At 44.2% G+C, this 72089-nt stretch overlaps 2 protein-coding genes across 2 annotated transcripts; one reads left to right on the forward strand and one right to left on the reverse strand.

Moving 5' to 3' along the window:
* Positions 1-4256: 4256 nt before the first annotated feature.
* EMB3113 (Ribosomal protein S5 family protein) lies at positions 4257-50591 on the reverse strand. Its single transcript, XM_086512946.1, has 2 exons — positions 49919-50591; positions 4257-4600 (listed from the first exon to the last, which is right to left on the reverse strand). The coding sequence occupies exons 1-2, from the start codon at positions 50497-50499 to the stop codon at positions 4351-4353; spliced, it is 831 nt and encodes a 276-aa protein (XP_086369072.1). The 5' UTR covers positions 50500-50591; the 3' UTR covers positions 4257-4350.
* An 11867-nt stretch (positions 50592-62458) lies between these two features.
* Positions 62459-64981, forward strand: LOC147458277 (pentatricopeptide repeat-containing protein At2g34400-like). The gene is made up of 4 exons (XM_086513418.1): positions 62459-62583; positions 63887-64054; positions 64262-64552; positions 64675-64981. Exons 1-4 carry the CDS (start codon positions 62459-62461, stop codon positions 64979-64981), a joined length of 891 nt encoding a protein of 296 aa, XP_086369544.1.
* Positions 64982-72089: the final 7108 nt, after the last annotated feature.

Genomic DNA, 72089 nt, shown 5'->3' on the forward strand with positions numbered 1-72089 from the left:
TCTATAGCCAATATATGTCAATTTATGCAACTCTTCAATAATCGTGAGGAAAATAGTTGAGTAACAAGAAGCTTTTTCTTGAAATAACAAAAAAAACAAATCTTGAGTGGTGTACTCCAAAAATGAATTAAATCATGTCCAGTCATGTGCAACGATGTGATCTTGAAATCATCATCTAATACATATATATCAAGCATGGATGTAAAGGATGTATTAAATATGACATTTTCTTCCAGGTTGTATTGAATGGTGGACTGAAAACTTTGAATAAAAGAAGCACACTTAATGTATCTATCAAAAATTAAAGGTTGACAGTAGATCTATTTGATGCTTTGTTGATGCAGTCGAATGAAAAAATTAGAACCAGTAAGTAATGTTTTCAAAATGAACAATAGTTGTGAGTTCCTTGTTCACAGTATTGTTCTTAGATTTAAAGAGCTTAAACTTTCGACTTTTAAAAGCAATGAACACTAGTTGTGAGTTCCTTGTCCAAAGTATCGTACTTCAATTTAAACAGCTTAAGCTTTCAAGTTTCAAAAGCAATGGGATGGTTATCTTGTATAAGTACAACACCTATACTTTTTCCACCCATTACAACAACAAAGAATAGATGAGAAAAATCAAACAGTTTCAAAATAGGTGCATTGGTCAACTACTCTTTCAATGCTTAAAAAGATTGGTCATGCAAGTCAGTTCAAACATATGCTACGGTTTCATCGAGAGTAAGGTGAGAGAATGTGCCTTATATGCAATTTTTTTGACAAATTTCCTATAATAAATACATTATCCAAGAAAAGATGTCAATTAATGCCAATTTGTAGGAGTTGACCACATACCCAATCTCTTCATCTTCACGTCCATGGGAAAACCACATTTGAGACACAATGTGACCTAGATACTTGATTTCAATTTGAAAGAATGTGCTCTTTTCAAGATTTCAAATATAGTGTGTTCTCTTGTAGCAAATCAAATACATGTGACAATGGTCTCTATGTTATTCCATATTGTTACTAAACACAGGAATATCATCAAAAAGCACGATAACAAATTGTTGATAGTCAATGAAAACACGGTTCATAAGAGTGAAAGTGGCAGGTGCATTAGTTAACCCAAATGGCATAACAAGAAATTCATAATGCCACGTTTGTAGCTTGAAGGCACTTTTATAAATATCCTCTTGTATCATTTTAACTTGATGTATCTCAATTTCACTTATTTTACTTCCATACAATTTATGCACAATACCCTAAGATAAGAGTCTTTGCATCTCTACCACCCTATAGGTGGTACCACTTAAACATAATTAGTGCCAAAATCTACAATAGCAACCTGGAACTAACATCTACATCATCTTCAACGGGGCCTCTTCTTTAAATACTTGAGGTTAACCCACAAGATGGTGTACATCAATTCCTTTAAAATATTTCACATCATCTCTTTGCAACCAACATTTGACATGATAAATAAATGCTCGCAATTGGTAGTTTGCTCTATTCAACTTCTCATTAATAACACAATGTACAAAGAACATTTTCATTGAAAGAGTGGCCCAACAACCCTAAGGGTGTACATACACATCATGGCAATAATATGGCCTTGAAAATTGGTGAATCCATGATGTTTTAAATGTTTTGACACATTCTTGATGATAGTCCCTTGCATGTCTTGCTTGCCACGGGAGTACTTGAATATTCAAATTAAGTATGGCTTGATGCATACTTTTCTTTTCTTAAAGCTATTCAAACGATGAGTTTCTGTATTGTAACTCCAAGTTTAGGGATTTTACTCCTCCCTTGGGTTTAAAAACTCACTTTACTCCTCATAACCATAAACTCAACTTAGCAAACCTCTTCATTTTGCCTCGTCAAGTGACTACAAAATACATCCCTACATATCCCCCCACATTTGTCGAAGCAATGGACCCAACTTTCAAAACCTTATAAATCCTCTCCCCAACCCTTGAGCTAAAAATCTTCTAGCTAAAAAATCCACTGACTTTCCTTCACCTTTAAATACCCATCTTCCTCTCTACCAAGATTCACCCAAAAAATCCTCCCTAAACCCTTTTGTCTAAGTATTTAATTAGTAACCCACTTTGGTACCCGAAGTCCTTTATTCCCTAGCCTCTTAAAATAACCATTTCTCGAAAATATAGTAATACCATTACAAGCACCATTCTCAAACTTGAATGTACACCTTACAGCTTAATAGAGAAACACTTGATGGGAAATCCAACTAGCTGTTAACACACACCCCTTCCCTCCATCGATCGCACAGAATCATTGCTAACTATAGCCCAACACCACCATCTTGTAAAGCACCACTGATGGTAGCTTCTACAACGAAACATGTTTGATCTTTCTTCTCAACCCTTGTGCATGATTCTAAAGTTTTTAGCCTTCTTAGCATGAGTGTTAACTATATATTTTTGCTTGCTAGTAGAAGACCTTTGCCATGATGTCCTATGATTGCTTCTCTTATAGTCTGGATTCCATTTATTATCTATAAGACTTTAGTCAAATATTGCAACCTACACAATATAGAGGATTCCACAATCTCCCTGCAACCAATACTTGACATGTCATATATATGCCTGCAATGGGTAGTTTGTCATAGTCAAGTTCTCCTCAGTAGCAAATATATGATAATGTCATATATAACCATTGAGATCTTGTAATGTAATGGGAAGAGAAACATACAAGGACATAATCCAAAAGAAGTTTGTACTACTAGACTTGTCAACTTTTTTGAACCAAAAAAAAACCCTTCTAGACGGCATGCTTGATGATTAGATTGGGATCCGATTGGTCTTAGCCCAACGATACGAGAGCTGTATGTTTACAAGCCAGCCATAAAAATAATAGGGAAGGAAGAATGCCCCGACAATTTTGAGTGTGTTAACACTCCCATAATAAGGTGACAAAATTTGGTATATCCATGCTGTTTTATATGTTTTCATACATTCTGAATGTCAATTTCTTGCTTGCTTTGTATGTCATGGCACTCCTTGAATGTCTCAATTCCGCATGCCCTGCATACATGCCTTTGTGCTTTTCTTACCAAAAGCTATTCAGATGATGCAGTTTCTTCCCAAGATCAGGAGCATCAGGGGGGTTAGGGTTGAAAATGTGTATGAGCACATTACACTGTGGATTTCTATTCATGAGTCAGCTAGCAATGTATCATTTTACAAACCATGGCATTCATGTCTTTGCGATCTTTTTGCTAAAAAGTTTCTGTATGAGTCATAAGCATTGCCTTGAAATCTTTCCTGCAACTACACTCCATATTATGAATCTGTGTATGTACAAAACCAGGCTATTAACGAGAAGAAGACTAAGATCACTTGCGTTCTCATTAATGAAACTCATCTTGTTTTTCTTTTGTGCAGCATTGCACCTTCAGAATTGCATGAGCTTTGATGAGACTGAGTGTTCGTTGGGTCCCATATTGATGTTATGATTATCAGAAAGCAATAGCTCAGGCTGTTCGTGGAAATCTAGTTCCATTGATTGATGTGAGTCCCATTTCAGACAAACCTCATAACAAACTATTGGGATTGATGAGAAACAGCTCATCCACAATTATGCTCTTTACCTGGTTATACTATACCTCGTACCTGGATAAACCACAGAACCGAATGATAGCGCTGTGTATCAAATGGGAGGAAACCAGATGATTTCTACCATTGAGTATAGAAGATTAAAGGTAATGGAGGGAGGGACATGATGGATATCCACATGCTTACCAAAGAAGAACAGGTGGAGCATAGCAACTTGCCTAACAAAGAAAAGAAACATGTCAAAAAGACCATGAAGAAAAGCGATCATGCACCATTCGTCTTTAATCTAAAAAAGAGCAGCCCAGCCTTACAATGATATCACATACAAACATGTACACCCAATGCAACCACTTACATACCATACAAAGCAAAAGCTACGGCAAGCCTCTTCCCTTCAAAACCAAAAATCTATGCCAGGGGCAATAATCCCACTTCAAAACAAAACCAAGTCATAAGCATTAGAAGACCTCCACAGTATGCAGTGTTAAGCACCCAATGGAAGTCCAAAAGAAAAGGATGAAAGCCTGGCCACCACCACCTTCAGATGACAATGGGGCCCTGAGTTGTCCATGGAATACAATTGAAACCGGCATGTATGAAAGAGGAGAGAAAGAGGGTGTATCTGTGTGCAAGAAGAGCAAGAAGGAAAAGAGGCAGAGAAAAAAAGGGGGAGGGGGAGGGGGGGGGGGGGGAGTTTGTTGTCTGAAGATACATAAGGTCTTCCAAAATTGAGTGGTATACAAATACAGTCATCTGTCATCTTAATGAGGCAAACTCAATAATAGTATTTACTGCCATAGAACCTCCATCGGAATCCCTCTCTTCTCAGAAACTTCCTTGAAAGTTTTCATACTGGTAACTGCCTCCACGACTGCCCGTGCATTGTTCAAAGGGTTCTTACTACCCAGCTCTTTTCCCATGCCATTGACTACACCAGCTAGCTCCAGCATAGTTCTGACGGAACCTCCTGCAATAACTCCAGTACCCAGAGCAGCTGGCCGGAGCATTACCTTAGCCGCTCCATACTTGGCCTCAGCCCTACAGAAAAACAGTAGGCTTGATTAGATAGCAGCCTTCAGAAAAAAAACAAAACAAGCACCCATTGACACACAAGCTCCAAAGTCAATCAACTCTTCAAGAATTCAGAGGGCATGATGATCAGAGAGTAAAAAGTGCCCTGGCAAGCTAAGGGGAGAGAGGATGACATCAGATTCTGAAAGGTAGGCACTCCCACCAAAAGCTCACTCTACAACTGTATAAAGACCTAAACTGCCAAAACACCACCAGCGGTGAGGTGGAGAACGGAACATCTGCAATGGTAGTGTAGTAGTACCATCTGAAAGCCAAGGCTATAAGCAGAAGGGACTCAGGAAGCGGTAGATGGAGATGATGGAGAAGAAACCACCAAGAAAACTGCAGGAGGCGGCCACACGCTACGAGTAGAGTGCTGCATTTGAGCAGACCAGGGGCTGTCAACCAAAATAGAGACAAGTCCACTTGCTGAAGGTGCTCCCGAAAACCAGAGCTGGGGAGGGAACTCCAAGAATACAGTGCAAGAGACTCTAAGGACGACCATGTGAAATACCACTGTAGAGACCTGATAGAGAGAGCAGAACAGCAAGCCAAGATCCCAACAACCCAGAACAAACAAAAACAAGAACCAAAAAAAAACCCACACAAACGAGATGACTAGATTGTTAGAATCGTCATCTCTACCTAGTCTACATGATAACTCGGCGGCCTCCTTGAGTGGATCGCTCTTCAAGGAGAACACGTGTAGGACCAAGTCTTGCATGCATTATTCTCGCAGCGCCTAATACTCTAGCTCCATACTTGTCCTCTTTTCTTCAGCCAATATGCATTGAGCTTCGTGTGCATGCTCACGCTCTAGTTCCATAGCTACCCACCCTTTCTTCAACAGCTACACGTTGAGCTTCATGTTTCCTTTCCATGGTGGCCCGCCTCTTGTTGTAGCATCATCTCCATCAGACTATACCAAAGCCTCCATAGAATGTGATGCAATCCATGGCGTAGATGGAGGCGGAGCATCTGGAAATGGTCCTCCTGATCTAGGGACTTCTTCTTCTCCAATTCCACTCTCATCACCTTCATGCAAAGTATCCATCCCGCTTCTGGTGATGACCATGCACTAAGTACGTGGGATACTTGGGTACATGGGGTTCTTGGTGCTTGGGGTACCTTGGTAATGCTTGCAATCTACGTCGAAGAAGGCTTTTCTCTTACCATCGATTAGCCTATCACAATGTGCAAGGTCCGCTCACGATGATTGGAAAAGAGGAACAAGGGGAGGTTGAACGAGCCCTTCTTTTTTGGGTTACATGCCACTCTTCAAAAACATAGATTAGAGACATGGACATGCCCAAGTGGTATTGGGTTACATGAAATCTCAAGCAAACAAAAAAAAAAAAATTGTGGTTCTTTTATGGCTTCATGGCTCTTAAGACAGCGCCATGAAGACGGGAACGCGCCCGATTAGCGATGCACTAAGGGTGGGAGTGGCTAATAAGTCCGCTATAGGGGCACAACGATTCTTTCAACGAATAAATCTGAGAGAGGTTCTTTAGGTTCTTTTCTTGAGTGATGATACCGAACACTACCAAAGAACTCTGATACCAATGTCACATGCAACAGAAGTGATTGATGATGAATGCTCAAGATGAGTATGCTCAGAGCATGCTCAAGGTTCCTTTTACTAAATGAGAGAGTTCCTTTTACTTCATGAGAGAAGTGCAAAGACTAGAAAGAAGAGAGAATGATACTGTGTGACGGATCCATGACTCATGAGTGATAGAGAGAGAAGAAGACCAACACCGGATGGGGTCCCAAACCCCCCTCCAAGGGCCCGCCTCTCTATTGCTAGAGAGATATTTGCTTTAGATTACACAAATGTTGCTACTAGGAATCTCTCTTGGATCTAGGATTGCGACAAGGCTATGGTTTATCTTGTAACAAACTGCTGACGTGTCAAAGCCTAAAGAATGGAGCCAACTTACATATGTGGCCGAGGGGCCTAAACTATCACAAAGTGATGACGTGGCTGCCCGATAGCAGAAACCCTAACCCTAATTTCTGCCAAAAGCCCTAATTGTTGAAATCCTACTTCTAGAAACCCTAACCCTAAAACCTGCAAACCCTAATTTTGCTGCCAAAAGCCTTGAAACTGCAAAAACCCTAACCCTAACCCTAAGGGCAGCTTTCCGCGTTTCGCGCTGGTTGATGACGTGGCATGCTGTACGGATTTCCGTGATTTATGTTGGCAACTTTTGGCTTTGCTTTTGGACCAAAAGCTTTTGAGCTTTAAAGGCTTTTTACTGTAATTGATTTTTAGGCCAAGGGCCTTTAAATATGAGGTTAGGGCTCATTCTCTGGCATGCTTCCTGGAGAAGGTGCAGAGTCTGGAGTACCAGCAGCTTATATTGTGTTGATGCAATATAAAGAAATACCGAAAGGGGCGCCAAGGTTTGGGGCCAATACTCTCTGGGGTGGAATTCCGCCACTCCGTGTCGCGTGTCGTCTCTCTCTATTTCAGTTCAGTTGTTATTGAAGTGTTAAAAGCATGTTCAGTCTGCTCTTTTCTATTGGCACGTGGTGCCCGTCTTGTGACAGATCTACTATGTCAATGTCGATGATGGCTGAAAACCGAAAACGCTATTGCTGATAATGTGTAGGAGGCTGATCTGAGGTTGTGGTTGCTGCTAGGAAAAACGATAGGGATATTGAGGTGCTATTGGTACTTGTACTGCCGGTACTGAGATGGTTGGAGAGGTGATCCCTAGGGTCACCTGTAAAGGTCAAAAAGACTGGGTCGAGCAAGATGCCTGAAGACCTCACAATTTGCCTTTAAAATGCTCGCTAATAATGTCAATTTTTATAGGAACGACTCACTGCTACTGTGCACCCTCCCCCCTCCCCTCCCTCGCCATCGTTTGCTGCCCCCCCCCCCAACCCCTCCCTCGCACTGTGCCTGCACTCTGCCCGCTGCCTGCACAGTTCCCGCTCGCGCTGCCTCCCTGCTCTCCCACCATCGCTGCCTCCTGCACAGTCGCCCGCTGCCGCCCCTGCACCTGCGCCCGCTGTCCCCCAGCCCGCCTCCTGCTGTTCCTTGCTGAGCAGCGCTCCCCCCCCCCCCCCCCCCCCCCCCCCCCGCTGGTTTGCTATGCAATGAACCTCCCCCGCCCCACTGTGCAGTTCGGTGAAAATTTCGCCCTCAACCTGCCCCTTTTCCCCCGCTCTCTCCTCTTTCTCGTTTGGAGTTGGTTCACAGCGACTCAGACCCGCTTCACTCGCCTCGACGCGTTAGACTCCCCCTCGTTCAACTCGCAACAGCAGACACAGAATGGCAGCTTCTGCTCCACCTCAGAGGGACTCCACTGAAGCCCCCTCGCCCGACCCCGCAGAACCCACCATCCGACTTGCTCTTTTGCCGACAGAGCAAGCGGGTCTAGAGGCAGAGGTGGTGCGTCTCCAGGCCACCTCTGTTATTTGCAAGAATCTCGGCACCACACCCAGCAGAGGGAAAGTGCGCGATCTCCTTCAGGCCCGCCTTCTCGCAAAGGTGGGAAGATTCTCGATGTTCAGCTTCTCGGACGTGGCTACTACCAGATAGAGTTTGAGACTCCCGAGATGGCGTCCAAGGTAATTGCGATGAGCCCCCTGACCATCCGTGTATAGGAGAAGACATCAATCATTTTTGGTGTGGCTTTCCACTGAGAAGGTACCACTCTAACCTCCAATTTTGTTTCTAGTTCTCCTATGAAAGATGGCAAAGTCTTTAGAGAATGTGGTTTGCTCTCTTCATATGAGACAGACCTGACATCCCCATGTAGAGATTGTGTATCTCCTGGGAAAAATTCGTGATCCATGTTTATTTCGGAGATAGGTGATGACTGTAAAGTCGCACTACCATCTTTTTGGTTTCTGATTGATTCCCATAAGGATTGTGGCCACGGTTCTTCTACCTCCGGAATTGGCATTATTGCTTGTGAGCCACCCCATCTGTGGTATTGGCTACCTCTCTTGTATCTAAAGGTGCCTCAACTTCCGGCTCTTCCTGGTCTCTGTTTGCAACACCTTGGTTCTCTGTTTCCTCGATTCTTTTGCGGATTAGCACCTCTATGGAGCATCTGGAACATGTGGTTCCAGAAGAGCTTAAACCGCTTGGATGAGCTCCTGTACACATTTGCAACCTCTTTTTTTCATACCCTGGATGAGGATACGTTAGCCATCTATGCTCTTGGGTTTGATTTGGTTTTAGTTTAGCTTCATAGGCCTTCAATATTGCACCTAAAGGCTCAAAGATTTTGTCCTCCAAGACTGAACCACCTGAATCAGTCTTTGACTCTTCACGTCCCTTTGCGTTTTTCTTGCTTTCTTGTTCTCGTCTAGGTTGTTCTCTTGTTTGATGCAGTTCTATTTCTAAAGTTGTTTCTCCTTCAACCTCTTTGCTTTGATTTTGTCTCGTTTGGTTTTTCATGATTTTCTTGCAGTTCTCACCGATAAGTTTTCGTTTTTGTTCGAGGTGGTAATGTGGGTTCCTCCTCAACGATTGCATTTTTGGCAGCTTCTTGAGCTTGAGCTCGAGTCATCACCTTTAAAGGAATTGCAGCTTCTACCTCGGATCCGCTTGAAGAAGGCATTACTCCTACAACGTTCATTGTTGCTTTCCCCTTGTAGTTTGGATTTTTAGCACAGTGTTAGAGTAGATGGTCTCTCCCACAACCATCACAGAATACAAAGAATTATATTCCTTGACCCTTGTTTGGACAACCTTATGCCCAATGGTCACCTCTACATTCATAGCATGGACCTTCTTGTTTCATAGCTGACGATCCAGCCAATGGTTGTTCTTCCCTAGTAAGAATGTTCTTTAACCATACTCTTGATTGGCTAAGAACATGAGCGTATTCGCATCCATGGAATACTGGTTTTCCACGGGTTGTGGCAGATGCGTTGGCTGAGTGTACTTGACTACTACTCTATCATCATTCAAACTAGAGTGCTTCGTTAGTTGCGTTCGCATTGAAACCCACACACACACACAGAGAGAGAGAGAGAGAGAGAGAGATTTCATGAAAGCGTTTTAGTTTTTTCTACCTGAGAGTGTTTGGGATATCGATCGTCGTGGTCCACAGGTGTAGCTCCGCATAAATTGGATACCGATTGTCACAAAGTGATGACGTGGCGGACAGCAGAAACCCTAATCTCTGCCAGAAACCCTAAAATTCCTGCAAACCCTAAATTTTGCCAGAAACCCTAAATTCCGGAAATCGCGGAGGCGAATTATTAAAATTAAAAAAAAAAATTGGAAAATGATGAGCGACGCGAATTTTGCTTTTGCTTTTTTTTTTAAAAAAAAAGAGAAAAGACTCTCTAAGAGAGAGAGAACTTATGCTTTTGATTTTAAAAGCTTTTGGGGCTCTGCTTTTGGGCATCCCTTGTAACCTTTAAATTAGTGGTGAGGGCCTCACTTCTCAGAGCATCTGGAAGCAGAGTCTGAGAGTGAAACCCTAACCGCTCTCTTGTACTTTGATGATTGATTACTATAAAAAGAAATACCGAAAGGGGCGCCAGTCTTTGGGGCCAATATCTCTAGGCACGGAACTCCGCCGGGCCAGTGCAAATCTATTGTGATCTGTGAATTGTTTTGAAGTGGTTATTTGGTGCTGTCGCGGTTGATTCTTGACTTGGAGTGTCCAAGTCTGTTACAGTGGTATCAGAGCACGGCCGATTTCTCTTCTACGGGAAATCTGATCCCCGAAGTTTTTTTCCGCGGCACCTATGGCTTCAGGCAATGATCAGTCGACTCCCTCTGCATCTGGAGATGCGGGCTGGGATCACAACGAAGATTCAGACAGAGAGTATGGCCCGCCTCGGCCTACTCATGCGGAGCAAAGAGAGATGGAGCGTCGTCAATTGATTGGCGATGCAACAAAGATGATGCTCAATTTTGCCAAGGACCCGAAGATGGCAAAATATATGAACCAGACCTCTTTGGAAGAGGTACAGATGGAGTGCAGAGAACCACAACACCACTCCCGAAACCCGCTCTCAAGAAACCTTCTGCCTCCAAGAAATATACGGAGAAGCAACTGGAGAACGTGGTTGATGCACGGATTGCTCAGCTTTTTGACACGCAAAAGAAAGCCAAAAAGCACGGCAAAAAGCAGAAGAAAGGCACTGACTTCCCGGGATATTTTGGATCGTCAGTCGACTTTTGACAAGGCAAAGAAATTGAAGAAGCGCGTCAAGTTTGAAGACCTACCCAGTTCTTCTTCTTCTTCTTCTGACAGTTCTTCTAGCTCCTCGGATTCGAGCGAAGAAGACAGAAAAGGTAAAAAGCGAAGCAAGAAGCAACGCTTTGGAAAGGGCAAGAGAAAGGCAAAGAAGGCTAAATCTCGCCCAGAGACTGACAGTTCTACTGAGGACTCGTCTACAGACAGCTCAGATTCCGATGACGGAAAGTTTTATGCGAACAAGAAGAATTTTTACAAAGCCAACCAGTATGACTTTCTCGAAGATAAAAGCAAGAAAGTCCGAGAGTTTAAGGAAGGTGGCCACTTGATCAAGTTTGATACTTTTTCAGGATACTCGGATGCTTCGAAGGCTGTGTCTTTTATACAGCAGTTTGACATCGCTTTCGCGGGAGGACGCTATTCAGAGCACTCCAAGATTCGGAGAGCTGCCTCTTACTCTAAGGGGAATGCTCGCACTTGGTGGTCCACGCTTCTTTTAAACAAGAGTGCGCCAGTTAAATGGCTGAAATTTGAAAAGCTTTTTATTTCTTCTTGGTTGACGCAAGAATATGAACTAGATGTATGAGCTGCTTGGAACCATCTTCGGATGACTAAGAAAGATACGATCAATGCTTATTGTGAAAGATTCTGGAACTCTTTTCTACCCGCCTCTTCATTCAAGAAGATCTCGTTCAGAGAACAGATTGAGCGGTTTACCTTGGGTCTACCTACAGAGATCCGAGATCACTGCTTGGAACAAAAGTCAGCTTCTATTCAGGAGTTGATGAGTCATGCGAAGCGGGGCTTTGCCATTCACTCTGGCAGTCTGACCTACCCCACAGATGAGGCCATGACACAACGAGCCGAACAGACTTCTGGGAATGAAAGTAGAATGAAAAAGAGCAACCCAGAGAAAAAAAAGGATGCACGACCCAAGCTTACTCCTGAGGAGAGAGCTCGCTTCATCAGAGAGGGGAAGTGCTTTGGATGCGGGGAACATGGACATATTTCCGCAAAGTGCCCTGATAAGGCACAGAAAGAACAGAATGATAAAGACGACGACACGTCTGAGAGTTCGAGAGCAGCTGAGGAATGTGGCAGAAAAGGCAGATAGAAAAGCAGAACTGGTACCACATGGCGTGGGACCTGCACCGAATCTAATGAATGAAAGTACAAACTTTGCCGCTTTTTTTTTCGGGCAAAGTGAAGGATCAGGAAGCTCTTTTGAAGGAGCCAAGGCCAACTTCTTTTCACTTGGAATTGGCGGCTCGATTTGGAACTACACCCGACAGACTGACGCCACAGGCGGAGGTAGTTCGACTGGCACCCGGATGGGATGTTGCCATTACACCAAGCATTGGCAAACTTCGTTTGCAATGACAGGGGTGTTCGGGGCACGCGAGTGACATTCTACTCGGGATCCCTTGGTACCACAAGAACTAACCCGTGGTTGACTACCGGCCGAGAAAGCGACTTTGATAAATGAAGGGCTTAGAGATTGTACTTGATGAACTTCAGTTTTCTTACTCATTCTTTTGGGAGAACTGAACGATGGATAAAGGTTGAATATGTTTTGACCTGAAGAAAAGAACGCCAAGATTTTTTTTTCTCCACGCTCATGCCGATTGCTTTTGAGAGGGCTTGAAGATCATACCATTGATCTCATATCTGGAAGCACGCCACCGAATCGGCCACCTTATCGTGTGAGCCGAGTACAGAATGAAAAGATTATGAACTCATTGAAAGACCTCTTGGAAAAGGGTCTTGTCCAGCCTAGTACTTCACCGTATTGCTCTCCAGTGTTGTTGGTTTTGAAGAAAGACGGATCTTGGAGAATGTGCATCGATTATAGCACTCTCAATGAAATCACCTTCAAAAACAAATTTCCGATTCCTAGGATCGATGATATACTCGACAGGTTACAGGGATCCTCGTGCTTTAGCAGGATTGACTTGAAGAGTGGATATCATCAGATCAGGATAGCACAAGGAGATGTCTACAAGACAGCTTTTCGGACGACTTTTGGGTTATTTGAGTTTTTGGTGATGCCTTTTGGCTTAACCAATGCTCCTGCGACATTTAACCGGATGATGGATAGGATTTTTCGAGAGTACAGGCTATTTGTTGGCACTTTCTTTGACGACATCATTGTTTTCTCCAAGAATGAGGCAGAACACAGAGATCATCTGCTTCAAGTCTTTCAGGCATTACGAGATCACATGTTAGTGATTAATGCAAAGAAAAGTGATTTTTTCCTACCAGAGATACACTTTTTGGGACACATTGTGTCAGCAGCAGGAGTGCAAATGGACCCGGCCAAAATAGAGACTATCCGTGATTGGCCCGATTTGAGGAATGTCCATGGAGTTAGAAGCTTCTTGGGACTGTGTTCGTACTACAGGCGGTTCATACGAAAGTTTGTAGAGGTTGCTTCCCCTTTGCATATCTTGACACAGAAAGGAGTACCTTTTTCGTGGGGACCCCCAAAGGTGACTGCCTTTCAGACGTTGAAAGAGAAATTGACTACGGGACCTATTTTGACTTTGTCGGACTTGCAGAAGTCATTTGAAGTATATTGTGATGCTTGTGGTCGTAGTCTGGGTGCGGTCTTGATGCAAGAAGGCCATGTCATAGCTTACGAGAGCCGTTTGTTCTCTAGGCCGCAGATGACAGCACAGATCTATGGGAAAGAGCTTTTGGCGGTTATCCACGCTCTTACTCAGTGGCGGCATTACCTACTCGGAGCGGATTTTACTGTCTTTACAGACCATCAGAGTTTGCGCTACTTCTTGTCACAGAAGCAGCTTTCGGAAAAGCAGATGCGGTGGGTGAACATCTTGTCACAGTTCCACTTCCAGATTGTCCATGTGCAGGGACAGAAGAATGTGGTGGCAGATGCTTTGTCTCGAAAACCGTTGGTTCTGGCTATTTCCGCGATACATCATAGAAGCTTCGAGGATATGGTTGATCAGTGTGCCACAGATACAGATTTTGCAGATATTTTCACACGGATACGGGATGGGGAGACAATAGCTGGATACTCCCTTCGGGAAGGCTACTTGATGAAAAAGACTATGTTGTGCGTTACACAGCCGTTGAGGGAAAAGGTTATGACTGATTGCCACTGTCCACCTTTTACGGGTCACCGCGGCATTGCTACCACCATGAAAGGGGTAGAGAGAGATTTCTTTTGGCGGAGACTGAAGAAGGATGTGGAAGAGTTTGTGCGCAGTTGCTTGGTATGCCAGAAGGTCAAGTTTGACAAGCATAAGGCACAGGGATTGTTACAGCCCTTACCCATACCCACCCGCCCCTGGGAAAATATTGAAATGGATTTCATTTTTTTTATCTCCCGAGAATACAGAATGATCACGATGATTTTCCGATTACATGGCACGTATGAGACGATTGTCTCCGACAGAGACCCCAGATTTATGAGTTTGTTTTGGAAGGCAATTTGGGAGAACATTGGCACGCGGTTGCAGTTCTCGTCATCGTTCCACTTGCAAACAGACGCGCAATCTGAGATTGCCAATTCAGTGATTTTAGATTTATTGAAGTCTTGTATCTCGCATCAAAAGACTCAATGGGAAAAGAACTTACCTTTGGTGGAATTTGCCTACAATAACACGATACACTCTTCGACGGGGAAGATGCCATGTGAGATTGTTGAAACTGCTGCGAAGGTTCCATCCTTCCTGAGCACGAAAGATTAGAAATTTGAAGCGGATGAATATTCGCGAGATTTGGATACGGCTTTTGCCAACGTTCGCGAGACTTTGCAGGAGTCTCAAGAACGACAGAAAAAGGCAGCGGATCGCCATCGTCGCGTCTGGAAACTGAAGGAGGATGATTGGGTGCTCTTACTTTTGAGAAGGCACGCCTAAGAAAGAAACAGGGAAAGGAGAGGCTTTTTCCAAAGCTTAGTATGTGATACTACGGACCTTTCCAGATTACTGACAAGATAAATGATGTCTCCTTCCGATTGAAACTGCCAGATACTTGGAGGATTCACAATGCATTGCATGTGAGTCTCTTGAAACTTGTTAAGGGTGATGTGCCTGATGATGGGGAGCCTGATGAGCAACCCAAAGTGGAAGAAAACGAGGAGATCCTTGTTCCTGAACAGATTTTGGCACATAATGATACGAAGAAAGGTAAAGTCCGAAGGCGGTTCTTGGTTAAGTTCAAGAACTTTCCTACATTTGATGCGAAGTGGATGGAGGAGGAGGACCTAGCAGATACTCCTCGGATTGTGAAACTTTACCTCGATGTTTTGGTTTAGCATAGTCTACTCCAAACGGAACAAAGAATTCAGCTTGGCCGGAGATCTAGTGCAGTGGGATGCACAAGAGGGGAGTCACTCCACTCCTTTGTCAACAGATGCCTCGATTTTGATACTAAAGTCACTGATGTCTCTTTGAGCTTCAGGGATACTGAGAGCTGACAGTATTCTGCTGGATGACTTTATGAAATGGAATTCTTGATTATGATACTGATTTGTTCTTGACTTCTTGTGAGTGCAGGAACTGGTAGCCGAAATGACTGTAGCATTTTGGTCTGATTGATCTCGAATAGACATGGTTGCAATAGGGGTTAGTCAATCGGACATCGATGAGGTGCCGATTGGACCTAGATGTGATTGCTAGCTACATTGCCGATAAATCATGGTCTAAGATCCGAATGAATGTTGAATGTCATGTGATGTCCTGTGATGTCGTGTGATGTGACTGTCGATTTTGCACATGTGCTAGATGTGCGTTCCTAGTACGTAGGTACTAACAGTCAGTGTCTGCTAAGACGGTTTATGGCTTTTGTCGGTTTTGCAGGAGTAATCGCGGTCGATTACAATGCTTTCAAGAGGGGGGTATGTCACAAAGTGATGACGTGGCGGACAGCAGAAACCCTAATCTCTGCCAGAAACCCTAAAATTCCTGCAAACCCTAAATTTTGCCAGAAACCCTAAATTCCGGAAATCGCGGAGACGAATTATTAAAATTAAAAAAAAAAATGGAAAATGATGAGCGACGCGAATTTTGCTTTTGCTTTTTTTTTTAAAAAAAAAGAGAAAAGACTCTCTAAGAGAGAGAGAGAACTGATGCTTTTGATTTTAAAAGCTTTTGGGGCTCTACTTTTGGGCATCCCTTGTAACCTTTAAATTAGTGGTGAGGGCCTCACTTCTCAGAGCATCTGGACGCAGAGTCTGAGAGTGAAACCCTAACCGCTCTCTTGTACTTTGATGATTGATTAATATAAAAAGAAATACCGAAAGGGGCGCCAGTCTTTGGGGCCAATATCTCTAGGCACGGAACTCCGCCGGGCCAGTGCAAATCTATTGTGATCTGTGAATTGTTTTGAAGTGGTTATTTGGTGCTGTCGCGGTTGATTCTTGACTTGGAGTGTCCAAGTCTGTTACACCGATCATAGTGCTTCTCAAGGGTACCTCGCCAAAAACCACAAGGAGTGTTGAGAGTTTTTTCAAGCTCATCGTTCATGATCATACAAGATGTCAATGTTATTAATTATTTGTTGTTCTATTTTTATGTTTCAAAAAGAAAGAAAACATGCAAGTCTGCTTGCATGAGACTTGCATGGGGGGAGTTTGCACAGTCCTCCCCAATTTTTATAATACAAGGAAACGTGCCATTCCCACGGCATCGTGCAATTTTTAGTGTGTCCATTAACTGCGTTCTCAGTGTCAAAAATGATAATGCTTACTCACCACGTGATTGAATGTCTATCACCAATGCACTTCCTTGCATCAATGACGTTGGACATCTCCTGCACTTAACCTGTTGCAAAAGACGACATCCTAGGGAGGATGCGCTTCAAGAAGGTTTTGTGCTATTGTGAAGACACCACATTTGGTATACAAATTGATCAAATACTACCAAGCATGACATTGTACCCCCAACAAGCCCTGACTAGAAATCTCATTGTAAATTCTGATACCCATGTGAAAGTCTTCAAGGTGCAAGTATAGGTGAAAACAACCTACAACTTTTTGGCAATGCTGTTGTTGTGCGCATTCTGCAATCGATGCATTCCAATGCTTTGCATCCGCTGAAAACAGCCTAGAGCTTTTTGGCCCTTCTCTTGTTGTGCACATCCCACAATCAATGCATTCAAAGAGGTGGCATTTTGGGCAAGAAGCTCCTCAAGCACTTTTTGTACTTTCTCAAGCACTCCACATCTAGCATACATATCGACCAAGGCATTGCAAAGCACGACATCTTTTTTGATCAACAGCCCCTGACTAACAATATCAGCCTGAATTTTTGTGCCCATATCAACATCTTGCGTAGAGCCACATGCCTTCAAAATGCACGCGTACGTGATTGCACCTGGTGGAAATAGACTAGAGTTTTCTCCTATGGCAAATCTTGCAATTAGTGGAATCTAAGAGTCCACTCTTTGTGTAGGAACCGAAAAACATTCTCGACCTTTCTGGCCCTGCTCCTATTGTGCATATCCTGCGACCAGTGCATTCCCATACTTTGCATCCCTTAAAAATAGCCTAGAGATTTTTGGAGCTGCTGCTCTTGCACACATCCTACAATCAGTGCATTCCAAGAGACAACATTCTGGATAGGAAGCTCCTCAAGCACTTTTTGTGCTTTCTCTCAAGTGCACCACATTTGGCATACATCTTGACTAACACAATCCCAAGCATGACATCTTTTCTCAACAGCCTCTTGAGCTGCCCTTCTTGTGCACATCCCGCAATCAGTGTTGGCAGACAACAAGCTCATCAAGCACTTTTTGTGCTTTCTCAAGCGCACCACATTTTGACGAAGACAGTGCCAAGCACGACATCTTTTTTCAATAGCCTCTGACTAGCAATATAATTGTGAATTTTGTGCCCATATCAGCATCTTGCGTAGAGCCACATGCCTTCAAGATGCATGTGTAGGTGATTGCAGCTGGAGAGAGGCCCTCGCTTCGCATACATATCAACCAAGGCAATGCCAAGCACATCATCTCTTTTCAAGAGCCTCCGACTAACAGTATAATTGTGAATTTTTGTGCCAATATCAGCATCTTGTGTAGAGCCACATGCCTTCAAGATGCATGCGTAGGTGATTGCATCTGGAGAGAGGACCTCGCTTCGCGTACATATGACATCTCTTTTCAAGAGCCTTTGACTACCAATATAGTTGTGAATTCTTGTGCCCATATCAGCATCTTGCATAGAGCCACATCTTTCAAGATGCATGCTTAGGTGATTCCATTTGCAGAGAGGCCCTTGAGCCCTCGCTTCTCATACATATCGACCAAGACAATGCCAAGCACGATAACTTTTTTCAACACCCGCTAGCATTGCTCTTGTTGCACACCTTCCACAATCAGTGCATTTGTCACAAACGAGAGCGCATAACAATATAAAATACATTCGGATAAATAGACTTTATCACTTAGTACCGAAGCCAAAGGATATAGAGAGAAATAGAGAGAGAGAGAGAGAGAGAGAGAGAGAGTGAGAAGATCGACACAGAACTGGGGACCAAAAGATGGGTTGGTCCCCCCCCCCGTAATAGTATCTTTATTACTGAGGAGAAGTCTATACAAGCACTTGAACCAAACGTATTACCACATTCGTTCTAGAATAAGACTTGATGGTTCCCGGAAGCCTCGACTTCCGATTCCTAGGGCAAAACCCTATTCCGAGGAACTTCCGTTCCTTATTCCAAATCCTTGAGAACCAAGGTTCTCGCCTCTGGATCACACCTTCCAAACTCAGGGCATGGCATCCCTGCAACTCTTTTCCGACTCTGTTTCCAGAGTCCTGTTCCTGCAGAATAACTCCGCTTTCTTGGACACGAAGTCCTTTCCTTGGGAATTTCAACTTCCGGATCACATCTCGAGAGTCTACCTCTCTTCAATCCGTGGATCTGCTTCCCAAACTTGGGTACGAAACCCTTGGGCTGATCTAGCTCTAGTTCCTCAGAGCGCTTTCTCCTACAGAGGCTCATGCCTTCCTCTGCTCCTACTCCCTCACGAAGAGGAAGTACACCTGCAATCAGATACTCAGAGATCATAACATGAAAATCGTTACCTTCAAAGTCTCGACGCTCGAAACGCAACTCGGTTCTCGAAAAAGCAATTCCCCGGAACAGATCTCTGCATAGAAAATCCTCTCTTCTAATCCTACACACAAAAGAGGTGTGTTCTCGGGTTCCTTCTCGTAAATCAGCCCCGTCTAAGACGTTTATGGGCTGAAAACAGAGAAAAACAGCAGCTTGTCGCGATGGAAACACGCTCCGTAGGCACTTCTTCGCGAGGGAACTCGCGCATTGGGTCTTGACGACATCTGGTACACTTGGGGCAGCCATGGGCATCATCGGCAACATCTTCTTTACGGCTGAAATCTGCAGCAGCATCTCCTCCTTGCAAAGATTGGTCTTCCCTATGAGTGAGGGCATGTGATACTTTTATAGCTCCTAGCCACAAGCACGAATAGCTACTCGCGTAGAGATCGCGGCCGTTTTTTTTTTTTTTCAAATTTTTTTTTTCATTTTTTTTTAAAAACCGTTCTGCCAAAAAAAGAGAGAGAAAACGCTGGCTGATCTGTTGCCTTATTTATCAGATGGCTGCCCACTTATTAAATGGGCGACCGGCGTATTTTAAAAACCTGCCCAAAAACTCAATAAAACCTTATAAGTTAAAAACAATGCTTTCACAGCACTTCCCAGGCGTCCCTGGATGCAATCACACGCACAATTGCAATGCAAACATAAACTTCCTCGCGGGAAAGCATTTGCTTTCCTGAAAAGCAATCCGCTTTCTCAGAAAGCATCTGTTTTTTCCTCAAAGTTTCCTCTGAACCCATCTTCATTCAAGTGCTTGTTTTTCCTTGTGCACAATTCTAACACAGTTCGGAATATCCTCCCGACTATGGATATTCCCTTTCCGATGCACCCGTCACCCACCTTGTGACGCATCAGGAATACCCATCACCTAGTCCTTTCCTACCGAACTTACGATACTATCTCCTTCACGATGCTCTATGTCACACATCCTATGACGCATCAGAGATGTCCGTTCCCGGATGGTCGGATACTTCTTTCCGATGCTCCCTGTCACCCATCCGATGTGACACATCAGAAGTACCCGTTCCTCGTGGCCTTACAGATATTCCCGTTCTCAGTGCTCCCGTCATTACTTTGAATGACGCACTAGGAATACTCTGTACTCGGATGTCTCCAGTGAGAAAAGCCCTCTCACTTAAAATTCCAATAATTCATTTAGAATTATTTTTCCTTGGTGTTCCAAGCGAGAAAACCCTATCACTTATAAATCCAATAATTCATTTAGAATTATTTTTCTGTAAGATAAAGCCAATTTAGCAACAGCATTCCAAGAGACGACATCTGCTGAAAACAGACAAGAGCTTTTTGGCCATTACACTGTGGGGAAAATCTTGCAATCAACGCATTCCAAGAGTCCATACTCCGTACAAGAAGCTCCTACAGCACTTGCGAGAGCCACATGCCCAAAATGTAAGCATGGCCTTCAAGACGAAAGTATAGGTGATTGAATTTATGGAGATACACTTGCTTGCATCCGCTAAAAACAATCTCGAGCTTTCTGGCCCTGCTCTTGTTGCGCACATCCCGCAATCAATGCATTTCAAGAGGCAACATTTAGCATTCATATCGACCAAGACAATGCCAAAGACGACAACTTTTTTTAACAGACTCTAACTAACAATATAATTGTGAATTTTTGCCCATATCAACATCTTGTGTAGAGCCACATGCCGTCAAGATGAATACGTAGGTGATTGCATGTGGTGAAAACAAACTAGAGCTTTCTCCTGAGTCCTATGGGGCAAATCCCACAATCAGTACATTCCAAGAGTCCATACTCTTGGTAGGAAGCTAGAAATAGCCTAGAGGTTTCTGGCACTTCCCATGTTGTGTGTATCCTACGACCACAGCATTCCAATGCTTCGCATCCATTGAAAACAGCCTAGAGCTTTTTGGCCCTGCTCTTATTGCACATATCCCGCAATCAGTGATTTCCAAGAGGTGATATTTCGTGACAGTACCACATTTGGCATACATATCAACCAAGCACTACCAAGCATGACATCCCTTACCAACAACGTCAGACCAGGTATCTTCTCGTTAATTATCTCACCCATGTCAACAGCTTGCATAAGGTCAATAGCCTTCAAGGTGCAAGCATAGGTGAATGCATTTGTAGAAACGCCTTCCGTTTGCATCTGCTTCATGTTGTGTGTATTATGGGAAAAGTGCATTCCAATGCTTTGCATCCACTGAAAATATCCTAGAGCTTTCTGGCCCTGCTCTTGTTGCACACATCCCACAATCAGTGCATTCAAAGAGGCGACATTCCTGGCAAGAAGCTCCTCAAGGACTTTTTGTGCTTTGTCAAGCGCAACACATCTGGCATACCTATCGCCCAAGGCATTGCCAAGCACCACGTGACTAACAGTATTAGTCTCAATTGTTGTGTCCATAAGAGCATCTTGTGTAGAGCTACATGCCTTCGAGATGCACGCATAGGTGATTGCATCTGAAGAGAGGTGCAACTGGAAAGAGGCCCTCGCGTCACATCAGCTGAAAACAGCCTAGAGCTTTCTGGCCTGCTCTCGTTTGCGCACATACCGCAATCAGTGCATTCCAATTGTTGTCTTTGCCTACTGCTCCAGAGATGCCGCATGCTTTCAAAAGAAAGGTGAAGGTGAGACCGACCATCTAGAGAGATTCCCTGCCGTTGCATGCCTTCAAAGCCACAATCTTCAAGATGCATGCATAGGTGATTCCATCTGAAGAGAGGCCCTCACTGGTTGTTTTCAAAACCACATTTGACATACATATTGACCAAGATAGTGTCAAGCACGACATCTTTTTTCAACAGCCTCTGACTAACAATGTAATTGTGAATTTTTGTGCCCATATCAACATCTTGCGTAGAGCCACATGCCTTCAAGGTGCATGCATAGGTGATTGTAGCTAGAGAGAGGCCCTCGCTTTGCATACATATCAACCAAGATAGAGCCAAGCATGACATCTCTTTTCAAGAGAATCTGACGAACAATATAATTGTGACTTTTTGTGCCCATATCAGCATCTTGCGTAGAGTCGCATGCCTTCAAGATGCATGCGTAGGTGATTGCATCTGGAGAGAAGATCTCTCTTCGCATACATATCAACCAAGACAATGCCAAGCACGACACCTCTTATCAAGAGCCTCTGACTAACAACATAGTTGTAAATTCGTGTGCCCATATCAGCATCTTGCGTAGAGCCACAATCTTCAAGATGCATGCATAGGTGATTCCATCTGAAGAGGCTTCACATGGCACTCAAGCCTCCAAGGAAGTGCCAAGCACAACAACTTTTTTCAACAGCCTCTAGTGGCCGGGCTACGACCTCTCTTCGCATACATATCAACCAAGACAGTGCCAAGCACGACACCTGTAACAGACTTGGACACTCCAAGTCAAGAATCAACCGCGACAGCACCAAATAACCACTTCAAAACAATTCACAGATCACAATAGATTTGCACTGGCCCGGCGGAGTTCCGTGCCTAGAGATATTGGCCCCAAAGACTGGCACTCCTTTCCGTATTTCTTTTTGTATTAATCAATCATCAAAGTACAAGAGAGCGGTTAGGGTTTCACTCTCAGACTCTACGTCCAGATGCCCTGAGAAGTGAGGCCCTCACCACTAATTTAAAGGTTACAAGGGATGCCCAAAAGCAGAGCCCCAAAAGCTTTTAAAATCAAAAGCATCAGTTCTCTCTCTCTCTCTTAGAGAGTCTTTTCTCTTCTTTTTATAAAAAAAAAAAGCAAAAGCAAAATTCGCGTCGCTCATCATTTTCCAAAAAAAAAAAAATTAATAATCCGCCTCCACGATTTCCGGAAATTAGGGTTTCTGGCAAAAATTAGGGTTTGCAGGAATTTTAGGGTTTCTGGCAGAAATTAGGGTTTCTGCTATCCACCACGTTATCACTTTGTGACATACCCCCCTCTTGAAAGCATTGTAATCGACCGCGATTACGCCTGCAAAACCGACAAAAGCCATAAACCGTCTTAGCAGACACTGACTGTTAGTACCTACGTACTAGGAACACACATCTAGCACATGTACAAAATCGACGGTCACATCACACGACATCACAGGACATCACAAGACATCACATGACATTCAACATTCATTCGGATCTTAGACCATGATTTATCGGCAATGTAGCTGGCAGTCACATCTAGGTCCAATCAGGACCTCATCGATGTCCGATTGACTAACCCCTATTGCAACCATGTCTATTCGAGATCAATCAGACCAAAATGCTGCAGTCATTTCGGCTATCAGTTCCTGCACTCACAAGAAGTCAAGAACAAATCAGTATCATAATCAGGAATTCCATTTCATAAAGTCATCCAGCAGAATACTGTCAGCTCTCAGTATCCCTGAAGCTCAAAGAGACATCAGTGACTTTAGTATCAAAATCGAGGCATCTGTTGACAAAGGAGTGGAGTGACTCCCCTCTTGTGCATCCCACTGCACCAGATCTCCAGCCAAGCTGAATTCTGGGTTCCGTTTGGAGTAGACTATGCTAAACCAAAACATCGAGGTAAAGTTTCATAATCCGAGGAGTATCTGCTAGGTCCTCCTCCTCCATCCACTTCGCATCAAATGCAGGAAAGTTCTTGAACTTAACCAAGAACCGCCTTCGGACTTTACCATTCTTCGTATCATTATGTGCCAAAATCTGTTCAGGAACAAGGATCTCCTCGTTTTCTTCCACTTTGGGTTGCTCATCAGGCTCCCCATCATCAGGCACATCACCCTTAGCAGGTTTCAAGAGACTCACATGCAATGCATTATGAATCCTCTAAGTATCTGGCAGTTCCAATCGGAAGGAGACATCATTTATCTTGTCAGTAATCTGGAAAGGTCCGTAGTATCACATACTAAGCTTTGGAAAAAGCCTCTCCTTTCCCTTTTTCTTTCTTAGGCGTGCCTTCTCAAAAGTAAGAGCACCCAATCATCCTCCTGCAGTTTCCAGTCGCGACGATGGCGATCCGCTGCCTTTTTCTATCGTTCTTGAGACTCCTGCAAAGTCTCGCGAACCTTGGCAAAAGCCGTATCCAAATCTCGCGAATATTCATCTGCTTCAAATTTCTAATCTTTCGTGCTCAGGAAGGATGGAACCTTCGCAGCAGTTTCAACAATCTCCCATGGCGTCTTCCCCGTCGAAGAGTGTATCGTGTTATTGTAGGCAAATTCCACCAAAGGTAAGTTCTTTTCCCATTGAGTCTTCTGATGCGAGATACAAGACTTCAATAAATCTAAAATCACTGAATTGGCAATCTCAGATTGCCCGTCACTCTGCAAGTGGAACGATGACGAGAACTGCAACCGCGTGCCAATGCTCTCCCAAATTGCCTTCCAAAACAAACTCATAAATATGGGGTCTCTGTCGGAGACAATCGTCTCAGGCGTGCCATGTAATCGGAAAATCATCGTGATCATTTTGTATTCTCGGGAGATAAAAAAAATGAAATCCATTTCAATATTTTCCCAGGGGCAGGTGGGTATGGGTAAAGGCTGTAACAATCCCTGTGCCTTATGCCTGTCAATCTTGACCTTCTGGCATACCAAGCAACTACCCACAAACTCTTCCACATCCTTCTTCAGTCTCCGCCAAAAGAAATCTCTCTCTACCCCTTTCATGGTAGTAGCAATGCCGCGGTGACCCGTAAAAGGTGGACAGTGGCAATCAGTCATAACCTTTTTCCTCAACGGCTGTGTAACGCACAACATAGTCTTTTTCATCAAGTAGCCTTCCCGAAGGGAGTATCCAGCTATTGTCTCCCCATCTCGTATCCGTGTGAAAATATCTGCAAAATCTGTATCTGTGGCACACTGATCGACCATATCCTCGAAGCTTCTATGATGTATCGCGGAAATAGCCAGAACCAACGGTTTTCGAGACAAAGCATCTCCCACCACATTCTTCTGTCCCTGCACATGGACAATCTGGAAGTGGAACTGTGACAAGATGTTCACCCACCGCATCTGCTTTTCCGAAAGCTGCTTCTGTGACAAGAAGTAGTGCAAACTCTGATGGTCTGTAAAGACAGTAAAATCCGCTCCGAGTAGGTAATGCCGCCACTGAGTAAGAGCGTGGATAACCGCCAAAAGCTCTTTCCCATAGATCTGTGCTGTCATCTGCGACCTAGAGAACAAACGGCTCTCGTAAGCTATGACATGGCCTTCTTGCATCAAGACCGCACCCAGACTACGACCACAAGCATCACAATATACTTCAAATGACTTCTGCAAGTCCGACAAAGTCAAAATAGGTCCCGTAGTCAATTTCTCTTTCAACGTCTGAAAGGCAGTCACCTTTGGAGGTCCCCACGAAAAAGGTACTCCTTTCTGTGTCAAGATATGCAAAGGGGAAGCAACCTCTGCAAACTTTCGTATGAACCGCCTGTAGTACGAACACAGTCCCAAGAAGCTTCTAACTCCATGGACATTCCTCAAATCGGGCCAATCACGGATAGTCTCTATTTTGGCCGGGTCCATTTGCACTCTTGTTGCTGACACAATGTGTAACAAACTTGGACACTCCAAGTCAAGAATCAACCGCGACAGCACCAAATAACCACTTCAAAACAATTCACAGATCACAATAGATTTGCACTGGCCCGGCGGAGTTCCGTGCCTAGAGATATTGGCCCCAAAGACTGGCGCCCCTTTCCGTATTTCTTTTTGTATTAATCAATCATCAAAGTACAAGAGAGCGGTTAGGGTTTCACTCTCAGACTCTGCGTCCAGATGCTCTGAGAAGTGAGGCCCTCACCACTAATTTAAAGGTTACAAGGGATGCCCAAAAGCAGCGCCCCAAAAGCTTTTAAAATCAAAAGCAATTGCTCTCTCTCTCTCTTAGAGAGTCTTTTCTCTTTTTTATAAAAAAAAAGCAAAAGCAAAATTCGCGTCGCTCATCATTTTCCAAAAATAATAATAATAATAATAATCCGCCTCCGCGATTTCCGGAATTTAGGGTTTTTGGCAAAAATTAGGGTTTGCAGGAATTTTAGGGTTTCTGGCAGAAATTAGGGTTTCTGCTGTCTGCCACGTCATCACTTTGTGACATACCCCCCTCTTAAAAGCATTGTAATCGACCGCGATTACGCCTGCAAAACCGACAAAAGCCATAGACCGTCTTAGCAGACACTGACTGTTAGTACCTACGTACTAGGAACGCACATCTAGCACATGTACAAAATCGACAGTCACATCACACGACATCACAGGACATCACCAGACATCACAGGACATCACATGACATTCAACATTCATTCGGATCTTAGACCATGATTTATCGGCAATGTAGCTAGCAATCACATCTAGGTCCAATCGGGACCTCATCGATGTCCGATTGACTAACCCCTATTGCAACCATGTCTCTTCGAGATCAATCAGACCAAAATGCTGCAGTCATTTCGTCTATCAGTTCCTGCACTCACAAGAAGTCAAGAACAAATCAGTATCATAATCAGGAATTCCATTTCATAAAGTCATCCAGCAGAATACTGTCAGCTCTCAGTATCCCTGAAGCTCAAAGAGACATCAGTGACTTTAGTATCAAAATCGAGGCATCTGTTGACAAAGGAGTGGAGTGACTCCCCTCTTGTGCATCCCACTGCACCAGATCTTCGGCCAAGCTGAGTTCTGGGTTCCGTTTGGAGTAGACTATGCTAAACCAAAACATCGAGGTAAAGTTTCACAATCCGAGGAGTATCTGCTACGTCCTCCTCCTCCATCCACTTCGCATCAAATGCAGGAAAGTTCTTGAACTTAACCAAGAACCGCCTTCGGACTTTACCCTTATTCTTCGTATCATTATGTGCCAAAATCTGTTCAGGAACAAGGATCTCCTCGTTTTCTTCTACTTTGGGTTGCTCATCAGGCTCCCCATCATCAGGCACATCACCCTTAACAGGTTTCAAGAGACTCACATGCAATGCATTGTGAATCCTCCAAGTATTTGGCAGTTTCAATCGGAAGGAGACATCATTTATCTTGTCAGTAATCTGGAAAGGTCCGTAGTATCACATACTAAGCTTTGGAAAAAGCCTCTCCTTTCCCTTTTTCTTTCTTAGGTGTGCCTTCTCAAAAGTAAGAGCACCCAATCATCCTCCTTCAGTTTCCAGTCGCGACGATGGCGATCCGCTGCCTTTTTCTGTCGTTCTTGAGACTCCTGCAAAGTCTTGCGAACCTTCGCAAAAGCCGTATCCAAATCTCGCGAATATTCATCCGCTTCAAATTTCTAATCTTTCGTGCTCAGGAAGGATGGAACCTTCGCAGCAGTTTCAACAATCTCACATGGCGTCATCCCCATCGAAGAGTGTATCGTGTTATTGTAGGCAAATTCCACCAAAGGTAAGTTCTTTTCCCATTGAGTCTTCTGATGCGAGATACAAGACTTCAATAAATCTAAAATCACTGAATTGGCAATCTCAAATTGCCCGTCAGTCTGCAAGTGGAACAATGACGAGAACTGCAACTACGTGCCAATGTTCTCCCAAATTGCCTTCCAAAACCAACTCATAAATCTGGGGTCTCTGTCGAAGACAATCGTCTCAGACGTGCCATGTAATCGGGATCATTCTGTGCTCTCGGGAGATCAAAAAAAAAAAGAAATCCATTTCAATATTTTCCCAGGCGCGGGTGGGTATGGGTAAAGGCTGTAACAATCCCTGTGCCTTATGCTTGTCAAACTTGACCTTCTGGCATACCAAGCAACTGCGCACAAACTCTTCCACATCCTTCTTCAGTCTCCGCCAAAAGAAATCTCTCTCTACCCCTTTCATGGTGGTAGCAATGCCGCGGTGACCCGTAAAAGGTGGACAGTGGCAATCAGTCATAACCTTTTCCCTCAACGGCTGTGTAACTCACAACATAGTCTTTTTCATCAAGTAGCCTTCTCGAAGGGAGTATCCAACTACTGTCTCCCCATCCCGTATCCGTGTGAAAATATCTGCAAAATCTGTATCTGTGGCACACTGATCGACCATATCCTCGAAGCTCCTATGATGTATCGCGGAAATAGCCAGAACCAACGGTTTTCGAGACAAAGCATCTGCCACCACATTCTTCTGTCCCTGCACATGGACAATCTGGAAGTGGAACTGTGACAAGATGTTCACCCACCGCATCTGCATTTCCGAAAGTTGTTTCTGTGACAAGAAGTAGCGCAAACTCTGATGGTTTGTAAAGACAGTAAAATCCGCTCCGAGTAGGTAATGCCGCCACTGAGTAAGAGCATGGATAACCGCCAAAAGCTCTTTCCCATAGATCTGTGTTGTCATCTCCGGCCTAGAGAACAAACGGCTCTCGTAAGCTATGACATGGCCTTCTTGCATCAAGACCGCACCCAGACTACGACCACAAGCATAACAATATACTTCAAATGACTTCTGCAAGTCCGGCAAAGTCAAATCTGGTCCCCTAGTCAATTTCTCTTTCAATGTCCGAAAGGCACTCACCTCTGTGGGTCCCCACGGAAAAGGTACTCCTTTCTGTGTCAAGGTATGCAGAGGGGAAGCAACCTCTACAAACTTTCGTATGAACCGCATGTAGTACGAACACAGTCCCAAGAAGCTTTTAACTTCATGGACATTCTTCAAGTCGGGCCAATTACGGATAGTCTCTATCTTGGCCGCATCCATTTGCACTCCTGCTGTCTGGTGACACAATGTGTCCCAAAAAGTGTATCTCTGGTAGGAAAAATTCACTTTTCTTTGCATTAATCACTAACTTGTGATCTCGTAATGCCTGAAAGACCTGAAGCAGATGATCTCTGTGTTCTACCTCATTCTTGGAGAAAACAATGATGTCGTCAAAGAAAGTGCCAACAAATAGCCTGTACTCTCGAAAAATCCTATCCATCATCCGGTTAAATGTCGCAGGAGCATTGGTTAAGCCAAAAGGCATCACCAAAAACTCAAATAACCCAAAAGTCGACCGAAAAGCTGTCTTGTAGACATCTCCTGGTGCTATCCTGATCTGATGATATCCACTCTTCAAGTCAATCCTGCTAAAGCACGAGGATCCCTGTAACCTGTCGAGTATATCATCGATCCTAGGAATCGGAAATCTGTTCTTGATGGTGATTTCGTTGAGAGTGCTATAATCGATGCACATTCTCCAAGATCCGTCTTTCTTCAAAACCAACAACACTGGAGAGCACTACGATGAAGTACTAGGCTCGACAAGACCCTTTTCCAAAAGGTCTTTCACTGAGTTCATAATCTTTTCATTCTGTACTCGGCTCACACGATAAGGTGGCCGATTCGGTGGCGTGCTTCCAGATATCAGATCAATGGTATGATCTTCAAGCCCTCTCAAAAGCAATCGGCATGAGCGTAGAGAAAAAAAAATCTTGCCGTTCTTTTCTTCAGGTCAAAACATTTTCAACTTTTATCCATCGTTCAGTTCTCCCAAAAGAATGAGTAAGAAAACTGAAGTTCATCAAGTACAATCTCTAAACCCTTCATTTATCAAAGTCGCTTTCTCGGCCCGGTAGTCAACCACGGCGTAGTTCTTGTGGTACCAAGGGATCCAGAGTAGAACGTCACTCACGTGCCCTGAACACCCCTGTCATTGCAAACGAAGTTTGCCAATGCTCGGTGTAATGGCAACATCCCATCCGAGTGCCTGTCGAACTACCTCCGCCTGTGGCATCAGTCTGTCGGGCGTAGTTCCAAATCGAGCCGCCAATTCAAAGTGAAAAGAAGTTGGCCTTGGCTCCTTCAAAAGAGCTTCCTGATCCTTCGCTTTGCCCCGAAAGCGGCAAAGTTTGTACTTTCATTCATTAGACTCGGTGCAGGTCCCACGCCATATGGTACCAGTTCTGCTTTTCTATCTGCCTTTTCTGCCACATTCCTCAGCTGCTCTCGAACTCTCAGACCTGTCGTCGTCTTTATCATTCTGTTCTTTCTGTGCCTTATCAGGGCACTTTGCGGAAATATGTCCATGTTCCCCGCATCCAAAGCACTTCCCCTCTCTGATGAAGCGAGCTCTCTCCTCAGGAGTAAGCTTGGGTCGTGCATCCTTTTTTTTCTCTGGGTTGCTCTTTTTCATTCTACTTTCATTCCCAGAAGTCTGTTCGGCTCGTTGTGTCATGGCCTCATCTGTGGGGTAGGTCAGACTGCCAGAGTGAATGGCAAAGCCCCGCTTCGCATGACTCATCAACTCCTGAATAGAAGCTGACTTTTGTTCCAAGCAGTGATCTCGGATCTCTGTAGGTAGACCCAAGGTAAACCGCTCAATCTGTTCTCTGAACGAGATCTTCTTGAATGAAGAGGCGGGTAGAAAAGAGCTACAGAATCTTTCACAATAAGAATTCACTGTATCGCTCTTGGTCATCCGGAGATGGTTCCAAGCAGCTCGTATATCTCGCTCAAACTCTTGAGTCAACCAAGAAGAAATAAAAAGCCTCTTGAATTTCAGCCATGTAACTGGCACAGTCTTGCTTAATAGAAGCGTGGACCACCAAGTACGAGCATTCCCCTCAGAGTAAGAGACAGCTCTCCGAATCTTGGAGTGCTCTGAATAGCGTCCTCCCGCGAAAGCGATGTCAAACTGCTGTATAAAAGACACAGCCTTCGAAGCATCCGAGTATCCTGAAAAAGTATCAAACTTGATCAAGTGGCCACCTTCCTTAAACTCTCGGACTTTCTTGCTTTTATCTTCAAGAAAGTCATACTGGTTGGCTTTGTAAAAATTCTTCTTGTTCGCATAAAACTTTCCGTCATCGGAATCTGAGCTGTCTGTAGACGAGTCCTCAGTAGAACTGTCAGTCTCTGGGCGAGATTTAGCCTTCTTTGCCTTTCTCTTGCCCTTTCCAAAGCGTTGCTTCTTGCTTCGCTTTTTACCTTTTCTGTCTTCTTCGCTCGAATCCGAGGAGCTAGAAGAACTGTCAGAAGAAGAAGAAGAAGAACTGGGTACTCCTTCAAATCGAACACGCTTCTTCCGTTTCTTTGCCTTGTCAAATGTCAACCGACGACCCAAATATCCCGGGAAGTCAGTGCCTTTCTTCTGCTTTTTGCCGTGCTTTTTGTCTTTCTTTTGCACGTCGAAAAGCTGAGCAATCCGTGCATCAACCACGTTCTCCAGTTCCTACTCCGTATTTTTCTTGGAGGCAGAAGGTTTCTTGAGAGCGGGTTTCGGGAGTGGTGTTGTGGTTCTCTGCCACTCCGTCTGTAGCTCTTTCAAAGAGGTCTGGTTCATATAATTTGCCATCTTCGGATCCTTGGCAAAATTGAGCATCATCATTGTTGCATCGCTGATCAACTGGCGACGCTCTATCTCTCGCCGCTCCGCCTAAGTAGGCCAAGGCGGGCCAAACTCTCTGCCTGAATCTTCGTTGTGATCCCAGCCCGCATCTCCTGATGCAGAGGGAGTCGACTGATCATTGCCTGAAGCCATAGGTGCCGCGGAAAAAAATTCGGGGATCGGATTTCCCGTAGAAGAGATATCGGCCGTGCTCTGATACCACTGTAACAAACTTGGACACTCCAAGTCAAGACTCAACCGCGACAGCACCAAATAACCACTTCAAAACAATTCACAGATCACAATAGATTTGCACTGGCCCGGCGGAGTTACGTGCCTAGAGATATTGGCCCCAAAGACTGGCGCCCCTTTCGGTATTTCTTTTTGTATTAATCAATCATCAAAGTACAAGAGAGCGGTTAGGGTTTCACTCTCAGACTCTGCGTCCAGATGCTCTGAGAAGTGAGGCCCTCACCACTAATTTAAAGGTTACAAGGGATGCCCAAAAGCAGCGCCCCAAAAGCTTTTAAAATCAAAAGCAATTGCTCTCTCTCTCTCTTAGAGAGTCTTTTCTCTTTTTTATAAAAAAAAAGCAAAAGCAAAATTCGCGTCGCTCATCATTTTCCAAAAAAAAATAAATAAATAAATAATCCGCCTCCGCGATTTCCGGAATTTAGGGTTTTTGGCAAAAATTAGGGTTTGCAGGAATTTTAGGGTTTCTGGCAGAAATTAGGGTTTCTGCTGTCCGCCACGTCATCACTTTGTGACACAATGTGTCCCAAAAAGTGTATCTCTGGTAGGAAAAAATCACTTTTCTTTGCATTAATCACTAACATGTCATCTCGTAATGCCTGAAAGACTTGAAGCAGATGATCTCTGTGTTCTGCCTAATTCTTGGAGAAAACAATGATGTCGTCAAAGAAAGTGCCAACAAATAGCCTATACTCTCGAAAAATCCTGTCCATCATCCGGTTAAATGTCGCAGAAGCATTGGTTAAGCCAAAAGGCATCACCAAAAACTCAAATAACCCAAAAGTCGACCGAAAAGCTGTCTTGTAGACATCTCCTGGTGCTATCCTGATCTGATGATATCCACTCTTCAAGTCAATCCTGCTAAAGCACGAGGATCCCTGTAACCTGTCGAGTATATCATCGATCCTAGGAATCGGAAATCTGTTCTTGATGGTGATTTCGTTGAGAGTGCTATATTCGATGCACATTCTCCAAGATCCGTCTTTCTTCAAAACCAACAACACTGGAGAGCAACACGGTGAAGTACTAGGCTGGACAAGACCCTTTTCCAAGAGGTCTTTCACTGAGTTCATAATCTTTTCATTCTGTACTCGGCTCACACGATAAGGTGGCCGATTCGGTGGCGTGCTTCCAGATATCAGATCAATGGTATGATCTTCAAGCCCTCTCAAAAGCAATCGGCATGAGCGTGGAGAAAAAAAAAAAAATCTTGCCGTTCTTTTCTTCAGGTCAAAACATATTCAACCTTTATCCATCGTTCAGTTCTCCCAAAAGAATGAGTAAGAAAACTGAAGTTCATCAAGTACAATCTCTAAGCCCTTCATTTATCAAAGTCGCTTTCTCGGCCCGGTAGTCAACCACGGCGTAGTTCTTGTGGTACCAAGGGATCCCGAGTAGAACGTCACTCACGTGCCCTGAACACCCCTGTCATTGCAAACGAAGTTTGCCAATGCTCGGTGTAATGGCAACATCCCATCCGAGTGCCAGTCGAACTACCTCCGCCTGTGGCGTCAGTCTGTCGGGCGTAGTTCCAAATCGAGCCGCCAATTCCAAGTGAAAAGAAGTTGGCCTTGGCTCCTTCAAAAGAGCTTCCCGATCCTTCACTTTGCCCCGAAAGCGGCAAAGTTTGTACTTTCATTCATTAGATTCGGTGCAGGTCCCACGCCATGTGGTACCAGTTCTGCTTTTCTATCTACCTTTTCTGCCACATTCCTCAGCTGCTCTCGAACTCTCAGACCTGTCGTCGTCTTTATCATTCTGTTCTTTCTGTGCCTTATCAAGGCACTTTGCGGAAATATGTCCATGTTCCTCGCATCCAAAGCACTTCCCCTCTCTGATGAAGCGAGCTCTCTCCTCAGGAGTAAGCTTGGGCCGTGCATCTTTTTTTTTCTCTGGGTTGCTCTTTTTCATTCTACTTTCATTCCCAGAAGTCTGTTCGGCTCGTTGTGTCATGGCCTTATCTGTGGGGTAGGTCAAACTACCAGAGTGAATGGCAAAGCCCCACTTTGCATGACTCATCAACTCCTGAATAGAAGCTGACTTCTGTTTCAAGCAGTGATCTCGGATCTCTGTAGGTAGACCCAAGGTAAACCGCTCAATCTGTTCTCTGAACGAGATCTTCTTGAATGAAGAGGCGGGTAGAAAAGAGCTCCAGAATCTTTCACAATAAGCATTGATTGTATCTTTCTTGGTCATCCGAAGATGGTTCCAAGCAGCTCGTACATCTCGTTCATATTCTTGCGTCAACCAAGAAGAAATAAAAAGCTTCTTAAATTTCAGCCATTTAACTGGCGCAGTCTTGTTTAAAAGAAGCGTGGACCACCAAGTACGAGCATTCCTCTTAAAGTAAGAGGCAGCTCTCTGAATCTTGGAGTGCTTTGAATAGCGTCCTCCCGCGAAAGCGATGTCAAACTGCTGAATAAAAGACAAAGCCTTCGAAGCATCTGAGTATCTTGAAAAGTATCAAACTTGATCGAGTGGCCACCTTCCTTAAACTCTCGGACTTTCTTGCTTTTATCTTCGAGAAAGTCATATTGGTTGGCTTTGTAAAAATTCTTCATGTTCGCATAAAACTTTCCGTCATCGGAATCTGAGCTGTCTGTAGACGAGTCCTCAGTAGAACTGTCAGTCTCTAGGCGAGATGAAACCGGCCTGTTCAATCCAAAAAGGGCGGTAGACTTTACTTTAAACCTTGATTTAGCTTTCACCCATTATTAGTCGTCTATTTTACCTGTACTTTCAAGACACAACAAAGGGGAGAGGGATACAGGCTGCTAGATTGCACCTGTATGAGTAGACGGACACCAGATTGGCCCCTAACTTAGGCGCCCCTTTCGGTATTTCTTTATTGTTCAAAAGAGGGAATAAACGTTGTGGTTCCCTACAAGCTGCCCCGCACAAACTCGGCTGAATTTCCACTGTTCCAGCCTGATTTCGGCAGCATAACTGTACTAGAACCCTTCACGGTCAGTATTCCCACGCATTGACTGACTTTCCCGACGCATACGGGCACTTTGCAAAACCTGGCGAGAATCTGCAGCACGCTGAATTCTCTGTTTTCAGCCCTGAAAATGCGCCAGATCGCCTGTACAGCGGTCCCCTTGCGTCCCCGAACCTCCTGGGGGTATTAGGGTCCGTTTAGGGCCAAAACCCTAAACCTGCAAAAATACACAGCAGGCTGTAATTCACTGTTTCGGGCTCCGTTTCGCGTGCCGGTCGCATCCCTAGCAAGTCCTCGAGCTCCCGCACCTGTAGGGCTACTTGCCCTTTGAATCGGACGAGATTTCTGGCGTGAAACCTCTCCGAATTCACCTGTACCTGCGGGGGGATTAGCCGCTAGCTAATCCAGTACCTGTGCAAGAGGCTCTTGCCTCGGCAATCGCGCATGAACCCACACAACTGTACATTGGTCAAATGAAAAGCCCACTAGAGGGGCATAACATACTGCCAAAGGGGAGAGAGAGGGCAGTGCGTAGCGTGCAGGGCATCACTCCTGGCACCGCACTGTGCATAAGAGGGAAAGCAAGCACTCCATAGCTCTTAACCTGTGACAGAGACTTGCAAAATGAGCCTCCCAGCTATAAATCACGTTTTTGCCTTCTCTATAAGTAGTAAACTGGCCTCAGAGTGCCAAGTGTCACTCATTTGTGCATTTTCCCGCTTTAGACCCTCGGGTCTAAAAATATCTCACCTGCAGCCTCTGTTGACTTGGCCACAGAGTAACAAAATGATCCCCATGTCAAACTGCACGTAATGACGTGAAGACATTTTCAGGTCCCAAAATAGCAGTTCCCTAAATTGTAGGAGATGCTGCCATTGTATCTTTCTAGGTCATCCGACCCTCTTTGTACACTGCGGCCACATCCAGAACTGAAATGTAGCCTCTGTAGCAAAGGATTCCACTTTGGCTAGTCAATGACCCCACTTGGCTAACCATAGTCCTTGTCCAACCTTAGTGCTCTCTTGCCCTCAGGCCTGGACTCCCTCTGGACAGTTCCACACTAGCTATGCAATGCAGGGCAGTTAGATTTCCCGAGGGGTGTTTCCAAAAAGTGAAAGTAAATAGATAATAAGAAAGAAATCAACAAAAAGGATAGATAGTAGTCACACGCTGGTGACATACCCCCCTCTTGAAATCTCAAACGTCCTCGTTTGCATCTATGTCGTACATGCTTACTGTCAACACTGATGTATTCAACACCTGTCGACACATATACGACACATACATGCTCATTGTCAACCCTGGTGTATTCAACACCTCGTCGACTCATGTATTGCCTGCGTGTGAACCCTGTCCCAATGACATAGTGGTAGCTTCGCACTCTGCCATTGTTTTGAGTCACTAACTTTCCAATGACAAAATGGTAGCTGCACATTTTGCCACTGTCTTATAGTACACGTTGGATCCCGTAACACTTTCGAGCATACCCAAACCGACAGTTTAAGAATGCAGTTACACATGTACTCTTCAATAGAAGCAATCACTGTATCCTTGACAAACTGACAAGAAATACTCACTTCTATAGCACTAACCAAACTTTTGGACATTTCATAAGAGCAATTGCCAAACTGACAATCTGTACAGCTCTAACATTCATGTAACAGGTATTTCATTTGAGCTCACTTTAAATACCATGTACATCATTTGTTTCAGAAGCCATTGTCACACTGACAATCCATGTAGCTTTGAAACTCAAGGGGTCAAGGTAGGTTGCAAATCGAAGGCTTCCAGGTAAAGTGATAACACAGTTGGTGACTCTGCAAGTTCACCTTCTTCCATCCACTTAGCATCCATTGGTGGATAGTTTCTGAACTTTACCAAGTAACGCCTAGCAACCTTGCCTTTCACTTTCCTTTCTTTGTGTGCCAAAATCTGTTCAGGGACCAAGATTTCGTCAAGTTCCTCGACTTCCGGCTGATCTTCAGCTGGTATATCTTCTGGCACATCACCCACATAGGGTCTGAGAAGACTCACATGAAACGCATTGTGAATCTTCCAACTGTCAGGCAATTTCAGCCTATATGCAACATCACTGATTATGTCGCACACTTGAAAAGGCCCATAGTAACGCATGCTGAGCTTTGGAAACACTCTTTCCTTGCCCTTCATCTTCTTTAACCTTGCCTTTTCAAAGCGTAAAAGCACCCAATCACCAAGTGAATATACCACTTCACGACGGTGACGATCAGCTGCTTTCTTTTGCTTTGCCTGAGTCCTTTCTAAGGCCACTTTGACCTTCTTGTACATTTCATCCATGTCCTGAACATACTTATCTGCTTCAAATATCTTGTCCTTTGTATGCAGTATGGGAGGAACTTTCTTGCCACCTTCAACTATTTCAAAAGGTGCCTTGCCAGTTGATGAATGCACTGTATTATTGTATGCATACTCCACCAATGGCAAATACTGCTCCCACTTTCCTTTATGCTCTGACACATAGCACTTCAGCAGATCTAGGACAGTAGAATTTGCCTCTTCTGACTGCCCATCTGTTTGAGGATGAAATGACGAAGAGAATTTGAGCGTGGTACCCATATTCTCAAACAAGCCTTTCCAGAACAAACTAGTCATGCGTGGATCACGGTCGCTAATAATCGACTGTGGCATGCCATGATACTTGAAAATATTGCTCATAAACAAGCGTGCCATCTGATCTGGCTTTATCTTCTTCCTGACAGGAATAAAATGAGCCTGTTTGCTGAATCTGCAAATAATGGTCCAAATACCATCATTTCCTGTCTGCGTTCTTGGAAGATCAAAGATAAAATCCATAGCAATACTTTCCCATGGTTTATCTGGAATAGGTAGTGGTTGCAATAACCCTGGTGCCTTTTGCCTGTCAAACTTGACCTTTTGGCATATTAGGCATTCTCGCACAAAGGCATCCACATCCCTTCTCAATGTAGGCCAATAGAAGAATGTCTCTACCGCTTTAACTGTAGCATCAATACCACGATGCCCTGCATACGGTGGGACATGACTCTCTTCCATAACTTTGCGTCGCAATGGCTTTGTGACACACAATCTGCCATGCATCATCATGAACCCATCTTTGAGAAGATAGTGTTCATGACGTTGTCCATCCATTAGTTGCTCGAAGACCCTTGCAAAATCTTCATCATTTGCATACTGTTCTCTCATATCATCAAGTTCATGATGATAAGGAATCGACACAGCTGAAATTTGTGGCTTCCTTGACAAGGCATCAGCCACAACGTTCTTCTTGCCTTCCACATGCACAATCTGAAAATGGAACATGGACAAGATATTTGCCCATCGCATATGCTTTTCAGATAATTTTGTCTGTGTCAAGAAGTATCGCAAGGTCTGATGGTCCGTTTGGACAACGAAATCTGCACCTAGCAGGTAGTGTTTCCAACTTAAGAGCGCATAAATCACAGCCAGTAACTCTTTCTCATAGACCTGCATGGTCATCTCTGGCCCTTGCAAAATTCTGCTCTCATAGGCTACTACCCTGCCATCTTGCATTAGCACAGCACCAATGCTACTACCGCAGGCATCACATTGGACCACAAATGACTTCCTAAGATCTGGCAACACAATGACTGGATCCGAAGTCATCTTTTCCTTTAAGAGATTAAAAGCTGAAATCTCTTTTTGTGTCCATCTAAAGGTGACTGCCTTCTTTTGAAGAGCATGTAAAGGTGAAGCAATCTCAGCGAAATTTCGGATAAACCTTCTGTAATAGGAGCATAGTCCCAAGAAGCTTCGGACATCATGCACCGTCTTCAAATTTGGCCATGACTTGATCGCTTCAACTTTTGCAGGATCCATTCTGACACCATCCTTTGAGACAATGTGTCCCAGAAAGTGAATCTCTTCCAGAAAAAACTCACTTTTCTTTGCATTGATGAGCAACCTATGACTGCGTAGCTCTTTGAACACAATGGCCAAGTGATGCCTATGCTCCTCTTCATTCTTTGAGTAGACTATCATGTCATCAAAGAATGTACCAACAAACTGCTGGTGTGGACGGAAAATTCTGTCCATCATCCTATTGAACGTAGCAGGAGCATTTGTGAGACCAAAGGGCATCACTAAAAATTCGTAAAGGCCAAACGTCGTTCTAAAAGCAGTCTTGTGCACATCCTCTGATCTAATGCGGATCTGATGATACCCACTCTTTAGATCTATCCTGCTAAACATAGCTGCTCCTTCTAATTTGTCCATAATATCATCAATTCTAGGTATAGGAAACCTATTCTTGATGGTATTCTTGTTCAGTGCACGGTAGTCGATGCACATACGCCATGAGCCATCCTTTTTCTGCACCAACAACACTGGAGAACAGAATGGAGATGAACTGGGCTGAATCAGCCCCTTTTCTAACAGCTCCTGTACTTGGCCCATTATCTCTTTCTGCTGAGCCGCACTAACCCTGTACGGAGGCTTATTTGGTGGGCTACTGCCTGGCACCAAATCTATCGCATGGTCCTCGGGTCTCTCTGGCGGTAATTGAGACGGTAATGAATCGGAAAAGCAGTCACTATACTGTTGTAAAAACATTGACCTTTCTTTATCTAGCACAGATAAATTTGATTCATCACAATCTGACACTTCACGTGCAAAAACCAAGTACACAGAAAGATGCTTTTTCATTACAGAAGTAATAGCAGAAGCTGATACAGTAGGAATAGACTCCCCTTTAAGCTTTACATCCAGAATGTGAGTCTTTCCCCTGCTCTGTACAGTGATCTTTTTGTTGTAGGCATCCATGATTCCCTGTACACGAAATAACCAAGGAATACCTAACAACACATCACATCCGTCCAGTGGCATGATGTAAAATTCTTCAGCATCTACATAGGACTGGATATGTAGACGCAACTTTCCGATGATGGGTGTCACAGCCTCTGTATGGCCAGGACATGCCAAACCTGCCTCTGCTGTATACCCCATCTCTTCAGGTCTGATTCCCAACTTTGAAGCCAATTCTGGGGAAATGAAGTTGGCTTTGGCACCTGGATCAAAGAAGATAAGCACTGTTTGATCCCTAACCTTTCCCCATGCTCTGCAAAGCTCACTTGCATCTGAATTTGGCTTGTCGCCCACCATATCTGGCACTAGACCAGCCATGGGCTTCTTTCCTTTCTTGTCTTCCTTGTCTTCAGAATCAGCTGGCCTTTTCTTTGTAGGACAGTTGTAAGCGATGTGGCCAGGCTGCTCACATATAAAGCATTTGTTCTCTGTCCTCAGGACCTTCTTTTGCTCTTCTGACTTGCGAGGAAAACGTCTTTTCCATTTCTTTGCTGGTCCTTTTTCTGATTCAGCCGTAGCTTTGTCTTTCCCTGCGTTGGCTGACTCCTGAGTCCCTTTAGGAGCCTCATTGGGAACGTGCTTCTTGGCTGAATTTTTCTTGCCTGATCCTGCCTTGACGCCAGTGTTAAATTCACAATCTTCTCCCTTGAGCAAACCATTGCCAGTGTTTGCTACCTCGATGAGCTGCGTCAAAGTAGTGACTTTTGTCTTCGTACAGTACTTTCTCAATCCTTTAGGTAGGCCACAACAGTATTTTTCAATCTGTTCTGTCAATGGCACAAACCTATAGGAAGTTACTGGAAGTAGAGCTTTCCAAAACTTCCGATTGTAATCATCCAGATTTCTGCAAGTGGCAGCATTAAGCTGGTGCCATTCTGTCATGACATCTGCTTCGAAATCATCAGATAACCATGCTGCTGCAAAAATCTGCTTGAAGTAAATCCATGTGGACGGAGCTTGCCCTTGAAGCAATAAAGTTGTCCACCATTGTCCCGCATTCCCTGTCAAGAAAGTGGCTGCCTTGCGGACCTTTGAAGCCTCTGTAAAGTTTCCCCCTGCATAGGCCTTGTCAAACTGCTGGAGGAATGAAAGAGCCTTCTTCCTGTCATCAAACCCTGTAAAGGTCGTGAATGACACTCCTTTGCCACCTTCTTTGTACGGAGTTGGCCTCTCCAGCGGCGTTAAATTGTCATATGGAAGTGACTGAAACATGGGAACACTATTAGGGTTCATTTGTCTTCCTTGGCCGCTATTAACTTGACCTGGAAATGCCATATTTGGCTGCTGATTTGTAATTCCAGCCATACCAAAATTTGCTTGTGGCATCCCAAATTGTCCCTGAGTGCTTTGAAACCCTGGTTGCATACCCATGACACTGTACATGGGGTTAGGCATCATCGTTTGAGCACCCCCAAACACTGTTCCTGGCGTATAAAACTGATTTCCAGGTGCATGACCAGCCATGCTCTGAAATACCGATCCACCTCCAAAATAGCCAGGGTGTACTGAAGGTGGTGGGAAGACCTGTTGCATAGCCTGTAAGTTGCTTCCCTGCCCATTAGAACCAGCTATAGGCTGTTGAAAGGTGGCGGGCTGAATTGGTACAGCTTGAAAAACTGGCATCTCAGCCACCTGTTCTTGCACCTTAGGCATACGTTGTGGAGACTGCATGTTCTCCGTCAAGTGTACAGGTGTTTCCATTGACTGTGCGGTATGAATCACCTGTGTTCGAGCCTTAACAGGCTTTTGAATATGATCCAGTGACCCAACTTGCTGAGACGGAACAGGAGGTTGCAGAAAGGCTAAAAACCTTGGGTTCTGCATTACTTGTGTGAACATAGCCACAGCAGTAGCCAACTGGGTCCTGAATATATCATCATCAGTCTGTGGTGGTCTTGAGGACTCACCCACTTCATGTGTCTGTTGACCCTGTGAAGAGGAAACCTCTTCAGTCACATCATCTGGTCTGTCAGCCATAATTACAATTCCCTGTGTCTCGTCTATGATCCCCTGTGTCTTCAAGCCCAAAACTGCCCAAGGCTCACTTCTATGGGAAAAAGTGATTTAATCCCGTCGATGGAACCATGAAACCGGCCTGTTCAATCCAAAAAGGGCGGTAGACTTTACTTTAAACCTTGATTTAGCTTTCACCCATTATTAGTCGTCTATTTTACCTGTACTTTCAAGACACAACAAAGGGGAGAGGGATACAGGCTGCTAGATTGCACCTGTATGAGTAGACGGACACCAGATTGGCCCCTAACTTAGGCGCCCCTTTCGGTATTTCTTTATTGTTCAAAAGAGGGAATAAACGCTGTGGTTCCCTACAAGCTGCCCCGCACAAACTCGGCTGAATTTCCACTGTTCCAGCCTGATTTCGGCAGCATAACTGTACTAGAACCCTTCACGGTCAGTATTCCCACGCATTGACTGACTTTCCCGACGCATACGGGCACTTTGCAAAACCTGGCGAGAATCTGCAGCACGCTGAATTCTCTGTTTTCAGCCCTGAAAATGCGCCAGATCGCCTGTACAGCGGTCCCCTTGCGTCCCCGTACCTCCTGGGGGTATTAGGGTCCGTTTAGGGCCAAAACCCTAAACCTGCAAAAATACACAGCAGGCTGTAATTCACTGTTTCGGGCTCCGTTTCGCGTGCCGGTCGCATCCCTAGCAAGTCCTCGAGCTCCCGCACCTGTAGGGCTACTTGCCCTTTGAATCGGACGAGATTTCTGGCGTGAAACCTCTCCGAATTCACCTGTACCTGCGGGGGGATTAGCCGCTAGCTAATCCAGTACCTGTGCAAGAGGCTCTTGCCTCGGCAATCGCGCATGAACCCACACAACTGTACATTGGTCAAATGAAAAGCCCACTAGAGGGGCATAACATACTGCCAAAGGGGAGAGAGAGGGCAGTGCGTAGCGTGCAGGGCATCACTCCTGGCACCGCACTGTGCATAAGAGGGAAAGCAAGCACTCCATAGCTCTTAACCTGTGACAGAGACTTGCAAAATGAGCCTCCCAGCTATAAATCACGTTTTTGCCTTCTCTATAAGTAGTAAACTGGCCTCAGAGTGCCAAGTGTCACTCATTTGTGCATTTTCCCGCTTTAGACCCTCGGGTCTAAAAATATCTCACCTGCAGCCTCTGTTGACTTGGCCACAGAGTAACAAAATGATCCCCATGTCAAACTGCACGTAATGACGCGAAGACATTTTCAGGTCCCAAAATAGCAGTTCCCTAAATTGTAGGAGATGCTGCCATTGTATCTTTCTAGGTCATCCGACCCTCTTTGTACACTGCGGCCACATCCAGAACTGAAATGTAGCCTCTGTAGCAAAGGATTCCACTTTGGCTAGTCAATGACCCCACTTGGCTAACCATAGTCCTTGTCCAACCTTAGTGCTCTCTTGCCCTCAGGCCTGGACTCCCTCTGGACAGTTCCACACTAGCTATGCAATGCAGGGCAGTTAGATTTCCCGAGGGGTGTTTCCAAAAAGTGAAAGTAAATAGATAATAAGAAAGAAATCAACAAAAAGGATAGATAGTAGTCACACGCTGGTGACACGAGATGTAGCCTTCTTTGCCTTTTTCTTGCCCGTTCCGAAGCTTTGTGTCTTGCTTCGCTTTTTGCTTTTTCTGTCTTCTTCGCTCTAATCCGAGGAGCTAGAAGAACTGTCAGAAGAAGAAGAAGAAGAACTGGGTACTCCTTCAAATCGAACACGCTTCTTCCGTTTCTTTGCCTTGTCAAATGTCAACCGACGACCCAAATATCCCGGGAAGTCAATGCCTTTCTTCTGCTTTTTGCCGTGCTTTTTGTCTTTCTTTTGCACGTCGAAAAGCTGAGCAATCCGTGCATCAACCACGTTCTCCAGTTCCTACTCCGTATTTTTCTTGGAGGCAGAAGGTTTCTTGAGAGCGGGTTTCGGGAGTGGTGTTGTGGTTCTCTGCCACTCCATCTGTACCTCTTCCAAAGAGGTCTGGTTCATATATTTTGCCATCTTCGGGTCCTTGGCAAAATTGAGCATCATCATTGTTGCATCGCTGATCAACTGGCGACGCTCTATCTCTCGCCGCTCCGCCTAAGTAGGCCAAGGCGGGCCATACTCTCTGCCTGAATCTTCGTTGTGATCCCAGCCCGCATCTCCAGATGCAGAGGGAGTCGACTGATCATTGCCTGAAGCCATAGGTGCCGCGGAAAAAAAATTCGGAGATCGGATTTCCCGTAGAAGAGATATCGGCCGTGCTCTGATACCACTGTAACAAACTTGGACACTCCAAGTCAAGACTCAACCGCGACAGCACCAAATAACCACTTCAAAACAATTCACAGATCACAATAGATTTGCACTGGCCCGGCGGAGTTCCATGCCTAGAGATATTGGCCCCAAAGACTGGCGCCCCTTTCGGTATTTCTTTTTGTATTAATCAATCATCAAAGTACAAGAGAGCGGTTAGGGTTTCACTCTCAGACTCTGCGTCTAGATGCCCTGAGAAGTGAGGCCCTCACCACTAATTTAAAGGTTACAAGGGATGCCCAAAAGCAGAGCCCCAAAAGCTTTTAAAATCGAAAGCAACAGTTCTCTCTCTCTCTTAGAGAGTCTTTTCTCTTTTTTTTATACAAAACAAAAGCAAAAGAAAAATTCGTGTTGCTTATCATTTTCCAAAAAAAAAAAAAAAATTTAGTAATCCGCCTCCGCGATTTTCGGAAATTAGGGTTTTTGGCAAAAATTAGGGTTTGCAGGAATTTTAGGGTTTCTGGCAGAAATTAGGGTTTTTGTTGTCCGCCACGTCATCACTTTGTGACAACACCTCTTATCAAGAGACTCTGACTAACAACATAGTTGTGAATTCGTGTGCCCATATCAGCATCTTGCGTAGAGCCACAATCTTCAAGATGCATGCATAGGTGATTCCATCTGAAGAGAGGCCCTACCTTGGCTTTAGAAAGCTATAGAGAGCCTTGCATCTCCCTGCAAGCTTGTAAAAATAGCCAAGAGTCCACGCTTCGGCCCTTCTCCCTGTGCGTATCGCTATCCTAGGTGCATCGATAAAACAATGGAGCCTGTGTGAAAGTCTGCCACATTGGCCCGCCCTTGCTGAGCATATCCTCCTATAAGTGCAGCCCAAGAAACTACATTTGGGGAGAAACCCTCCCTCCGCATTCGTTGAAAACACCCCTTAGCTTCCTGGCCCTGCCCCTGGCGGGCATATACTATAATCAGTGCAATTAAGAGACTTCATTCCGGACAGAAAGCTGGTCAAGAACTTGTTGTGCTTTCAAAAGTACACCACACTTGGCATACATGTCAAGCAAAGCCTTGCCAAGCACGACATCTTTTAGTAACAGCCCCTGCCTAACAATCTCATCATGACTCCGCTTGCCCATGATAGCGTTTTGCATAATGCCACATGCCTTCAAAACACAAGCATAGGTGACCGCATCTGGAGAGAAGCCCTCACTTTGCATCCGATAAAAACAACGAAGCACTTCCTGGCCCTGATCTTGTTGGGCATATCCTACAATCAATGCATTCCAAGAGACTGAATCCCGGACATAAAGCTCGTCAAGAACTTGTTGTGCTTTGGAAAGTACACTACACTTGGCATACATGTCAACCAAAGCATTACCAAGCACGACAGTTTTTTGCAACAACCCCCGACTAACAACAAGCTCATCATGAATTTGTTTTCCTATGTCGACGTCTTTCAAAGTGCCATATGCCTTCAAAATGCAAGCATAGGTGACCGCATCTGGAGAGAAGCCCTCGCTTCGCATCCGCTAGAAACATCCCAGTGCTTCTTGGCCCTGTCCCTGTTGGGCATAACCTGCAATCAATGCATTCCAAGAGACCGCATCTCGATCAGAAAGCTCGCCAAGAACATGTTTAGCTTTCAAAAGTACACCACACTTGGCATACATGTCAACCAAAGCATTGCCAAGCATGACAGTTGTTTTCAACAGCCCCTGATTGACAATCTCATCGTGAATTTGTTTGCCCATATCATGTCTTGCATAATGCCACATGCCTTCAAAATGCAAGCATAGGTGACTGCATTGGAGAAACCCTCACTTCGCATACAATGGAAACAATTCAAAGCTTCCTGGCCCTGGCCTTGTTGAGCATATCCTGCAATTAATGCGGTCCAAGAGATGACATCTCGGGTGGGAAGCTCGTCCAGAACTTGTGCTTTCCAAAGTACACCACAATTAGCATACATGTATACCAGCGCATTGCCAAGCACGACATTCTTCTCCAACAACCTCTGACTGCATCCGGAGAGAGGCCCTCGCTTCGCAAGCGATGAAAACAGCCCATAGCTTCGTGACCCTGCCCATGTCGGGCATATCCTGCAATAAGCGCAATCCAACCGACGACATCCCGGACTGGAAGCTCATCAACAACTTGTTGTGCCCTGACAAGTGAGCCGCACTTAACATACATACTGGCCAACAAGCTCTGTAACCTACGAACTGCGTGTGGAGAAGATCGGGTAGCTTTTGACGACGTGGTTTTTAAGGGATGCTATTGGACAGCGAGGTTTGTTGAAGAACTTTCAAGCAGGTAATCTTCGTCATGTTTCTCGACGAGAAGAGAAGGCAGGAGGACCGAGGGGGTGATGCCTCGATATCAGGTAAGAGGCTTGTCTCCCACCCCAATTAAAACAAACCTCTCATGGCGGTCGACATACTCGATCCTTGGAGAACGCGTGCTTAATATGAGCATCTGTCTCATGAATTTCCTTTCAAAGGGGCCTGCCTGTAAGCAACAAGAGCTCCGCCAGAGTGCGAAGGCAAAGAGAAATTAGCTCAAGGATGGAGGTCAGAAGAGAATTCAAAAGCCGCACTCAAATAGAGGCAGAATATGATGGCGTAGCGCTGTCGAAAAGCATACGAGCCATATTAAACGGGAAAGTCGGACACGTGGGTTCATGAGAGGGCAGAGATTTGAAATTCGCTACTACGCTAATAAAGTAAAGAGGTGGTTGTTGGCCTAGCATTTGTTGCGGCTTTGGTTAAGTGCTACACCATAGAGTGGGACGATACCCTCCAAAAGTATTACATCTCCTCAATTAAGGTTGTCGTACATTTAGGTTTTGTTTGTAGCCTTGGTTTCTTCTAATCACCCCTTGGACCACTTGATCAATGATTGGTTCCCAAGGAGTTTAAATATCTCTCTTTGTTGTTGATTCGTTCTTTGAAGATGAGGCACTATTAGTCGCGTTGTCTATATCTTCAGTCACCTCTCTGTAGGCCTTGCAATTGTCAACTAAATAAAGAGCTTCTCTAGTGACTTGCTCGAACATCGTGCATCCTTTTAAATGTAGCTCCTTTATGAGAGTTTCATTCCTCAAGCCCTCTATGAAGAGAATTGATAATCTCTCATCTTACGGTAGCTGGGGATCCGCTGATTTCTTGTCAGGTATAGTGGAAGTGTTTTAAGGATTTAGCTCGGATCTAGTACTCCGTGCAAACACAAGGTCACTTCACTTGAAAAGAGAAATTGAACTAAACACAATGAAGAAGAGAGAGACGCAGAGAGAGAGAGAGAGAGAGAAAAGAGACGACACGTGTCACAAAGTGATGACGTGGCGAGCAACAAAAACCCTAATTTCTGCCAGAAACCCTAATTTTTGAAAATTGCGGAGGCTTTTTTTTTTTTTGGAAAATAAAGAGCGACGCGAATTTTGCTTTTTTTTTTTTATAAAAAAAGAGAAAAAGACTCTCTAAGAGAGAGAGAGAGAGAGAGAGAGAACTGTTGCTTTCGATTTTAAAAGCTTTTGGGGCTCTGCTTTTGGGCATCCCTTGTATCTTTAAATAAGTGGTGAGGGCTTCACTTCTCATGGCATCTGGACGCAGAGTCTGAGAGTGAAACCCTAACCGCTCTCTTGTACTTTGATGATTGATTAATATAAAAAGAAATACCGAAAGGGGCGCCAGTCTTTGGGGCCAATATCTCTAGGCACGGAACTCCGCCGGGCCAGTGCAAATCTATTGTGATCTGTGAATTGTTTTGAAGTGGTTATTTGGTGCTGTCGCGATTGATTCTTGACTTGGAGTGTCCAAGTCTGTCACAACACGGCATGTTGTATCCCAACCACCTTCAAGGGCCCCCCTTACTCTGTTGACAGAGCAAGTACTTGCTTCCTTTCTTGCACAAATGCTGATACAATGATGCTAAATGCTGAGATGCTAAAATGCTAAAGGGTATTGATGCTACTAATATTGGGTACCGCTGAGAAGTTGAGGGGTACTGCGAGCTTGGTACTTGGTATAGTGGGATACTTTGGGTACTGAAGGTACTTGGGTGCTAAGGACACGGAGGTCCTCATGATCCCTACGTTGAGCTAGGCAAGAGCCAAGCCAAAACGCAAGGGGAGCTAGATATTGGGGTACTGCGTCGACGACGATGATGAGTACTTGTACTATGGTGCTGCTAGGTGCTAATAGGTACTGCTAGAGATACAAGGTACTGCGACGACAACGACAACGACGAGGCTATGGACTGATCTGCTGTAACAAACTGCTGACGTGTCAAAGCCTAAAGAATGGAGCCAACTTACAGATGTGGCCGAGGGGCCTAAACCCTAAGAATTCAATAAATTCTTTATTATTGCTTCGCAAAGGTACACCTCTCAAGGGTCCAACTCTTTGTGAGACTGCATCCGGATGCTCTGCAGAAGAGTGGCCCAAAGGGTCCTTATAAACTTACAAGAGATGATCAAGAGCAAAGCCCCAAGAGCTTCACACCCAAAAGCATTGCGCAAAAGCTGCCAACTCAGCCAACAAAAATCACGGAAATCCATACAACAATGCCACGTGGCAGCTTAGAGCGATTTACGAATTGCAGCCTCACAGTTCAAGCTTTTGTCTTTTTAGGTTTTAGGTCCTTTCGCTTACAAGCTTTGTCATTTCGCGTGCACTTGCCTTTGGTTGTGGATTAGTCACCTGTACACCTATAAGATTGGGAATTCAAGTACACTTGAGGTTTGCACTTGCACTTTGCCCAATTCAAGCCTGTTTTGGCCATGTTTCATTTTTTGGATAAAGGCTTTATACACATCAACAAAATAATGGCAAGTGGCATAAAGCTAATAAATGTGCCACCTTACCAAAACTGGGGCAACCAAAAAAGGTGTCAATTGACTAAGAACCTAAAATGCTACCATCTGGTGATGACAAAACTAAGTAGAGTTTACATTTGTACTATTGTATCTTGGTTTATTGAACTAAACTACAAGGTTGCATTCCAAATGCCTAATTGTCAGTCTTCCCATACTGTACAATAGATACCAAACTGGTAATCACTACTTTAAGACTTAAGTACTAGATGTTATTTATACGTACACATGACATGTGTACGTGCATGGAACATGCATGTATCTAGGGTTGTGTACATATGATGTATACATACATGTGTGTATGTATGTATACATACATGCATTTACATGTATCCAAGCAAGGATAAGTAGGCGTGTATGTCTATTTGTATTCAATACCTAACACATTTTTCATATTGGTGGTGATTACCAATACTATAGAACGTTTTTTTCTGTTTTTTTTGTACGATACTTATCATACCTGTCCACCTTGCTACATTCTTGGTTTGAAAATATAGAAACTCCTAATAATATCTTCATTTGACAGAAAAGTATATTTTAGAAATTGCTTGAGCAATATAGTCTCTAAAATTGCTCACCCATCTCGTTCTATGGGTACAAATTCTACGTTGTCCAAGGATGATGATAGTCCTTTAGTGGATGCGAGGCAGCTTGTTCTCTACTATTCGTGGTTAACACTCGTCTCAGATTCTCAATTGATACAAGAATCTTGAGATAGTTTTCTAATCAACCACATTTCTCTCGTTGGGTACTTCAGGTTTGATTGGGCTGGACACAAGTAGATATAGTTCTGATTACTTCTTTGTCTTTGTTAATACATTTATATCATGGATATGTCAAAAGCAAAACAACACTACCTCTCAGGCCTTGAGTTCAAGGCTAATCGGATAGATCTTAAAAATATGTTGGAATTCTTCCCAAGATGTCAAAAGTTCTCTTCTTCTCTCTATCTCTTCTACAAAAGCTGAGTATCAACTTTGCCTTGACACTACAACGGGAAATTTGTGGCTTCAACACAATTTACATAGTCTTGCTACTCCACCTTCAGTCCTACCATCAGACTCTTGGATGCTATTGCTTTAAAATAAAATCTTATTGTTCAAGACAGATTAAGCAAAATGATATTTCCTATCATTTTGTTCAAGAATACATTGAGGATGGTTGTATCAGCTAGGAGTATTGTCCTGTTGTAGATAATCTTGCACGTCCTCTCACCAATCATCTCTTTTGATCACCACTTCATTACCTTCTTCATAGACCTGAGTTCGACCACATCCAACGCTAAAGAATAGGTATCGGAGAAATGAAAACTTAAGCTCGAATGCAAACACATATGTCTAAATCTCTTGTCTCCAAATTAAAGTTTTGAACCAGAATCAGTTAAAATCCATCTTTCTTAGAATATACACCATCCACATAAATCATCCTTGCCGTGCTCATTTGCAGTGCAAATCCACAAGACATTGGGAAAGGAATACAGCACTAAAAAATCAACAATTCTTGTGATACAAGTCATGGAGCATGTTAGTAGAGCAATTGACAATGTGTCCATACAAATATGAGACAGCGATGAAAACCCTTCTCTAGTCTACAGAAAGGACATTCAAAAATGTAATAGACCATACCTGTGAGGGAAAGTTTTCTGCTTCGTCAATGGAACCGTGACAAGATGTCGCCGAGCATCTGCAGATGACTTCTGCACAGCATTGATTACCTCTTTTGCCTTGCCTACACCCACCCCAACTCTGCCATTTTTGTCTCCCACAATGACAATAGCTCTGAAAGACAGCTGTTTACCCCCTTTAACAACCTTGGTGACCCTTCTTATCTGAACAACTTTCTCTTCCATGTTGTCTCTGACACTGCGTTCTTTACGACGACCAAAGCCCCCCTCCTCATCTCCACTCTTCTTCAGCCTTGAGAAAGCTGGTCCAAAAAGTTCCTCGTAAGCCTTCTTGATTTCATCGGGAGACAATTCGTGGTCAGCCATATAGGATGAAGTAGCGACCGGCGTGCAAAATAATGGCCTTCTTTTAACGACAAGCTTGCCAAACGAAGCTGAGGAGGAGGCAGAACGACTCCGCAAAGGGCCGCACAAGAACGAGGATTTAAGCTGCAGCTGTGAAGATGTTGACGGCAGCTGTGAAGCAGAAGAGAGGGAGAGAGAGGACATTGATAATGCGGCAGAAGATAGAGAGGCCGCCATAGTCAAGAGCTGTTCCTGGCGAAGCTCGCTGTGGATAAAAATGCTCTCTATTCTTTCTTGGATAGGAGCTGTGTAAGTCCACAACGGCCAAGGTTCTAGGCAGCTTTAGGCTGGGTTCACAAGGCGCGGCGGCAATAGGCGTCAACCAATTAATTTCCCCCAGGTGGAATTTCCCGTTCAGACGGCGCGGTGGGAGATTGTAAACTCTGCTCCACGTCACGGCAAAGGAACATGAATTTTCTTCCACCACCCCTATGTGATCTTCCGACCCCCCCCCCTCGCCCGAAGTTCCTTCCGCCCTCCAGCTCAACTCCCCACCCAATCTTCAGCATCCACGCACGCAAGAGCTTCTGATAGCCTTGAGCGATTCCGCCTCGCCTTGTGAACACCTGCCCGGTGGAAGCTTTCTTCTCTCTCACCTTCCGCCTGGAAGACTGTATGCTTTTGGCTTTCTTCCACCGGCATCGTCTGAACCCAGCCTTAGACCCGGTTCAGACTGCCCGCTCTATTTACTTCGTTAGCATAGGAGCCAATTTCAAATCCCTGCCCTCTCGTTAACCCATGTGGCATCGCTTTTCAAACGGCTTCAATATTGCATACTTATTTTTAATAGGTTGTGCGCGCTTTATTACAGGCAGCACTGCTCCCTCTTGGTTGCAGATGCAAAGCGAGGGCCTCTCTCCAAATGCAATCAGCTACGCATGCATTTTGAAGGCATCTGGCCCTATGCAAGATGCCTATATGGCCAAAAAAATTTACTCAGGAACAGCTCCCTCTCGGCAGCAGATGCCAATCGAGGGCCTCTCTCCAAATGCAATTAGAGGCCTATTATTAATTGCTACTCAATGCATTGATTACAAGATACGCGCAACAGGAGCAGAGCCAAAAAGCTCTCAGTTGTTTTCAGCAGATGGAGAGCAAGGGCCTCTCTCTAGATGCAATCACATACACGTGCATCTTGAAAGCACACAAGACACTGGTTTGGGCTTAAAAATTCACTCTGATATTGTTAGTAAGGGGATGTTGCAAAAAACTGACATGCTTGGCAATGCCTTGGTCGATATGTATGCTAGATGTGGTGCTCCTGTGCGGGATGTCGTCTTTTGGAACGCACTAATTGTAAGATATGTCCAACAACAGCTGGGCTAGCAAGCTCTGGACTGTTCTCAGGAGGTGCAAAGCGAAGACCTTTCTCCAGACAGTGTCACCTACGTGTGCATCTTGCAGGCATGTCGCTCTATGCAAATTTCTCTCGAAAAGAGATGGCGTGCTTGGCACTGCCTTGGTCAATATGTATGACAAATGTGGGACACTTCAGCAAGGGTTTTTTTATAAAACTTGTTGTGCTTGGGAATGCCTTAGTTGATACGTATGTTGAATGTGGTGCACTTCAGAAAGCCAAAATGAGCTTGAGGAGCTTCTTGGCCCAATGCATTGATTGTGGGATAAGGCATCAGGAGCCGGGCCAGAAATCTCTCGGTTGTTTTCAGAGGATCCGAAGCGAGGGCCTCTCTCTAGAAGCAATCACATACGCATGCATCTTGAAGCCATATGTGTGTACGCAAGATGCCAATATGGGCTTAAAATTTCGCTACGATATTGTTAGTCAGGCGTCGTGGCAGAAACCTCCGGAGCCTGGCAATGCCTTTGTTGATATGTACACCAAATGTGGTGCTCATGTGTAGGATGTCGTCTTTTGGAATGCATTGATCGCATGATGTGCCTAACAACGGTCGGGCCAGGAAGCTATGGGTTGTTTTGAACAGGTGCAAAGTGAGGGCCTTTCTCCAGACGCCATCACCAACGTGTGCAGGCATGTGGCTCGATGCAAATTGCTCTGTAAAAGAGATAGAGTGCTTGGCATTGCCTTCGTTCAAATATGGGACACTTCAACTAGGGCTTTTTCAAAAAGTTATCATGCTTGCCTTGGTCGATACGTCTAATGAATGTGGTGCACTTTAGAAAGCACAAAACGTGCTTGCGGAGCTTCCTATTCCCAATGCCGCATCTTGGAGTGCATTGATTGCAGGATACGTGCAACAGGAGCAGGGACAGAAAGCTCTCGGCTGTTTTCATCGGATCCAAAGCGAGGGCCTCTCTCCGAATGCAATCACATACTTGTTCATCTACAAGGCATGTGTCTTAAGCAAGATGCTGATATGGGCCTAAAGATTCACTTTAATGTTGTTAGGTATGGGTTGCTACAGAAAATTGTTGTGCCTGGCAATGCCTTGGTTGATATGTACGCCAAATGTGGTGCTCTTGTGCAAGATGTCGTCTTTTGAAATGCACTGATTGAAAGATATGCCCGACAACGGCCATGCCAGGAAGCTATGGGTTGTTTTGATCAGGTGTGAAGTGAGGGCCTTCTCCAGATGCTATCACCTACGTGTGCATCTTGAAGGCATGTGGCTCTATGGAAGAGGCTCTCTAAAAGGGATGGCGTGTTTGGCACTGCCTTGTGATACGTACGCCAAATGTGGGACACTTTCGCTAGGGCTTTTTCAAAAAATTGTTGTGCTTGGCAATGGCTTGGTCGATACGTATGATGAATGTGGTGCACTTTAGAAAGCACAAAACGTGCTTGAGGAGCTTCATGTCCTGAATTCCATCTCTTCGAGTGCATTGATTGCGGTGATGTATGCCAATTGTGGCACATTTCTACAAAAAATTGTTGTGCTTGGCAAACTCTAATATTGTTAGTAAGAGGCTGTTGCAAACAATGCCCATGCTTAGCAATGCCTTGGTCGATATGTATTCCAGATGTGGTGCTCCTGTGTGGGATGTCGTCTTTTGGAACGCATTGATTGCAGGGTATGCCCAACAATGGCAAGCTTCCTGCTTGAAATTTTGCCTCTTGGAATGCACTGAATACGGGGCGCACATTTGTAAGGCCCCCATTATGAGGAGAAGCCATCGTGCGTGAAGGAAAATCACTCACCGGAAACCAAAATTTTCACGGACGAGAATCAGGGGCAACTTTAAAGGCCTCGGGGGTGGAGGCCCCCGAGACTTTTTTTTTCGCCGGAATATTATGGCCGACCGGCGGTCGGAAAACAACCGGTCGGTTGGCCAGTGGCCGGTAGTCAATGGCCGATGGCCGGTGGTCGGAAGTCAATGGCCGGTGGCCGAATTCAATGGCCGGTGGCCGAATTCAAAAGCGGACTTGTCTTCTCAAAGGGCGGCCACACATGGGTGGATTGGAGGGTCCGATTTGGACTTATTCGCACAAGGGCGGCTACACATGGCTGTCTCTCATAAGAGAGGGCAGCCCTTTTGGCCTATAAAAGGAGGCCATTTCTACACACATTTCATAGTGTGAAGTTGATGCAACAAGGTGAGTGTGAGGTGGTGAGAGTGAAGCAAGGTGGGAGCTCCATTAAGGGTATAATCCCTTTGTAAACTACTTCTTGTTTTGAAGTACTAAAGCCATTGAGTGGCTGCTTTCCCGTGGACGTAGCCCACATTGGGTGAACCACGTATATCGAGTGTACTCTCTCTCTCTCTCTCTCTCTCTCTCTCTCTCTCTCTCTCTCTCTCTCTCTCTCTCTCTCTACTCTATAATCTCGTGTATATAAATCTGTCTCTCTCCATTAAGTAATCTACTCAATTATCTATTTAGCTACGTCTTATTTCCTAACAACTGGTATCAGAGCAAGGTTTGCTCGTAGCTAAATTATCTCAAGGAAAGGATTCCTTGAATTGAGTGGGAGTTATGGCGGAGGAAGGGAAGCTCAAGATTGAGAAGTTCAACGGCAAAAACTACCAACATTGGAAGATGCAGATTGAAGACTATCTCTACCAGAAGGACCTCTATTTGCCACTAGGCGGTCTTGCAAAGAAGCCCGCAACAATGGCAGATGAAGCATGGATTGTCCTTGATCGAAAGGCACTGGGAACAATCCGGTTAAGCTTGGCGTCAACGGTGGCCTTCAATGTTTCGGAGATGAAGACCACGGAGGACTTGATGAAGTCACTTGACGACTTCTACGAGAAACCATCGGCATCCAATAAGGTATTTCTTATGAAGCGCTTGTTCAATCTAAAGATGGCAGAGAATGGTTCAGTTGCAGAACACCTAAATGACTTTAACACAAACATAAGTCAACTTCGATCAGTGAAAATCAATTTCGATGACGAAGTGCGAGCTCTCCTTATACTATCATCTGTACCGGATAGTTGGGACAGCCTTGTGATGGCTGTAAGTAATTCTATCTCTGGCACAAATACTCTTAAGTTTGATGATGTTGTGGGTGTTCTCCTAAGCGAGAAAATGCGAAGGAGAAGCACAGGAGAATCATCAAGTGCTGCACTATCAGTGGAAACAAGAGGAAGGCTTAAGGAGAGGTTCAAAAACCAAAAGGGTCGTGATCGCTCAAGGCGGAGCAAGTCACGCACAAAGTCAATTCTTGAATGTTGGAACTGCGGCAAGAAGGGCCACGTCAAGAAGGATTGCTGGTCCAAGAAGAAGAAGGAGACAGAGTTTCAAAACAACAAGCCAACATCGGAGGCCAATGTGGCAAGTAAAGTAGAGCAAGATGCTCTAATTCTCTCATTAGACAATGTGTCTAATTCCTGGATAGTAGATTCCGGGGCTTCATTCCATGCGACACCACACAAGCAACATTTCCAAGACTACACCAAAGGTAATTTTGGGTATGTATACTTGGGAGATGATGAAGCTTGTGAGATTGTCGGCAAAGGTACACTTTCTGTCAAAACTGCTAACGGAAATGAATGGAAGCTTAAAGATGTTAGGCATGTTCCTTCTCTTCGCAAAAATTTGATCTCTACAGGACAATTGGACGATGAAGGTCACAACATTGCATTCGGAAACAAACGGTGGAAGATCTCAAAGGGATCTTTGGTGGTTGCCAAGGGTGAAAAAGTCGGTACACTTTACTTGTGTACTGTTAGCACGCAACCTTCAGCTTGTGCAGCAACTACAGAAGTTGACAGTGCGGTGTGGCACTACCGACTTGGGCATATGAGTGCCAAAGGAATGCAAATCCTTCAAACAAAGAAGCTTCTACCAGGTTTGAAAGAAGTGGACTTAGAGTTCTGTGAAGATTGTGTTTATGGTAAACAAAAGAGGGTAAAATTTCAAAAATCAGGAAATGAAAGAAAAAATAAAAAACTTGAGTTGGTTCATTCTGATGTTTGGGGTCTTGCAAGTACACCATCACTTGGTGGCTCATTGTACTATGTAACATTCATAGACGATGCGACTAGAAAAACATGGGTTTATGTCATGAAGAATAAATCCGATGTATTTTCCATATTTCAAAGGTGGAAAGCCTTTGTGGAGAATGAAACAGGTACCAAGGTTAAATGCCTCAGATCCGACAATGGAGGCGAATATTGCAGCCAAGCTTTTGAAAGCTTTTGTGCTAGCAATGGCATTCGGAGGCAAAGGACAACCCCAAGGACACCTCAAAAAAATGGGATTTCGGAAAGGATGAACAGGACAATCATGGAACGAGCACGAAGCATGCGGCTACATGCAGGCCTACCGCTTGAGCTTTGGGCGGAAGCTGTAAGTACGTCTGTGTACTTAATCAATTGGTCACCCTCAACGGCATTGGATGGGGGAGTTCCAAAAGAGGCATGGACAGGTAAACCGGTGAATTATGCATTTCTCAAAGTGTTTGGGTGTGAGGCTTTCATGCACATAGATAGAAGCCTAAGATCAAAGTTAGATGCAAAGTCCAAAAAGTGTTTCTTCATTGGCTATGGAGAAGGAGACTTTGGGTATCGCCTATGGAATCCTGAAGATGGTAAAATCTTAAGGAGTAGGGATGTAATTTTTAACGAACAAAATATGTACAAAGATTACTTTGAAAGAAAACAAACAAAAGAAACAGGTGATGAGTACATGGAGCTTGAGGACGGTGAAGACTCAAGGACTGCAAACGGTGACAATGTGCAACAACGTCAACCAAATGAGGAGCCTCAACCTATTCCCCAAAGATCTACAAGAGCAAGTAGACCTCCAGAAAGGTTTGTTCCTTCCTTCAACCATCTCTTGATCTCAGATTCTGGAGAGCCGGAATCATATGAAGAAGCTATGCAACATGAATCCAAAGAAGAATGGACGAAGAGCATGCAAGTGGAGATGGACTCACTACATCGCAACCAAACATGGGAGTTGGTTGAGTTGCCTAAAGGTAAGCGGGCACTTCAAAACAAATGGGTGTACAAGCTAAAGGAAGAAGAAGGTGGGACGAAAAGGTACAAGTCTAGGCTTGTGGTAAAAGGTTTTTCTCAAAAGAAAGGTATTGACTTCAATGAAATATTTTCTCCTGTTGTAAAAATGAACTCAATCAGGCTTGTCTTAAGCCTTGTGGCTGCTCATGATCTAAATCTCGAGCAAATGGATGTAAATATGGCATTCCCTCATGGTGACTTAGAGGAGGAAATCTACATGCTTCAACCAAAGGGGTATGAAGTAAAAGGTAAGGAGAAAATGGTTTGCAGATTAAAGAAGAGCTTGTATGGTTTAAAGCAAGCATCAAGACAATGGTACTTGAAGTTTGATCGATGGATGTTGGATCATGGATTCACAACATGCAACTCGGATCACTGCGTCTACACGAAGAATTTGGGAGATGGGAAATTCATCATCCTAATGTTGTATGTTGATGACATGTTGATTGCAAGTGCTAACATGCAGGACATCAAAGACCTAAAAGAGGAGCTGTCCAAATCTTTTTCAATGAAAGATTTAGGTGCTGCAATGAGGATACTTGGTATGAAAATATCAAGGGACAGGACGAAGAAGACAATAAAGCTATCTCAAGAAGATTACATCAAGAAGGTACTAGAAAGGTTTGCAATGCAAAATGCAAAACCAGTTTCTACACCTTTGGCTGGTCATTTTAAACTAACGAAGGATATGTGTCCAAAGACACAAGAGGAGATAGCCTATATGTCTAAAGTTCCATATGCTGCAGCAGTAGGTTCTCTAATGTATGCTATTGTCTGGACAAGGCCAGACATTGCACATGCAGTGGGAGTTGTGAGTAGGTTCATGGACAACCCAGGTAAAGAGCATTGGCAAGCTGTGAAGTGGATACTTAGGTATCTAAAAGGGACAACAACAAATGCTTTGTATTTTGGAGGAACTGATATTTTTCTAGAAGGGTATGCTGATGCAGATATGGCAGGTGACAAAGATACTCGAAGGAGCACTACTGGCTATGTGTTCACGGTTGGAGGCACAGCAGTAAGCTGGGCTTCAAAGCTGCAGAAAGTGGTTTCACTTTCTACCACGGAAGCAGAGTATGTAGCAATGACGGAGGCAAGCAAAGAAATTCTGTGGCTTCACAGATTCTTAGAAGAGCTTGGATTCAAACAAGACAATTGTGTCTTGTACAGTGATAGCCAAAGCGCTATCCATCTTGCGAAGAACTCAGCCTTTCATTCAAGGACAAAGCGCATTGAGGTGAGATATCACTTCATACGCACTCTTTTGGAAGAGGGACAACTAAAGCTAGGAAAGGTGCATACAAGTGAAAATCCTGCAGACATGTTTACAAAGGTAGTCAACAAGGAGAAGTTGAGCTTTTGCTCATCTTCAATCGGCATTCAAGGATAAGAAGCCAGAATGGAAAGCAGTCACAGGTTTGGTTTGGAGATCAGTCTCCAAGTGGGAGATTGTTAAGTATGGAGCCTGATTTACCCTTGTAATTTTCTGTGGTAAAAGCGCACATTTGTAAGGCCCCCATTATGAGGAGAAGCCATCGTGCGTGAAGGAAAATCACTCACCGGAAACCAAAATTTTCACGGACAAGAATCAGGGGCAACTTTAAAGGCCTCGGGGGCGGAGGCCCCCGAGACTTTTTTTTTCGCCGGAATATTATGGCCGGCCGGCGCACGGAAAGTGGTCGGAAAACAACCGGTCGGTTGGTCGGTGGCCGGTAGTCAATGGCCGATGGCCGGTGGTCGGAAGTCAATGGCCGGTGGCCGAATTCAAAAGCGGACTTGTCTTCTCAAAGGGCGGCCACACATGGGCGGATTGGAGGGTCCGATTTGGACTTATCGCACAAGGGCGGCTACACATGGCTGTCTCTCATAAGAGAGGGCAGCCCTTTTGGCCTATAAAAGGAGGCCATTTCTACACACATTTCATAGTGTGAAGTTGATGCAACAAGGTGAGTGTGAGGTGGTGAGAGTGAAGCAAGGCGGGAGCTCCATTAAGGGTATAATCCCTTTGTAAACTACTTCTTGTTTTGAAGTACTAAAGCCATTGAGTGGCTGCTTTCTCGTGGACGTAGCCCACATTGGGTGAACCACGTATATCGAGTGTACTCTCTCTCTCTCTCTCTCTCTCTCTCTCTCTCTCTCTACTCTATAATCTCGTGTATATAAATCTGTCTCTCTCCATTAAGTAATCTACTCAATTATCTATTTAGCTACGTCTTATTTCCTAACAAAGATGGTGATATGGACACAAAAAAATGTTATGCTGATATGGACACAAAAATCAATTATGTTGTTTGTCAGATTCTGATGGAAAAAGTTGTCATGCTTGGCACTATCTTGGTTGATATGTATGACAAATTTGGTGCGCTTGAGAAAGATGTCGTGCTTGGCATTGTCTTGGTCGATATGTATGCCAAATGTGGTGCACTTCAAAAGCACAAAAAGTGCTTGAGGAGCTCCTTGTCTAGAATGTCGCCTCTTAGAATGCACTGATTGGGGATGTGCACAACAATAGTAGCGCCAGAGTCTGGAGTGTGGAATGTAGAGCATGTGGCTCTATGCACAACAAGAGCAGGGCTAGAAGGATTTCGTGCTTGGCGCTACCTTGGTCGATATGTATGCCCAATGTGGTGCGCTTGAGAAAGCACAAAAACTGCTTGAGGAGCTTCCTGTCTGAAATGTCGCCTCTTGGAATGCATTGAATGTGGGATGTGCATAACAAGAGCCGAGCCATAAAGCTCTAGGTTGTTTTCAGCGGATGCAAATGCTTGGAATGCACTGGTAGTGGGATACGCACTACAGAAGCAGGGCCAGAAAGCTCTAGTCTATTTTCAACTTCCTATCCGGAGTGTGGACTCTTGGAATGCATTGATTGCAGGATTTGCCCCACATGAGAAAGATCTAGTTTGTTTTCAGTAGATGCAATCACCTACGCATGCATCTTGAAGGCATGTGGCGCAAGATGCTGATATGGGCACAAAAAATCACAATTATATTGTTTGTCAGAGTTTGTTGAAAAAAGATGTTGTGCTAGGCACTGTCTTTGTTGATATGTATGCCAAATGTGGTGCGCTTTAGAAAGATGCCGAGCTTTGCATTGTCTTGGTCGATATTTATGCCAAATGTGGTGCGCTTCAGAAAGCAAAAAAAGTGCTTGAGGAGCTTCCTACTCAGAATGTCACCTCTTGGAATGCACTGATTGTGGGCTTCCTTTTGTGAAGCGTTTCTAGCCATTTTCTTGCTTGCTGGCTCAATTCATTGCAATTTGAAGTTTCCTCAAGTTTTTGGGTTCTCTCTCTGTGGGTAGCAAAGCTAGGTTTCCTGCTTCTTGCAACATTGCCCACAAATTATTTTGATAGAGGTTCTCTGTCTTGAAGAGTTACGAGCTCGCTCTCTGCAGATGTCTCCGATCAGGTCACGGTAAGGATGCCGTTAATTTAATACCTTCCACCCCTTCTCGAGCAATATTGCAATACACAGGTGTTGAGGGTTCATTGCCATCATCTGGCTGTAGATTGTCAATTCAAAAGAATTTTTTTAGCATTTGGAAACAAATAAGTGAATGGTGTTGGCCTTCGCTCCAATGAGCATACATATCCTCATTTGTTTACCGACTGTTGACTCCTAGTTATCCCACATATCCAAGGAGATGCAATGATGGCCCGTGTGCTAGTCCAACAAGAGGAAGGTTCCTCAAATGTCATGCCAACTTCATCTTTCTCGTCCATGGATTCATCTTGCATGTGGCTCTATGCAAGATGCTGATATGGGAAAAAAGATGTTGTGCTTGGCACTATCTTGGTTGATATGTATGCGTCCTTGCAGAGCTTCCTACTGAAATATGCTCGAGGCTCTGGGATGGTATATGAGAACATGGCCATCGAGGCTTCAACACCAAAGGTCATGGATGTTAGTGAGGTTGTTGAAAAAAGATGTCGCGCTTGGCATTACCTTGGGTGATATGTATGCTAAAAATATTGTGCGCTTGAGATGATGATATGTCATGCTTGGCACTGTCTTTGTTGATATGTATGCATCCTTGCAAAGCTTCCTGGTAAAGTATGCTCAAGGCTCTAGGATAGCAGATGAGAACATGGCCATCGAGGCTTCAACATCAAAGATCATGGATGCTAGTGAGGCTGTTGAAAAAAGATGTCATGGTTGGTGTTGCCTTGATCAACAGTGTATGCTAAATCTGGTGTGCTTGAGAAAGCACAAAATGTGTCTGAGAAGCTTTCTATCCGAAATTTTGTCTCTTGGAAAACATTCAGTGCAGGATACACGCAACAGGAGTAGGGCTAGCTAGAAAGCTCTTGGCTGCTTTCAGCTGGGATGCAAAGTGAGGGCGTCTCTCCAAGTGCAATCACATAATCGTGCATCAAGATGCTGATATTGGCCTAAAAATCACTCTGATATTGTTAGTCAGGGGTTGTTGCCAACAACTGCCATTCTTGGCAATGCCTTGGTCAATATGTATGCCACATGTGGTGCAAGATGTTGTCTTTTGGAACACACTGACTATAGGATACGCTTGACAAAGGCACAAGAAGCTGTCGTGCTTGGCATTGTCTTGGTCATTATGTATGCTTAATGTGGTGCACTTGAGAAAGCACAAAAAGTGCTTGAGGGGCTTCCTATCCGGAATGTCACCTCTTGGAATGAACTAAATTGTGGGATGTGTACAACAAGAGCAGCGCCAGAAACCTCTAGGCTATTTTCAGTGGATGCAAAAGCAAGTGTATCTCTCAAAATTCAGTCACCTATACTTCTGTCTTGAATGCTACGCTTACATCTTAAAGGCATGTGGCTCTAGGCAAGTGCTCAAGGAGATTCCTGTCTGGAGTGTGCACTCTTGGAATGCACTAATTGCAAGATTTTTCCCACGTGGGCAGGGGCAGAAATCTCTAGTTTGTTTTAAGCATATGCAAATTGAGGACCTCTCTACATATGTAATCACCTATGCATCCATCTTGAAGGCATGTGGCTCTAAGCAAGATGCTGATATGGGCACAAAAATTCACAATTGTATTGTTGGTCAAAGGTTGTTGAGAAAAGATGTCGTGCTTGGCACTGTCTTGGTCGATAAGTATGCAAAGCAAGGGTCTCTCTCCATATGCAACTACCTTTGCATGTACCTTGAAGGCATGTGGATCTACACAAGATGCTCATATGTGCACAAAAACTCAGAAGTATATTATGAGTTGGAGGCTATTGAAGAAAGATGTCGTGCTTGGCAGTATTGTCTTGGTCGATATGTATGTCAAATGTGGTACGCTTGAGAAAGCACAAATGTGGCTGGGGAGCTTCCTATCTGGAATGTCATCTCTTGGAATGCGTTGATTCGAGATGTGTGCAACAAGAGCAGGGCCAAAAAGCCCTAGGTTGTTTCCAATGGATGCAAAGCAAGAATCCTTCATCCACGTAGCATCAACCATCCAATGGCAAGTGCTTGCTCGCTTTTTTTATGACCTTCATCAGTCGCCTTGTCAAGACGTGCAGCTATTGAGCTATTCCTGCTCTAAACTACAGTTTCAGCCCTCTGATGTCTTTCTCATCGTAAACTGAGAAATAGGAGATCGGCTCTCACAGAAAAACCACAAGATGGGTAATCACTTCAAATCGATGCAGGATGTTGGCAAGGAAGCTCGTCAAGGCTGTTCTAAGCATATGCAAGCAGAAAGCCTTTCTCCAATGCAATCAACTACGGAAGCAAGCACCTATGCTAGCATCTTGAAAGACTTCATAATATGCTGACATGGGCAAGAGAATTTATGATGAGAGTGCTAATCAGTCACAAGCTATTCAGAAACAAGTTGTTCTTAGCAGGGATTTTTCTTATATGTATGGCAAATGTGATGCCCTTACAATGTCCACAGAAAGGCAACAAATCCACTAACAACTCTAGGGAACAAGCAATACTCGTGAAACACATCAAGCAGACTCATAAAAGCATGAGAAGTTCTCATGTCTGATCTGTCATCACTATTAAAGATAAGCCCAATGTGGCTGTTTCAAGGAAGTAGTTTGTTGTTCTCATGGGATAGCGAAGGCCTCTTTCCAATTGTCCCAATGCAATTACTCATGCTTACACATTGGAGGTGTGTAGTCTCATGAAAGACATTGACATTGGTGAGAGAATTAATGATGAGATTACTAGTCACGGGCTGTTGCAAAAAACTATCATGCTTCCTATGATCTAGAGTGTGGACTCTTGGAATGCATTAATTGTAAGATTTGTCCCACGGGGGCAGGGCCAGAAAGCTCTAATTTTTTTTCAACAGATGCAAAGCGAGGGCCTCTCTCCAGATGCAATCACCTATGCATGCATCTTGAAGGCATGTGGCTCTATGCAAGATGCCCAACATCATTGATGCAAGCAAGTGCATCAACGAGAGACATTCAACCCCACGGTGAGTAAGCATTATCATTTTCTGATTTTTGACACTGAGAACGCAGTTAATGAATGCACTGAAAATTGCACACTGCCATGGGAATGGCACGTTCCCTCGTATTATAAAAATTGGGAAGGATTGTGCAAACTCCCCCATGTAAGGAGACTTGCATGTTTTTTTTTGAAGCATGAAAATGGAACAACAAACAATAAATAACATCGACATCTTGTATGGTCACGAACGTTGATCTTGACAAAATTCTAACCCTCCTTGTGGTTTTCTGCGAGATACCCCTTTGAAGCACTACGATCGGTATCCCATTTTTGCAAAGAACGCCTCTAAACCACGACAATTGGTATCCCAAACACTCTCAGGTAAAGAAATCTAACACGCTTTGATGAAATCTCTCTCCGTGCATCATTTCCTCTCAGATAAAAATTGTCATGTTTGACAAACTTCGATATTGTTAGTAAGGGGCTGTTGAAAACAATTGCCATGCTTAGCAATGCCTTGGTTGACATGTATGCCAGATGTGGTGCTCCTGTGCGGGATGTCGTCTTTTGGAACGCACTGATTGCAGGGTATGCCCAACAATGGCCCGGGCCAGCAAGGTCTGGGCTTTTTTTAGCACATGTAAAGCGAGCGCCTTCCTCCAACCTTTCTCCAACCGTTTGTGCTTGGCAATGCCTGGGTTTATACATATGCTAAATGTGGTGCACTTCATAAAGCACAAAAGGAGATTGAGGAGCTTCCTATTCCCACTCTTGTCTCTTGGACTGCATTGATTGCAGGATACATGCAAAAGAAGCAAGGATAGAAAGCTCTCAGCTTTTTCATCGGATCCAAAGCGAGGGCCTCTCTCCAAATGCAATCACATACGCATTCATCTACAAGGCATGTGTCTATACGCAAGATGTCTATATGGGCTTAAAAATTCACTCCAATGTTGTTAGTCATGGGTTGCTTCATAAAACTGTTGTGCCTGGCAATGCCTTGGTTGATATGCATGCCAAATGTGGTGCTCTTGTGCGGGATGTCGTCTTTTGAAATGCACTCATTGCAAGATATGCTCGACAACGGCTGGGCCAGGAAGCTATGGGTTGTTTTGAATAGGTGTGAAGTGAGGGCCTTCTCCAGATGCTATCACCTACGTGTGCATCTTGCAGGCATATGGCTCTATGCAAGAGGCTCTCTAAAAGAGATGGCATGCTTGGAACTGCCTTTATTGATACGTACGCCAAATGTGGGACACTTTCACTAGGGATTTCTCATAATATTTGCGTGCTTGGCAATGGCTTGGTTGGTACGTATGCTGAATGTGGTGCACTTCAGAAAGCACAAAACGTGCGTGAGGAGCTTCATGTCCCAAATGCCGTCTCTTTGAGTGCATTGACTGCGGTAATATATGCCAACTGTGGGACACTTCAGCAAAAAATTGTCGTGCTTGGCAAACTCTGGTATTGTTAGTGTAAGGGGTTGTTGTAAACAATTGCCATGCTTGGCAATGCCTTGATCGATACGTATGCCAAATGTGGTGCTCTTTTGTGGGATGTCGTCTTTTGGAACACAATGATTGCAGGGTATGTCCAACAATGGCCAGGCCAGCAAGGTCTAGGCTTTTTTCAACACATGCAAAGCGAGGGCCTTCCTCCAACCTTTCTCCAGACGCTATCACCAACGTGTCCATCTTGCAAGCATGTGGCTCTATGCAATTGCTCTCGAAAGATGGCATGCTAGGCATTGTCTTGGTCGATATGCATGCCAAATGTGGGACACTTCAGCAAGGATTGTTTCAAAAAATTGTCGGTCTTAGCAATGCATTGAATGGAAGATACGCAAAACAGGAGCACGGACAAAAAGCTCTCGGCTGTTTCCAGCGGATCTGAAGCGAGGGCCTATTTCCAAGTGCAATCACATATGCGTGCATCTTGAAGGCATTTATCTGTACAAAAGATGCCGATGTGGGCCTCTCTCCATACGTGTCCTCATTGCAGGCATGTGTCTCTATGCAAGAGGCTGATATGCGCACGAAAAATCAGCTTCATTATTGTTGTTTAGAGGCTGTTGAAAAAAGATGTCATGCTTGGCACAATCTTGGTCGCCACGTGTGTTGCGCTTCAAAAAAGTGATGGTTTCTCACCAGCCAAAGACTTGGAGTGCTTTTATATCGAGTTATGCCAAGCAAGGGGAGGTGAGGAAGCTCTGAAATTAATTTCAAAGATGCAATATGACATGGGCATGTTCTTCCTGAACATTTTGTCCGATTTTAATCAAATACGAAAGGAAATCCTTTCCTCTCTTCAAATGCATTCAAATGCATATGAACAAATTGGATGCAAATTGACGTTTTTCACTAAACAAAGTCTCTCGGAGTGCTCTTATAAGAGGGTAAAGGGCTCCATATTGCAATGGTCCTCTACCACTGTAAAAGAGCCCTCTCGGCTCTTCCATACCAAAGCTTGGTGACACAGCTTCAGGCTTTGCAATGTTCACTCCGCCTCAAGTATCATCTTTGTTCAGAGCAGTGCGGTGATACGGAAGGTTAAATACAATTTACGTGCATTGATGATAATCGCATGGTGAGTAAGCATTATCATTTTTTGATTTTTGACATTGAGAACGTAGTTAATGAACGTGTTGAAAATTGCATGTTGCCGTGGGAATGGCACGTTCCCTCATATTATAAAAATTGGGGAGGATTGTGCAAACTTCCCCATGCAAGGAGACTTGCATGTTTTTTTTTGAAACATAAAAATGGAACAACAAACAATTAATAACATTGACATCGTCTATGATTACAAACATTGATCTTGACAAAACTCTAACCCTATTTGTGGTTTTTTGCGAGGTACATTTCTGAAACACTATGATCGGTATTGCAAACACACTCTCAGGTAAAAACATATAACACGCTTTGATAAAAGAACTCTCTCTCTCTCTCTCTCTCTCTCTCTCTCTGCTTCATATTAATGTCTCACCTCCTAATTAATAAATATCATAATTAATAGCATCAAATAATAGAATTTGTCAATTTTTTTCATTGAAGAAATGTTAAAGTGGCATATACAAATGACAAGAATTCATACAATAGAGCGAGATTGATCAAGAATTGATACAATCTAGAATCTAAAAACATATTTAGTCATATCAACATTGAGACATGAAGATCAACGTATTGTCAAAATATGATTATGTCAACTCAAGGTAATAGGATTTGTGGAAAACAAAGCACACGCTCTCTCTCTCTCTCTCTCTCTCTCTCTCTCTCTCTCTCTCTCTCTCTCTCTCTCTCTCTCTCTCTCTCTCTCTCTCTCTCTCTCTCTCTCTCAGCATTTCTCTTGTAGGTTCTTATTTTCTCTTACCCTTGGACCCACTTCATTTCAATACAAATACGGCTAACAAAGCACTCTAGTTGTGTTCAGAAGGTTGCACAATGTGAAGTGAAAGGCTCAACAGCCGATGTCGTTTCATGAGAAGTTTGAACTAATATGCCTTCTGGAGATGGTGTGAACTAAAAAAGAGGAGCAATGTTGCACCTTTCACCTCATAGCATCTTTTATTTTGAAGGATTTATAGCATCTCTCCTCAAAGATTTCGCCAAGAACTCTATGACCTCGCATCACAAATAAGATTTTGCATTAAAAGGTGTGGATGTGAAAATTTGCACATTATAATAAAAACGGATGAAGATGTCCCAATCAGAGACAACATCCCGCTCAGGAAGCTCGTCAAATACTTGTTGCACCATGACAAGTGCACCGCACTTGACATACATACTAACCAACATGTTCCTCAAGTATGTGTTTGTTTCAAGTAACCCACTATCGCGAATACCAGCATGAATCCTACTCCCTTGGTACAAATCCTTCTTCTCAGCATAGTCTTTAAGTGAGCTTACAAAGAAATACTTGTTTCTTGGACCTGCCCTTATTGGGCATATCCTACAATCAGAGACGACATCGCACATAGGAATCTCGTCAAAGACTTTTTGCACCTTAACATGTGCACCGACCAACATGTTCCCCAAGTGTGTGTTCTTTTCACTATCGCAAATATTAGCACGAATTTTACTGCCTTGGTACAAATACTTCTTCTAAGCACAGTCTTTAATAAGTGATCTCACAACAGAAATACTCTTTTCTTGGCCCTACCCCTGTTGGGCATATCCTACAATCAGAGACAAAATCCCGCACAAGAAGCTCGACAAAGACTTGTTGCATCATGACAGGTGCACCACACTTGACATACATATTGACCAACATGTTCCCCAAGTATGCATTCTTTTCAAGTAACCCACTATCACGAATATCAACATGAATCCTACTACCTTGGTACATATCCTTCTTCTCAGCACAATCTTTAAATGAGCTCACAAAAGAGATACTCGTTTCCTAGCCCTGCCCTTGTTGGGCATATTGTGCAATCAGAGACGACACCTCGTAACAGATGCAGTGCACTTGACATACATACTGACCAACATGTTCCCCAAGTATGCGTTCTTCTCAAGTAATTCATTATTGTGAATATCAGCATGGATTTTACTACCTTGGTACATATCCTTCTTCTCAGCATAGTCTTTAAGTAATCTCACAAAAGAAATACTCGTTTCTTGGCCCTGCCCTTGTTGGGGATATCATGTAATCGGAGAACATCCTGCACAAAGAGCTCGTTAAAGACTTGTTGTGCCATGCCAGGTGCACCGCACTTGACATACATTCTGACCAAAATGTTCCCCAATCATGCGTTCTTTAACGGTAAGCTCTCTCATGACATTTTTTTTTGATACCCCCTAACTAAGAGTATCAACGTGAATTTTTATGCCCATAGAAGCATCTTGCGTAGAGCCACATGCCTTCAAGATGCACGAATATGTGATTGCATCAGAAGAGAGGCCCTCACTTTGCATCTGCTAAAAATACCCTAGGGATTTCTGGACCTGCTTCTATTGCGCAATCAGTGCACTCCAAGAGAGGACATACCGGACAGGAAGCTCCTCAAGCACTTTCTATGCTTTCTGAAGTGCACCACATTTGGCATACATATCGACCAAGGCATTGCCAAACATGATATTTTTTTGCAACAACCCCGAACTAACAATATTAGAGTAAATTTTTGAAGTGCACCACATTTAGCATACATATTGACTAAGGCAGTGCCAAGAGACCCTCATTTCACATCTGCTGAAAACAGACGAGAGCTTTGTGCCCTACCCCTCTGGGGAAAATCCTATAACTAGTGCATTCCAAGAGTCCATACTCTCCTCAAGCGCTTTTTGTGCTCTTTGAATTGCACCACATTTAGCAGACATGTCAGCCAAGGCATTGCCAAGCACATCTTTTTTCAGCAGCCATAGCATGAATTTTTATGCTCATATCAGCATCTCGCGTAGAGCCACATGCCCTCAAGATGCACTCATATGTGATTGCATTTAGAGAGGCCCCCTCGCTTTGCATTTGTTGAAAACATCCTAAAGCTTTCTGGCTTGCTCCCATTGCACGTATCCCGAAATCAATGTACTCTAAAAGACAACATTAGACAACAGCCCCCTAACTAACAATATCAAAATGAATTTTTAAGCCCATATCAGCATCTTGCATAGAGTCACATGCCTTCAAGATGCATGCGTAGGGGATTGCATAGGGATAGAGGCCCTCACCTTTGCATTTGTTGAAATCAGCCTAGAGCTTTGTGTTGTGTGTATCCCGCAATCAGTGCACATTGTTCTGAATAGTAAGCTCCTCTAGCCTTTGTACTTTCTGAAGTGCCCTACATTTGACATTCATATCAACAAAGGCAGTGCCAAGCACGATTTCTCTTTTCAATAGCATCTTTTCATAGAGCCACATGCCTTCAAGATGCACGTGTAGGTGATAGCCTTTAGAGAAAGGCCCTCGCTTCCCATCTACTGAAAACAACCCAAAGCTTGTTAAGGACTTGGTGCGCTCAGAAAAGTCCACCACGCTTGACATACATACTAACTAACGTGTTGGCTAAGTATGTGTTTTTTTCAAGGAACACACTATCACAAATATCAACATGTATCCTGCTGCCTTGGTACAAATCCTTGGTCTTAGCACAATCTTTAAGTGAGCTCACAAAAGAAAGACCCATCTCTTCCTCTCCATGTTTGCTTGTGTAGTGGATATTGCTCTACCCTATGAAAAACAAAACTAGTGCTGCATAGAGAGAATGGAGTGTGTGTGTGTGTGTGTGTAAGTGTTAAGAGTTCTTTATGAAGTACATCACATCTAGCATACATGTCAACCAAGGCAGTGCCAAGTACAATGTTTCTTTTCTAAAACCCTTGGCTAGAAATATCATCCTGAATTCCTTTGCCCACATCAACATCTTGCCTAATGCCACATGCCTTCAAGATACAAGGGTACGCGATTGCATTTGGACAGTTTCTCTCTCTTTGCACTACTAAAAACAGTCCAGAGCTTCTTGGCCCTACCTCTGTTGGGCATATTCCACCATCAGTGCATTCCAATAGATTACATTCAAGACAGCAAGCACTTTTTGTGCTTTATGAAGTACAACATCTTTGGCATACATGTCGACCAAGGCAGTGCCAAGCATGAAATTTTCTATTAACAACCCTTGAATAACAATATCGTCGCTCATGAACTCTTTTGTTGATACCAACATCTTGCATGATGCTAGATGCCTTCAAGCTGCACGTGTAGGTGCTTGCTTTTCTCTCTTTGCATTTGTTGAAAACGGTCCATAGCTACCTGGCCCTGCATACCTTCGAGATGCACATGTAGGTGATTTCATATGGACAAAGGCCATCACTTTGCACCTGCTAAAAACAGCCTAGAGCTTTTCGTCTATGCTCCTCTTCTAGGGTATTTTGCAATCAGGGCATTCAAAGAGACGTCGTTTCAAACAATAAGCTCCTTGAGATGCTTTTGAAGTGCACCACATTTTGCATACATATCGAGCAGTGCCAAGCACAACAGCTCATCAAGGACTCGTTGCGCTTGGACAAGTACACCATGCTTGACATACATACTGACTAACGTGCTGGCTAAGTATGTCAAGTAACACACTATCGCAAATGTATCATGCTGCATTGGTAAGATTTGTGGCCCTGTTCCTATTGGGCATATCCCGCAATCAATGCACTCCAAGAGATGATGTTCCGGACAGGAAGCTCCTCAAAACACTTTTTGTGCTTTTTGAAGTGCACCACATTTGGCATACATATCGACCACACACAGGTGATGGTGATGGCAGAAGGACTGTAGCTTATGTGATTGCATCAGGAGAGGTCCTTATTTTGCATCCATTGAAAACAACCTAGAGCTTTCTAACCTTGCTCCTGTTGTGTGTGGAATTGCATCAGGAGAGGTCCTTGCTTTGCATCCGCTGAAAACAGCCTAGAGCTTTTTGGCCCTGCTCCTATTGTGTGTATCCCACAATCAATGCACTCCAAGAGACGACGTTCCAAACAAGAAGCTTCTCAAGCACTAGCTTTTTTGGCATGATCCTGTTGTGTTGGAATTAGGGTTGCAGGAAAACACACACAACTTTGAGAAGACGAAGGAAGCTAAGGCACACAACAAAGAGTGTATTACTTATTGTGCAATGGAAAGATTAGATAGCCCTAGAGTGATGGGCGTATATACAATGCACGTGGTAAAAAGCCTCCTTGCGAGGGAAAAAATGCCCCGATGGTCATAAGTGTGTTCACACACATCACTACCACATGTATATGGTAACAAATCCCCCCTGGGAGTGATGCAATGAGTGAGAGTTGGTGCACAAAGTATAGGGAAGTGCCATGCCCTGAGGACATGATCAGAACACAAAGGAGAGTAAGCCCAAAGATTTGTGGAAAGCTTCTAACTTCTCATGAGACAATGCCTTTGTGAAAAGATCTGCACGATTGTCCTGTGTTGGCACATAAGACAAGTTGATCTCTCATGTTGAGAGCCTCTCCCTGACATAGTGGTAATGCACCTCAATGTGCTTTGTGAAAGCATGAAAAGTGGGTTCCTTGCAACTGCCAATGGGCTCTGATTGTCATGTAGATAGTGTTGGCAGTGTCCTCTCTGTAAAGTGTGAGCTTTGTCCTAAGGTGTGAGTCAAGGAGAGGAGAGTGGATTTATCCCACATACTGTGGAGCAAGGCTGTAGGGCTACTTAAAGCTCATTTCTTGAATCAATAAACAACAACTTCATTTTGCACTACATGCTTGTCTATGGTGAGCTTGTGCTAAGCTAAGTCAATACTCAAGATTGTGTTTATGAGTCCAAGCTAATCTATCTTGGAACCTAATTCACTTGAGTGATAAGCTTGCTTACACACACTCACACACTTGCACCATGTTTCTCTTTCATCCACCCTAGCTAGCTCGATCCAAAATCCTAACATTTGGTATCAGAGCCATGGTGTACTAGCTAGGATGTCCTTGGCACACCCAAGAGGCCACTACCCTCCATGGCTAGGTAGACTTAATTAGGGAGAAGATTAGCATCATTTGAATTGCATTTTAGATTGCCCTTTTTTGCATCAATTTTTGCATCATTTGACCTTTCAATTAAACTCATTAAACTCGTTTTCTTTTTGTATTAGTCACCTCATCTCGAAGCTCTCCTCGCAAGCTTTCCATAGAGCCTGCAAGCACTCAAATCAGAGCTCAAGAACCCACCCCCTAAAACTCTTCCCCAATCTTGCCTAAAAATAGGTGTGTATGTGTGGTTTTGTGTGGGAAAGAGCCTGCCAATTTTAGCTTAATACCTTGATTTTCGGAGGATTCTTCACAACCAAGCCTTTGGGCTTGTTGGTTAGCTCAAATTGGGAAAGCTGTTCTTGGCTTCGTGGGGTCCAAGGTTCAACTTGAAATGGGCAAGCCCGACGGACTTGAAGAGGCGCATCAAACACGCCTTTTTTAAGCTAGGCGGGTCCGCTGGAGAATATTCCCACGCGCGCGTGCCTGTCTTCTTCTGCCGACTGCACGGCGCGCTGCCCGTTGCATGCGCTTGTGCC

The sequence above is a fragment of the Adiantum capillus-veneris genome, chromosome 5, assembly GCF_014529385.1.
Source record: "Adiantum capillus-veneris isolate H3 chromosome 5, ASM1452938v2, whole genome shotgun sequence".
In the NCBI taxonomy this organism is placed as follows: domain Eukaryota; kingdom Viridiplantae; phylum Streptophyta; class Polypodiopsida; order Polypodiales; family Pteridaceae; genus Adiantum; species Adiantum capillus-veneris.

Excerpts from the sequence above, each read along its gene's own strand:
- LOC147458277 (XM_086513418.1), top strand. The coding sequence starts at position 62,459 with ATGGGCAAGAGAATTTATGATGAGAGTGCTAATCAGTCACAAGCTATT. Across the intron at positions 62,584-63,886 it reads CTTACAATGTCCACAGAAAG|GATACATGCAAAAGAAGCAA; the intron begins GCAACAAATCCA and ends CATTGATTGCAG. Across the intron at positions 64,055-64,261 it reads TCCAATGTTGTTAGTCATGG|GCATATGGCTCTATGCAAGA; the intron begins GTTGCTTCATAA and ends TGCATCTTGCAG.
- EMB3113 (XM_086512946.1), bottom strand. The coding sequence starts at position 50,499 with ATGGCGGCCTCTCTATCTTCTGCCGCATTATCAATGTCCTCTCTCTCC. Across the intron at positions 4,601-49,918 it reads CAGAAAACTTTCCCTCACAG|GGCTGAGGCCAAGTATGGAG; the intron begins GTATGGTCTATT and ends GTTTTTCTGTAG.